Below are 72,089 nucleotides of genomic sequence, written 5' to 3'. Positions count from 1 at the left end.
ATAGTTGTTATCACTCTTGTTCCAGAACAATCAGTCCATTGCAGGGAACGTTTATAATTTTATTTAAAAATCCCCTTAGCCTGCACCGGGAGTGCAAAACCATTGCCTGTGTCTTATTTATACATTGTTACTGTTGTCGCGAAAAGCAAGAACGGGGCATGCAAACAGCGTAGAGTCGTAGAGCACTTCGTAATTCAAGACGCATATACTCATCACCCTCACCTTTTCTAGCCCCCTTTAAAAGCGCGATTTCCTGATCAGTGCGGCTTTCCTGGCGGAAGTGGTTAATTTTAAAAAATGCAACAGAGACTAGGAACCTGTGCAACACTATCTAGTTACACTTTTTATGAACTCGATCTCAAGATCGAAACACGGAGGAATTCAGTTAACTCTGGACTCGTTTTCTCCCGGAGCCCTCTCAAGAAATATGCGGGCTTTCGTTTCGCTAAGTTTATCTGGCAAGCATGCATGACGGGACGATTTAACGTCAGCTTCAGGATTTTTTTTTTTTTTTAGTTTTCAAACCAGCAGCGCCGTACTCCGGAATTTCGTTAATTTGTTGTTTTACAAGCATTAAGCATACTTCGCATGGCCAACCCATCGGCGTAGCCGGCTGGAATAAAAAAAAACATGAGTGCTTTTATTACAAGCACTGAAGCCAGTAATTCATGCCAGTCCTGTTTCGCTAAATAGGCGCCAATTAAAAAAAAAAATTCACCAATTTTATTACATCCCCCCCCCCCCCTTTTCTTTTTTGTCAAAAAATAAAAAGAAGAAAGCGTTTCAACAATACTTTCAGACCCGCACTTCGCACAGTCTTTAACGTGTACATTGAAAAATATCAATTGCTGCAATGCCGACAATGATTTTTGAAAGCTATGGGGCTGTTCCGACAGTTATGAGCAAAAAAAAAATGCAGACAGCCAACGCATATTTCAGCATCCTGCAGCCGCACTAGTTACTCCAAGGTTCGCTTGAGTACAGCTTCCAATACAATCGGCGCTTTGCTCAAGCCTTCTTCCCAATTACGGCGACGCGTGCTAAGAGTTCCACTGAGCCTTTTAGGTGTTTAGATTTATTTGCGGTTCATTTATAATTGAGGCTAATTTATTGTGAAGGATTTCTGCTTTCTCGTACACGTGCAACATGACATTGATTGCATGCGGGGCTGCGTGAAAAATCGAAATTTAATCTATCAATGCGAATGCTGTGTGATCCGTTTTGTACTGTCTTCGAATCTATTTCGACAACTTCAAACATTGTTGAGTATTTGAAGCTTGGGAATGCCAAATGACGTGTTTGAATGCATTAGATAGAAAAGGAAACTTATATTTTGGAAGGCTAAATGCAAACTTCATGGCCAGAACCGCCTGGCCCTCTGATGGAATGCTGGTGCGGAGGTCGTTTTTGTTGTGCAGTGTACATGCCTGGCGCCTTTCATGGCGGTGCCGGTAACACATACGCCATCAAGGAGCACTTCATTTCAATAATTCGCCTTCAGTAAATTTTATTGTTTTTTTTTATTCAATACCTTATCTCTGTGTACATAATTATTGAAAAAATATTCGACTTTGACACTAGGAAACAGTGTTCTACGTTATACTGTCCGACAAAATCTGTATCGAAACCCGGATATAGCCTTTCACTAGTTTATTTTTTTTTTTTTTGGGGGGGGGGGGGGGGGGGCGAGGCCCTGCAGCTTTCAAAAACGCAGTAGCTAACTCGACCGCTGGCGACGCATCAATTTCTTGATCTCCTCAGCATGAACTGTTTAGTGATTGAAATTCCTAATATTGTAGGGGTGTGTTTATTCAGTCAACCCAGGTGGATCCAGCTGCTCAGGACGGACTTGCAGCACAGCGTCAGGCGTAGCGAATCAAGAAGACAGCGACCAACTTCGTCCTCGGGTGCGCCAGCATGCGATGCATGCCAGTGGCTATAACGACGAAGATTAGCACACTACAATATGTCTATCAACACCTTCAATACCGAGTGTGGAGAGCAACGAAAAGGGATAACATGAACATTTTGTACGAAAACTGGATAGCACAAGGATCTCACGTCGTTCTCGGACGACATACGCTGGGCAGCTTGTATTTATTTATTTATTTATTTATTTATTTATTTATTTATTTATTTATTTATTTATTTATTTATTTATTTATTTATTTATTTATTTATTTATTTATTTATTTATTTATTTATTTATTTATTTATTTATTTATTTATTTATTTATTTATTTATTTATTTACTTATTTATTTACTTATTTATTTACTTATTTATTTATTTATTTATTTATTTATTTATTTATTTATTTATTTATTTATTTATTTATTTATTTATTTATTTATTTATTTATTTATTTATTTATTTATTTATTTATTTATTTATTTATTTATTTATTTATTTATTTATGTTAAATATACCTGCAACGCCAGTAGACATTATTGCAGGAGAGTGAAGGGAGAGTATACCGAATAAGGAAATCAATAGGCCAATAAAAATACGCGAAAACAATGCACACACGCACATGCACACCATATAAAAACTACAAATCTTGACAGGCGAGAACAGAATGAGAACCATTGCGCGCTTCTAAACATCTGATATCAGGGTGTAGAACATTGACTCGGTCCTGCACTGGACGATCTGTTGAGGTAGCCGATTCCAGTGTTGAATTGTTTGTAGAAAAAAAATGCGCTGTGATAAATGTTAGTTTTGCATTTAATTTATCCTATTCTTTGATCAGTGATCACGTTTACTTGACTGGAAATGTGGTTGTAGCAAATAAATGCATTTGTTTATCTTTACTTTTTAATATTAAGTTCTATATGGCATTTCTAATCGAACGTCTGCTCTTCGTGTAGATAAAACACCTAGCATTAGTTTTTTTGCGCATAACATTGCTGTTGTAGTCATAGTTCTGGGTGACTCTGTGCACGTTCCAGCATGTCAGTCAAATTTAAGGTTCGCGGATGCCAAACAACGCTGGCATACTTCAATACTGGCCGAACATAAGTGCAATATAGAAGTCCTTTAACATTTAAAGATGCCCTTTTTAAAATTTCGTCTTAAACAAATTGAGCATTCTACAAGCTACACAAGCAACGCGCCCGACGTGTTTGGTCCATGTAAGATTGGAAGAAAATTATTTATAATCACATACTCTGGATCTAATTCTTAAATTCAATTTATATTCAGCCTAGAAAGGACGATGCCTGCGTGTAAAGAAAATGAACTGATACTTCATTGGGTTTAATGACATCATCCATTCCAAACACCATTGTTGTATGAGGTGCAAGTTACTCTGCAAATGACATGAGTCTGAATAATTGTTCACATGGTGGTAGATGACACAATGGTCTCTATATAGATGTATTTTACATGTTATATCATTCACAATATCATTAATGCACAATAAAAACAGCAGAGGCCCTAAAACAGAACCCTTCGGAACCCACGAAGTTAGAGCAATATGATTAGACTGCGATCCATTAATCAGTACACGTTGTTTGTGTCCATGCAGATAACATTGAAGCCAGTTAAGGAGAGAAGTAGAAACGTTAAACAAATACAATTTATACAGCAGCAAAACATGAGGAACCATATCAAATGCCTTTCTGAAGTATAAAAACAAAAATGCAATCTGTTTGCACACCAAGGTCATATGACAACAAAATATCATGACTAAATTCTAGAATTTGCGTAATACACGATTAGCCTAATCAAACCGTACTGGGCTTCTGTGAAGAACTGATTACGTTCCCCATGTTTCATCATTGCGCTATAGGTTATCTCAAGAGTTTTGAACTGGTACCTGTAAGTGAAATCGGCCTGTAATTAGCAACTGTGTTTTATGAACCACTGCTATGAATGGGTGCTATATTAGCATTTTTCTATTACTGGGGCATTATCTATTGATTTAAAGTAGAGAAAAACCTAGTAATAACAATCATTTCAGCACAGACTTTCAACACACCACAAGGAACGACGTCGAGCCCGTTGGCCGAACAGACCTTTATGTTACTGAACACACCGTTGTATGTAATATTTCGCTCTAGAATCAATTCTTGTACAAGAGCTCCTATGTAGGGGAGTTCATGACGCACATTCGCCGCAAAAACTGAATCACTGATTGAAATAACAATAACCATGTGAAAACAAAGGATACTTTCATCGGTAAGTTCGGCGCTGCTTGTCCCATATAGAATCACTTCACATTTTGCCACCGGGTCATTCCAGTTGTTCTTCAATTACTGCACACATCTGCAGAAAGTTCTACCACATGTCATGCGAATAGATAGGTTAGGTTAATATTTCATCGCTTTTAAACTTTTCTCCGCGACGGTAAGCTGGTATTTCAGATTTTAGGCGACCATCAGCAACCACGGTTATGCCGATAACTAAACTCCGTGGTTTCACGTTCGATGACCCTCCTGACAACTTTTGGCCTCACCCGAAGCTCCTTGTACTCGAGAAAAAAAAAAAAAACGAAAAACGACGCACTAAAATATATGTACTGCGCCATATTGCGCAAAATATGCCCTTCAAGCAGTATTCCTCTCTTCAGCTTAACGGCCGCAGCTTCTGACAGGCGCAACGGCCGCTGCCAAGTGACCTTAATTGCTAATATATACATGTATATACTGGGCGTGCTGCTGACCCCAGAAGTCGATTGTATAGTGGCGGAATTGTGGCATTGCCTTGCAGCAGCTGTCTGAAACATTTGGTCTCTCGGTGATCTAGCTTCAGCTTGCAAGATGCAAGGGTCTAAACATACAGCATAAAATGGAGCTAAGAGACGGTCGAGAAGCAAGCGCTGCAGGGCCAAAAACCAAAACGGCACTGTTTTCAAAACAAAGATGAAATACCAGCACGCGTCGTCACGCTAGTGATGACCATCTTAAAACTTGTGAAATGCGTTCGTGTTTAAAATACTACTCAACTGTCATTAATCACACAAAAATAATAGTTAATGTCACAGATACTCGTACAAAGCGAGAGCAAGGTTAACGTTGGCTCGAAATGAGCAGACAGGTCGCCGTTTCGACACCGCTTCTGCGCGTGTGGCCTAGCACTCATGAGCAGTAGCCGATGACGTAAATTTTCGCTGTCACGTTGTTGGCGTCATAGCAGGGTCAAGAGAACAATTTAGAGAGTGCGCTTTTGTACAGAGGATTTCACTCAGTGATTATCGCCTTTTTTACCCTTCCGCTCGTTTTTCTACCGAGTAAAACCTCAATTTGTGCTTTGTACTCAAAGAAACAAACCCCGCTATCGTTTGAGGCTTTAAAAGTGCCGCTTTGAAGTTTGCCATTTATGCGACTCCTTCTTACTACAGCATCGTCTCTTTTTCTCTCTTCTACTCTGGCCGCTTTCATTTCGGGAAAGCGAGCCTATACAGTGTGGTATGACAAAGGAATTCAAGCCGAGCTCATATGAAGGGGAGGACTAGGACGAGGGAGTTCATATAGCGCTCCGTCGGCGCATTCATAAGGTATGGGGAAAGGAAGGGAGCTGCCTAGAGTCGGACAGGGTCATTCATGCCCCGTTTTATTAACTGCGTATACCGCGGCTGTAATCCTTTCATTCCATTGCGTCCTGTCTATAGCTTGGTTCATATTATTTTTCTCCTCATTTACGCTGGCTGCCTAGAGCTCTATCCCCGCGGAGAGTACAGGAGGAAAACGGGCATGAGGGTTGGAAGGCTGGATGGGGTCAGACGGTGATCAAGCTCGAACAAAGGGCGCAGCCTCCAACGCCACCGCTGGCCGCCTTGAGCCCTCCCATTGGAACGAAGAAGCTTCCGGAGCCCCGCCCCTGATCCTCGTTCATTGGCGTCTCACGTGTCTTACCCATCCAAAAAGCCTCTGCACACCCCATCACTAATCGCGGTTCCCCTAGAGCCCCTAAGCTATAGACGGCGACTTCTGCCAACTTACTACGACTGTGCACAACCCCACCGAGCCCTCGTTCTTGCGTTCTGACCAGTGGTCCTGGCTGCTCCGCTGAGATAGGCACTGCATGAGTTAGCTTCGTTCAGCGAAAGAGGCGGAAGCACCTGCATTTTTGGAAGACAGGAGTGAGACAAGTGGCAAGCGGAACTTCGTCGTTCACGGTACGCTTATTTCATTGCAGTATTTTTCTTACTATATTTATTTTTTTTAACACGGCTCTAAGCTATTGCTTTCACGTTCGATCCTGTCGGTCTTCTTTGTTTCCGCTCGTGGCCTTTCCAACAGTATATACTTAATCTCATGCTAATTTATGTCGATGTTTAAATTGTATCCTTCAAAAACTCACACAAAAGGCGATTCCTATTCATCCAGGAAAGCAAAAGAAAACGTTTTGGCGCATAACCCAAAGATCTATTTGAGCTGTCAGACGTAAGAATTTCATGGCCTGAATATAAACAATGCTCGCTCCAGGATCGTAATCCATACTGTATGTGGTATCCTAACTGTCTTGGCATGCGGAAAAAATAGCGAGAGTTTAAAGGCTTGTTTAAGAGCGTGGAATATCCTTCAAACGTGACAGAATAGCTAGCACGTATAAAAGTTGCTTGCGACAGACGTTGTTTTGTACATTTTCAAAGACCTTCGGGGTAGTTAATTACCTTGACATCCCAACTTTCCACAGCTCAAACGAGACACGGGAACTTGTCAGAAGCAATATTTATTAGGAGGGCGGTGCTTCGTTTTCAAGACTTTTCTGCGCTACGATATACACAGATGCACAAGAAAGCAGGAACCACGTACACAGGACAAGCGCGCACTGACAACTGAGGCTAATTGATAACAGGGTTACATTTAAAACAGTCCACACGCACTCTCTGATGCAAGAAATCTCGCAAACTCACTGAACAGGCAGTGTCACATTCCTACGCTCCTTTATTATCTTTATCTCATGATTAGTTAGCATGACTGATGGCGTGCTTACGCACTTGTCTTCTCCATCTTCCCATATCTGAAACGCTTCTTTTATTTCTTTCTTTTCTGTCTTTTGAACGGCCTAAGATTGTGGTTCCTTCAAATTCTGGCTTGCATTTGTGCTTTGCGCAATGGGGTGCGATGTTTCCAGGGTTATTGATTTTACCTATATCATTACAGTGTTCCTTTAACCTCGTGTTCAAACACCTGCCTGTCTAGCCTATGTATCTCATTCCTATGTATAGGCCTATGTATAGTATTCCGGTCGCGGCAGCCTTAACTGCCGTGGAAGAATGTACTGATCACTTTGGTGCCGTTAAGTTCCAGATTGAGTCCTGTATTAGCGTCTCTGGCTTTCTAAAATTGCTGAAAAATACCTCAGTTCATTAGTTGTAAAGTTTGGTTTAAAATGGTACATACAAAACAGTGGTATTAGCATAGGTTCTTGCATTGCGCCGGTCATTTCTGATATTTACATGGCAAAAGGTAATCGGACTTTAAAATCAAGTTCGGCACAATTTGATTCACTGCGGGCATTTAGATTTGTAGATGATTTTTTTCTCTGCTTCCCTGCTGTGAAAGCAAATTGCCTAACCGTGGATCATGTTTTAGACGCCTTTCGTGGTGTTTTCGCCGGGCTGGATTTCACTTTTGAGCTTCCACGGGATTCGGTGATTAGATTCTTAGACATAGAGATTAAGGAAACTGAGAAGCACACGTGTCGGACGTACCTGACGAAATCGGAGGAAAAGCTTTTTAAGCTATCATTCCGTGCATTTCAAAATAGTGAAAAGAAGTTTAGCACTCAATAGTTTTTCGCAATGCATTAAGAAAACATGGCTTCATCCCCCCCCCCCCAAATAGAGCGTAGCCTCACTAGACAAGTTGATAGGCTACGGACGAGTGGATACCCTGACGCACTTTTAACATCTGTTGCAGAAAAGCACCTACAAATTTTGGGTGACAGCAAAAGGATGCGGGAAAATAATTTAGGGCGAGCTAGTAATGTGGGTCGCCATTTCGTACGTACATAATGTATCCCATGCTTTAAAGAAAGTAGCTAGTAGGTATCATGTCCACCTCGTGTTCACCGCTCCGAAAAAGTTAATAAGCTTGAGCTATAAAATGACTAAAGATCAGAAAGACAGAGTCAACACCTGCAAAATTGCGCACAAAGAAAGATTTGTTGAGTGTGATACTGGTATTGTGTATAACATTCCCTTATTGTGTGGAATGAGATACACAGGCCAGACAGGCAGGTGTTTGAACACGATGTTAAAGGAACACTGTAATGATATAGGTAAAATCAATAACCCTGGAAACCTCGCACCCCATTGCGCAAAACACAAATGCAAGCCAGACTTTGAAGGAACCGCAATCTTAGGCCGTTCAAAAGAAAGCAAAGAAAGAGAAATAACAGAAGCGTTTCAGATATGGGAAGCTGGAGAAGACAAGTGCGTAAGCACGCCATCAGTCATGCTAACTAATCATGAGATAAAGATAATAAAGGAGCGTAGGGATGTGACACTGCCTGTTCAGTGAGTTTGCGAAATTTCTTGCATCAGAGAGTGCGTGTGGACTGTTTTAAATGTAACCCTGTTATCAATAAACCTTAGTTGTCAGTGAGCGCTTGTGCTGTGTACGTGGTTCCTGCTTTCTTGTGTATCTGTGTATATCGTAGCGCGAAAAGTCTTGAAATGGTGGCTGCTTTGCGGTGCTTCATTCTTCCTGCGGCGGCTACGTGAAGCCCATTTTAACGCGATAGCGTTAAAAGGCATGCTACGCAGGAAATCCGGTGGCGTCGTCATCGTTGTGAGTGAAAAATCACGGGCATGGCACTGGCAGGTGGCAGCTAACATGGCAAAGCACTGATTCTTCGATGGCTTGTGAAACTTACCACGTGATATCAGAAAGTTGCGAGGAGCTGCCAACTATGATCAGCTCATTTGAGGTGGGAAGTCGGAATAAGAATAAACTTTGTAGTGCTCTTGGATGCTGAGTCAGACACGCTACGCCTAGGCCACGTGGGCACGTTCATACGGCTGGGTTAAAGCGGATCTTCACATGTCATGTGGACTGGTAGCCTACCCTATCGTGTAGTAACCTTAAAGCCGGAGCTTAAGAGTACCCCATACTTCTTTTGTATTCCAATTAACCAACATGTTCTGGCTTTTAATACCTATTTTTTATGTGTATGTCATCATCTAGCGGGCAGTTGTTACCAAAGCCAAAGTTGATCTTTTTTTTTTTTTTTTGCGTATTTGTCAAGTTGTGGCAGAAGGCTAGAAGACATAAACAAGACACTACCGGCTGAGCATCACTAAATTACCTGTGCTGTTCGAGCCACAAAAGGCGCTTCTGCTGAGCCTCGTGCAGCACATGTCTATGGGTATCTCCTTCTGACAGCGTAATCACGAAATCATGCTCCGATTGCGGCAGCAGCATTTCAATGCTGGCGAATGAAAAAAAAAAAAAAAAAAAATGAGATCCGTGGGTTGATGTTTCGGAGCGTACTAATTAATAATGGGTGTGAAGTTAAACCGGTTTCTTCTGCGTAAATAAAGTCTGCCTAATCGTTCATACGCACCTCTGTCACGCAAAAGAAAAAAAAAATGCCGACGATTACGTTACTTCCTAATGCGAAATATGAGCGAAGCTCATCAGCTGTTTCAGCTTTTTTAATATATTGAGGCGAAGAATTCGAGCAAGACATGTATGTACAATTACAGATAACTTTTAGGCAGGCGGTTCGCAGTGGCGAACGGTGGCGGCTATGAGTTTTGGCTCGGGCGGTCCACACATCGAGATCCTGACGCCGCTAGCGAGTCAAGTCAACGTGGCTCTGCGTTTCGGCTTGGGATGCACACACCGTGATCAGCTAATGCAGAGCCGGCACTTCGGCAACCGGAGAACTTCATGAAAATTTTTGAAAAGTGAAGCCTACAAACGGGGACATTGTGCTGCACGACCCCTTGTTTGCTAACTAAAGCTTCTGATATCGACAACAGACGAAGCGAAGTTGCACAATATATATGCCATGGGCATGTCTAAAAACAAATCCGAAGTACAGATTCAGTTCGTTTGAAACTGCTTAGCCGTCAGGCGCTAGGATACGTTTGGCCATAAATGACTATTCAGTGTCGACATTAGAAACCTTCTGAAAACATTCTTCTGGGGAGGTAGTTACTAAATGTGACAATAAAACGCCATGCTATCTATCTTTGCCGAGTGCTACTTGTTTATTGATCTCAAGAGACATAGCGGAATTTTTCTGCTCAAAGCACGCAGAACCATCGACTTTTTTTTTCTTAACCAGCTTAGTTTTCATTAAGCTGCAACATGCCGACTTTTGGAGGACTTACCAAAGTTTTCATCTTAACAGTTAAAGGTATAAAATGACCATTACATTCATTCTCAAGATTCCTAAATCAGTCCCAAATAGTATGCACGTAAGTGGTACTGTTGTTAAAGCTGCAAAGAAATAATGAAGATTACCAGCAACCGTCTTCGTCAAAGAACTCAAAAATGATAGATGTCAATATATTGTTACGCGGAAGATTCCGACGCTGACACAGTTCACATGCGGCAATGTACTGCTGAGCGGGAGCGGTAGAGCACCGGCCAGGGAGCAGGCTGTCGTATGTGCGAGAGAGACCCAGGTGGCCAGCCGTGGGAGCATCATGGAACTGTTCAAGGATAGTGGAACGCAGGTGTTGGGGAACGACAAGCAAAAGGTCTCTGCTATCTGGTCGCATATTACGTCGGTATAGGGTGTTCCCTTGGAGCACAAATAATGCGAGAGATGGATCAGGGCGGTCGGAGGTAAAACGGAGGATAAGGGAATGTAGCGAAGGATCTAAGTGCTGTTCGTCGGCAATGTTAGAAAAGGCCGAGACAGACAAGACACATGCCAACTACGGCAGCAGGGCTACCATTTGTGACGTGATCTGTGGGCGAGACGGCTGGAGTAAGGACTTTCTTGAGGCCGACGGCGAAATGAGGAGCTGAGAACGGACAGTTGGGCGCCTGTATCAATGAGAGCAGAAACGGGAACTCCATCCACAAGGACGTCGATACTGTTATTTTGTAGGGCAGGGGTCAGCAGAGGTTTTTCGGTCCGGGTCATAAATGCAGCAGTATTATTGCTTAGAACAAAACTGCTCTGTGTAAGCGAAACTGTTCGACGATTACACATTACAGTGACTTTATCAGTTTTATCCTTAATTGTGACATTTCGTTCTTCGCTGTATACTTGTGAGCCCTTAAACAACTTGGAATAAGTAAAAAGCGAACGCCACGTCTGGCATTGATTCACCGGTCTAGTATCAGCAGAATTTTTTGACGACATCGTTATCGAGTCCGTATTAGGCAAATCGTAACCACCGAAGATCATCAGATCTTCAGGCTTTGGCACGTGCTCAAGGGGGCGTTTTCATTACTAAAAAAACTATATATGATAGAGCCTGGCGTCTGTGCAACACATACAAAATACACCTTATATTTCCCAAGTATATTTTTCACACAGCACTTATTAAAGTAGGCATCGCATTCAAGCTTTACATTATAATTGTTGGTTATTCGCGTAGTGAGCAGCCATCTGCCTATACTACACAAGTATTTGCAAGTGACACTGTATTCGAGCGGCAGAAATTCGCCGATACAGACATTTTCACTAAATGATGTCTGCATTAGAAAGGTCCGACTAGTTATTAACAGCCCGTGACTGGCTGGTTTCTTAACTATACCGGGTAATGTTTTCCCTACCATTCAAAGTTTGCATTTTATAAACTATTAGAGATGACTCCGCGCTGTGAATGCTCGCTGGTTGTACGATAAGGCGGACCAACATTGAGTAAATAAGTTTTTTGTTTGCGACTTTAGGGGGCATTATTATACCGCAAAATTGATGACCGTGTCATCAAAGGTGAGTTTCCTTTTTAAACCTTCTTAATCGTCAAAATGGCTCGGCACATAAAACGTAAAAAATACGCAACTGAAACCTCATTGATATGGCTTTCACTCATTGCATGTTTATAAAATGGTGTCTTTTGCATTTTTTACGCACAAACTACGGACGATGTTTGTGTATTTGATACAGAAGAAGGTAACATCATTTTGCGTTTTGGCGGCAATAACACGTGCGGCGACGCCATTTCATAAATTAGACAGTGCCTAAACGCCAGCTGAACGAGGTTAAGAATGCGCATTTTTGACGTTCGATATTTCGAGCCGCATTGGCGATTTGAAAAAAAGAAATTAAAAAGGGAACTGACCTTCGATGCCAACGACCTTCAGTCTCGCATTGTCCCCTAGAATAAAAAATGCAAAGGTTATTAGATGATTTTAGCTTATTGTCTAATCCTTAGGTCTATAACACACAACAGATTGCCTTGCTGTACAACACCAGCACCGACCACACCCACGTATCTCTCATAGTCTTTAAAACATTCTGTTAGCAGTAAATATATATATATATATATATATATATATATATATATATATAGCAGATGAATGAAGGGGAAATGAGGGTACTCGTTATAATACATGAAGGAAAGAAGCCGACAGTCGGCGAGGCCAAGGAAAGCGTTGGGGATTGTACTTTGTCTTTTTTTAAATTTTTACTTCATAACCACGTAAATTAGTAATGTAATGTGTTTAGGGGAAAGATAAATAAACACAAAGTAGAAAGAAAAACAACGTGCCGATGGTGGGAACCGAACCCACGACCTCCGAATAACGCGTCCGGTGCTCTTCCAACTGAGCTACATCGGCCGCTGTCCCCCCTGCTACTTTCTTGGGTATTAATGTTGTCTGTATACGAACCTTGAGAGTGTTCACCAGCGCCACCCTCAACTATAGCGGTGGACGTGGAACGTCCTGTGTTACCGCAAGCGTCACGTAGAACGTGATCACGAGTGAGGGCGAAAGCTGTGCTAGAACCCTCTTACGCTACCTATGGCTTCAAGACTGCCAGAACCGAGACCCCCGTAAGCTACAAGCAGATGAATGAAGGGGAAATGAGGGTAAGCCGACAGTCGGCGAGGCCAAGGAAAGCGTTGGGGATTGTACTTTGTCTTTTTTTTAATTTTTACTTCATAATCACGTAAATTAGTAATGCAATGTGTTTAGGGGAAAGATAAATAAACACAAAGTAGAAAGAAAAACAGGACGTTCCACGTCCACCGCTATAGTTGAGGGTGGCGCTGGTGAATACTCTCAAGGTTCGTATACAGACAACATTAATACCCAAGAAAGTAGCAGGGGGGACAGCGGCCGATGTAGCTCAGTTGGAAGAGCACCGGACGCGTTATTCGGAGGTCGTGGGTTCGGTTCCCACCATCGGCACGTTGTTTTTCTTTCTACTTTGTGTTTATCTTTCCCCTAAACACATTACATTACTAATTTACGTGATTATGAAGTAAAAATTTAAAAAAAGACAAAGTACAATCCCCAACGCTTTCCTTGGCCTCGCCGACTGTCGACTTCTTTCCTTCATGTATTATAACGAGTACCCTCATTTCCCCTTCATTCATCTGCTTGTAGCTTACGGGGGTCTCGGTTCTGGCAGTCTTGAAGCCATAGGTAGCGTAAGAGGGTTTTAGCACAGCTTTCGCCCTCACTCGTGATCACGTTCTACGTGACGCTGGCGGTAACACAGGACGTTCCACGTCCACCGCTATGGTTGAGGGTGGCGCTGGTGAACACTCTCAAGGTTCGTATACAGACAACATTAATACCCAAGAAAGTAGCAGGGGGGACAGCGGCCGATGTAGCTCAGTTGGAAGAGCACCGGACGCGTTATTCGGAGGTCGTGGGTTCGGTTCCCACCATCGGCACGTTGTTTTTCTTTCTACTTTGTTTATTTATCTTTCCCCTAAACACATTACATTACTAATTTACGTGATTATGACGTAAAAATTTAAAAAAAGACAAAGTACAATCCCCAACGCTTTCCTTGGCCTCGCCGACTGTCGGCTTCTTTCCTTCATATCTTCATATATATATATATATATATATATATATATATATATATATGTGTGTGTACCCAGAATATTTTAGCAGTTAATGTTCAGCAAAAAGCGACCTTTGCCTGCTGTTTCATATTGCCTTTTTTTAATTATGAATCTGCGTACCAGTCAGTTATGACAGAGTGTACGTTCCGCTTGTAATAGACGGATTCTTAGCTGCTTTTTCTGTCTCGTCTCCATGCATTTCCATAAGTGTTTCCATTGCTTGCAAACTTCTTCCGAAAGCTCTTCCAGTCCTGACAGCGAAATGACTTTGAGCTCGTCACAAACCTTTCAAATAGTTTTTTTTCCCTCTCTCTCTTTCTTCTCGGTAGTCAAGTAATGCCGTAGCAGTCACAGGGCGTGGTGCGAGTACGTTTTCTGGCCTAGCCCGAGAACGTGTTCAATCCTGCCCACATTTATACCATTCGTTGTTATAGCACTTCGTATTTCACTTTCCTTTCTGGCCCCTTCCGCGTCCGTTTTATGGATGCGTCTATACCGGCGATGATTAATTTGTCCCGGTGGTTTTATTTTCCGGTTCATCAAGTTCACGTTCGAGAGCTGAACGAAAAGTAAAGCCCCTTCTTTTCCTTTTCTTTTTTCCTCGAATACTGTTCGTTCCAAATAGGTTCGTTCGGTCAACTCGGGCGAAACGCCTTCGCTCGCACCAGCTTGAAAACAACGGAAGAGTTTGCCAAATTTTTCTAGACTTTACTTCCCTGTCTTCCTTACACTCCTGACTTGGCGTGTTGTCCAGATTTGAGAACGATGCTGGTGTCATTGGCGCCATGAGGACAATGCTCCATCGAGAGGAAAAAAAAAAAAAGACTTGAGAGACACACTTTCGACTCAAAAGTATTATGAATGGACGTTAAAGAATCCCTATAGCATCTTGGAGGTCCTCTGCCGCATCTTTTTACAGACACGGACACGCCCACTGCCTCAACATACTGTGTTAACCCCGTCGAACGAACGTCGAACGCGTGACTGAAGGGTTAGAGGTTCGATTCCACCACTTGAAAACCCACATTTCTTTGAAGCGACGTACGTGTTACGTGACGACATGGCTCCTCGTGACCAGTAAGAATTTTGCAGGCACGTCGATGCCGCTTTTTCCGCCAAACAGGACCTTCAACACTATAGCGATCAGTATAGCGTGGCTCAAAAGCGTTACAAGCTAGCGGGTGCAGAGAAGGCGCGTATAACCTTTCTCTTCGGTGGCACAAAGCAATTCAGTTTTTTTTTTCCGCAACACACCGAAAAAATTTTGGTCTGGCGGATACATGCGAGCAGAATATATGCAATTTTATAAATTAAGAAATGTTCGAGAAAAGTTTACAGGAATTAGTTTTTGTGCACCCTTAGTATTCTGAACATAGTTCACCGGTGAACACCAGCACGTATGTTTTTATTGTTTTGTTTTTAAGAAGCCTCAACAGTATATTCTTTCAACCGTTTTTCATTCTTTTTTTCATATTTGTGTTGATCAAGAGTGGGCAAAAGCTGTATGGAGGTCGTAGCTTGAGTAGTCCTAGAGAGTTTTGTTTTTTTTAACGATCAGCACTGGAGCCCGCACGAACCATCTCTGTCGCACCCCCGAGAAGTGTAGGTCCTTGGCGCTTTCTTTTTTTCCTTGTGCGCCGTTACCCGTGGGGTATAGATATGTAAATTTTTCACAGTTTCGTGATTTTCGACTAACTGTGGCGAAGCACCTGAAATACACGCCGTTTATGACCCCAACTAAAATAAAGCACACGACCATATGTCATCGTTTCTGCCTGATGGCTGCTCTCTGAAACCCTTCCTGCGGCAGAACAATTATGAACGCATGGTTTATGGCGAGTTTGTTAATGGCGTGAGATGATGGGGTGTCGCTCTCACAGTATTATACCTTTTTTTTCTTATTTTTAACATTCTTGCAGGACAGGGAAATGGTAATGGTTCTTCCATTTCTCTTTTTTTTTTCTTACTGAAGGAGAAAGGAAGCGATTTAAGGCGGATTTGGGGGACGAAAGCTGACTCGACCACTCCCTCCTTCCTTCTTAAATGTGCGTTTGAGCGTTGTATTTGTAATATCGAAGCCACTCAGGAACGTAATTTCTCTGCCAGCTTTAAAAAATTCAACAAAATCTTGGAAGTTAATTGCGGTTACCCGTAACCTAATCGCCATTAGTGATAGCTAACTTTTAGAGTCTTTTTAGCCCTTCGTATGCAGCAGCGTTAGGACAGACGTCAGAAGTTAGAACCACCTACTTCTGACGATCGGTTTTCCTCTCGCTTAACCTGTCGCTCTATTTTGTCATTTTGCATGATTGCAGAGTGCACACCATATAAGACTACTTGTATTCCGCAGGCAGTGCTTGCGGCTGACCGCAGCAAAAATGGCATCCCTGGGACCAAGGCGGACAGCCACGCGGTCTCCGCTGCTCTGCTCGCTCTCGTGGCTGGTGCTCACGTGCGCGGCAGCTGAAGCGGCGCGCTACTTCGAACTAATGCTGGATCCGGAGGCCCGATTCCGCCTGTTCTGGACGGTCGACTACGAGGCCGAGTCCCTGACGGCCGAGCTCAAACTGGAACTGCCTCCTGACGACTGGTTCGCACTCGGCTTCTCGGATCGCGGCGACGTGGCGCTCGCCGACGTTTGCGTTCTGTGGGCCGATGCGCACGGGAAGCCGCACTTGGACGTAAGTGCGTCATAGCCGCCGAACGCGTCTTACAAAACAAGCCGTTCTCTCTCCCTACAGAGGCGAAAGCCTTATCAAAATTGAGAATTTCATGACGGTTTCCGGAGCTTACCCACTTTTTTCTTTCTTTGTCGGTGCGTGTGAGAGCATTATGAGTTCAACGAGAAATCAATAATAACCAATTCGCTCGTTAATTTCTTTAATTTTATTTTTTTTTTTATTTTTTTGCTTTCCGATTTATTTCCCCCTAGCATTGCTTGGTGGATTGACAGTAGCATGGAAATGACCACGTAGAATAAAATAGGTTCTATGTCTACATGCTTATTGTTTTTTTTTTCTCGCTTTTGATCATTTCCTTAAATTTTAGTAATTTCTTTAGTTTTACTTTGCGCGCACACATGCACACATAACAAGATCATTTTATTTTTTTTTTTATTTCTTATGTTTCAGCCCCTGTACCTAACGGATCGCTTGCACAACAGCTGCGAAGCGCAGAGTAATAATGCTTACAGGCGCATGGACGGTCTCTAGACGCAGGTCATGGCTGTAACGAGTGTATCGAAAGTGCACAGGAAATGTTCGCATTTGTTGAAGGGAAACGCTGTCTTCAAAAGGGGAACACGAAGGCACGCCCGCATGGCCAGTCTGACTCCGCATTCAGGTCGATTATACCCGTTGCAATTACCAGAGAGATAAAAATGCCTGCTATTTATAGTACCTCTGATTGCACAAGTCGTGCGCGCAATTAGTTGACTGGGTGCAGCACCAAATGTTTTTACGTTTGCTACCAGATACCAGCAAGTGGGTGGTGTCCACGTGGCTTAGCAACGGCTTGATAACCTTTCGAGGCAATGTCTTTTTGTTTTTGAAAGCAAATATTTTACGTGGTGCAACGCGCATTCGCAACGGGGCCATAGCAGATGCTGGCGAATTCGAGGTCTTCCGGCACGCCACCTGTTGCCATGCATTGACTTCCCACCTCGACGCCAGTAAAAACCGACACATTCCTTGTTTAGTACTTAAAGGGCCACTGTCCAGGGAAGGACCTTTTAAGCGAAGGAGCCCAGCTAGTGTTTCGATCGTGTACCGGAGATAGTCTGAGTAAAATGCTACAATGACACGCGTGCCGCAAAGCAACGAAAATACAAACCAAAGCTCTCTCATGCTCTCCTTCGGGAAGCCAGCTTTCCCGTTCCCTGCGCTGGCCCGTCGAGTCGCAGCTATGACGTATTTGTCGAAAACGACGCCCATTTGTCCGTCTCGCTGTCTGAGGGTGAAGGATGGGTGTCAACCGCTCGCTGCGCGCTTTTCCCTCGCCACGGCTGGGCTAAATCCAGCGGCGCGCGCTCCCTCGCTCGTGTTTTGTTTTTGTTTTTTCGCGCACGCGGAGTGCCACGCCCCACCTCCCGCCAAACGCGGAGGAGGAAGGGGAATTTGTCTTGCGGAGGCTAGACGACCTCGGGCAGGAGAGTAAAAAACCTTTGCGAGGGAACGGAAGGAGAGAAACACGACAGAATCGGGTGATTGGGGTGGCTGGCTGTAACTGCGTTATTAGCTGCTCTTTTCAAAAACATTTTTGCGGCCTTGCGTTCTGGGGGCGAAGTCTCACAGTCGCCGGGGAAGAAAATATTTTCCACCGGAGGGTGGACAGTGGGCCTTTAAGCAGGGCCACCAATGTATTAAACGACTCTCAGTTTCAGTGCGAATGTGCGTATGCATCTGTAAAACGTGGGAGAAACATATATGGTACAGTATAGCCGCATCAATGCGTAGAGACTAACGACGGCACGGCTGTCTCATATCGTTAAACCATACTATCTATACATTTGCTAAACCCAAAGCGATTATAATAATCTAAGACTGGCCAGGATTTTCAAGCTTATTTTCACTGCGCAGGCTATTTAAACGGAAACGTATCCCCCCCCCCCCCCCCCCACCCACTCATACACACACATGGCAACGGGATCTAATCATTTTGTTAGCTTAATCACTGAGCACTGTTTCTTCTTTTTTGCCGCTGTCCGGGGCAGCACTTTTCACAGCGACCTTTTTTTTTCCACTTTTTGTTGAGTTCTGTGCGAAGTCCATTTGATGCGAATGACATTATAAAAATGGGACGCCTCACCCCCTACAACAAGAACATGAAACAGAAAATGAAACGGCAGGCTGGAGGCTGCAAAGACGTAGCATTCGCCTAGCATATGCTGTCGAGTCTGCCGTTTTTGTGCTGCTCTCCCAGTGCAAACGACCACTGCAGCTCGACCAACTTTCGGTGCTTCCACGAAATGTGCGCCTGTTGCAGGGAGACCACTGTTATTTCTTCCCTTTAACGCAGGTCGTCCTTTAAGGGAAAGTTTTTGCTAAAGTCTCCCACAGAGGTAAAAAAAAAATGTGTGTGCGCGAATGTGGATTCTGTTGAACTGGTAACGCATATCCTGCAGGTTGCGGCGCCGCGCAACCAGCGAAAGCATTGCTATGTCGCGAGGTGCGTACAAAAAGAAAAAAAAAGAAAAAGAAATCAGTCGTTTCACAATGCGCCAGCAGGAACGGTCCAGCACAAGAAAAAAAAAAGGTTAGTTTAATGCACGTGCGCTATAATCCTCCGCGCCGGCATCACGTACCGTCGTAAAAGCGCGGTGTTGAAATTCGGGCGAGGAAAGTATTTTTGAGGTGAACTATTCGCGTTGTCCTGAACTGATTAGCGATGTTCCGATAGTTAAATAAATCCCGCAATATAGAACGAGTTTTTTAACCTCTTTTCGACCTGTCTTTATGAAAACATACTGTGGGCCAAAGCAACGCGCCTCCAAGCGCAAATGGTTAGTGCGATTATAAAAGGGAAGACGTGCGGTTGTAATGCGGGACAGCTTTAAACGATATCTGAAGCGTATTCGTTTGTCTCCCTTTATGGCGCAAACAAGCTTCATTTTTAAGTGCGCGCGCGCACTGCGCGTATCCTTGTTAAACATTTTCTATCCTGTTGTTCAGCGCTCCTCTTGTTACTTATTCTGGCGAAAGAATCGCCTACGTTCGGTTTCGTGAATATTTACCTTTAGAGGCTGCAGCACCTGCTGGTGCGCTCACTCTCGTAGCCAACGGTATGGTTTTTGGTCATCGCATACAATCCGTTTGCTCGAATAGCAAAATGCGATGTTTCCTTTAGATTATGTAGTTTCCGATAGTTAGTGTAAAGCGAGAGCAGGTCGTTGGCACAATTCCGAACAACGAACGATTCAGATATACGCATCTTAAGTGGTGTCATTTGTTTTGTACGCACACGAGTAGGCAGTCATACAAATTCGAAATGCAACACTACATTTATGTAACCACTGAAACTGCTGCGCTCACTTCTCGTTTATGCATTCCTTTTTAGCGACGCGCAGGATTGTCATAACTGCAGCGCCAGACGTTGCATGCATATGTCGCCAAGTGTTGCATGTGCGAAATGTACAACGAAAAGCCCCACTAGGCGTGTCACTTATGTAAAGAAGCTGCAAACCTTGGGGGAGGCAAATGCGCAAAAAAAAAAATGTGCTATCATATGCTTTCTCCTGCTAATGGCACTTTACTGGGACATCCTTCGATTCCTGCGCTCATTTGAGGAAAACGACGTACAAATGGTGAGTTCGCGCGGGCGGGCTTCGTCGACACGCAAGTAATGACATAATAGGTGATGTGCACACAAATGTAGTTCTATTACAGAACGGCTGACAGCATGTTTACACGAGCGAACTGGTGCGAGACACTGATCTGGTATTGTCGCCGATGACACGTTTCCTGCCTAAGTAGTGAGGATTGAAGCCCACTGATGGATCAAGGGTTTGATCGCGATACAATTCGCTCGGCACTTGTAGACATATTCACCTTCCAAGGCTGATCCTATCTATTTGAGCAATGCACATAAATATATACCGTGTTATAAGCACGGCGGTGACATCAGAGCGCCGCTGCTAACAGCCCACAAGTCTGGCGCTCCACACTGTTCTATTTCTCGCATCTAGCAAGTTTTCAGTAACGTCGACTTCACAGACGCTGTTTTCATTTAACTAACCAAAGCTTTTGAGCGACCTACTCTGAAGTTTGTGATGCGCCGGTTTCACGCTACAGTTGCGAGCTGTCTCTTGCTAAAAATCGACTTGAATTACGTAGACACGCATGTTCAATTTTCTGGGACCTACTTTTATCATATGACATCTGCGGGGTATTGTAAGGTACTAATACGCACAGATTGGTCGGAATTGTTCAGCTTATCATGCGCGGCAACAATGTGTTGTAATAGTATTCTTTTCTGTGCTCGCAGCGAATAATTAAGACTGCCATAGAAAGCCAATGGGCTGTGTTTTTGCAAATGTGGAATAAATATTACAGGATGTGTGTATGTGTGTTTTTTTATGAGTATAGGCACTAATGCAAATAGTTTGAGCCTCCTATTTATAGCAAAGTTTTACCTCTGAAGGTTGTCTTGCGCACAAAACGGGTGTAATCAAGACTGCCGGCCGTAGAGAGCCAATGGGGTGCGCTTTTGAACATAAATTGCAATAAACTAGAAGCCTGCCTCGGCAGGAGCTGCGCATATATTTATTGTTTTCGTGAACTCACACAATATCTCAAAAAATTGCGTTCAAAATTTCCCCCTAAAAAGTAGCAAACTTTCTGGGTATGGACTATTCGTTCCGCCAAACAGAAACTTTATGGAGTATTCACGAAGCAGGCGGGCAGCGAGTGCGGCAAGGGAAAAGTTTAGCTGTCTAAATTTAGCGTGTGCGACCCTAATCTGTGCCAAGGCTGGCGTTGAGTGTCAAGGCTCCGAGGTCGATTCGATTCGACTACGACCCAGCTGGCATGGTGAGTGCCGTGGAATCGATTTGGCTCAAAGTAGACAAGGTCCACAACGCGAAATTCGTATAGCTTTCTGCCTCCCGCTGAGAATTCGTCTCACTGTTAAAGCTTGCGTTTTATTTTTATTTTATTTTTATTTATTGTATAGCAAAATGCCACCTTATGCAACCGTTGAAAGCAGCAGTAGCTCGTTAGCTTCTCTCATAGATTATATCAGGCTTGCTGTCGATAAAAGAAAGTTCTCGAGCGCAGTTTTCATTGATTTCAGCAAGGCATTTGATTCCATCGATCACTCCATCTTGTTTCAGAAACTTGAGTCGTACGGCATATCAGGACCTCCATTAGTGATTTTGCAGAGCTTTCGTCGTGACCGAGAGTACATAGTCTTTAGTAATAACCATGCATCTACTAAAGCTCTCACTAACATTGGGGTTCCACAGGGTTCTATTCTAGGCCCTTCAACTCTACATTAACGATTTACCATCCTGTTTAGGCATTGTAATAGTGTATTATACGCAGATGACTCTACTATAATAACATCGCACCATGACATTTTCCAGCTCATATCTAACCTTCAAAATGACATTAATTCTCTTGAGCATTGATGCCATATTAACCGCCTTACTGGGAATGTTACTAAGACTTGCTTTCATATTTTCCATCCCCCACAGAAGCCATTGCCCGTCTCACCTCTGCTATACTTCAATTCCACTGCCATCGCGTCGCAATGCCGAATTTCGTTTCTAGGTGTTGTTATTGACCCACCTAAAATTCCATTATGATATAGCGGAAACTTGCAAGAAAATTTCATTTGGATTACACGCACTAATCAAAGCCCGATCCTTTTTTCCAATCCACACGTTACTATCACTTCACTACGCTTTCGTCCACAGCCACTTAAACTACGGCATTTCATCCTGGGGTAACGCCCTTGTAACGCCTATCATGTTCATCTTTGGTCATTAATAAAACTGCAAAAGCAAGCCATACGCATCATAACCTCCTCCCCTCGAATGTCACCGTCGCACATTTTGTTCATGAGTTTAAATGTTCTACCCCTCTCGGCTCTTTATCTTTATAATATCGGTATTATATTTTTTTAAGATTCTTCACCATCAGCTCCCATTTAGCATTTTTCCTCCCGGCACGATCAAAGCAACAGCGTTACACGGTTCGCTCTACGTAAATAATTTTTTACTACCTAAGGTCAGTACTAACTACGGGAAAGAAGGCCTTCAATTTTCGTCCATATCATTTTGGAATTCTTTGAATTTCGACATTAAGCAAACTAATCAAGTTGAAATTAAAACATTTCCATCTGAATTTATGATTTCTTTATCTTTTGTGCCGCTGAATTCGTAAGTGTTTTTGTACTTTTTTCTGAATTCTATTTTTGTATCTAAATCTGTCGGCATTGCACTCTTTACTATGTATTTCGTTATTTATTTTCAGTGTTGCTTCATAAATTTTCTTACAATATTATTATTCTTTATATTGCCTATCGTAATCTATTACCATGGGCGGTCCCACCTGCGGTCTTGTACCATGGAACCTCTCGCTGTATATTCTTGTACGTTGTTTTTTTTTTATTTGAAAATAAACTTTCAACTTCAACTTCAACCAATGCGAAGCACGTAGTAAAATCTTCCATCACGCTTCTAAATTACCCGAGAGGACTACAAAGCTCATGTTAGCTCCAGCATACGCAAGCCCTCACAACGGAAAGGCAGCGTTACCCTTCCGATTTGAATATCCACCTAGTAGCAGGGAGGGCTGGTTTGGTTTGATCTACAGCGACCGCAAGTTGCACAGCTGTTTTTCATTGGGTGCTTGGCATTCTGCGGAGTGAAAGGTTTAGGAAAAGAGCATCTCATCGACCTGTTGCTTCGACAGCACGGTGATTCGTGCCACTGTCAAAAATTTAAATGCGCCTGGTGCGCTACAGCCCCTTTGTATTCCTTTTCAGCATTGCTTAACCGTAGCGAAGTGTTCCGAATTCTCTGTGGGCCGCCCTATTTTCCCTCCCGGTGACACTTGTTCGATGTGTCTGGGAGGCGCGATAGACATGAAAGCGATGAGAGACAGGAAGAAAAGGACGCGTGCAGTCGTAGGGTAAATTATCTCCTCCGTCGAATGATGAATCCGCAGTCACCGGCGAATAGAAGCCTGGCTGTACATTCCTCTACAGCTAACACTGCGTTTTTCTTCTTTTACCTTCGTTCAGCCTCCGTGCTTACTCATCACATCTTCGCTGGGCATGGAGCGTTTCGTGAAAGAACGCGTCTTTTGGCGGCATTTCTACTTCCTTGGAAAGCTGGGCCCCTTATACGGCTCAACCCTAGATATTTTGATCATGACGAGCAAATAGAGTAAAAAAAATAGCAGCAGAAATGAAGAGGAACGATGCCTCATACAACGGAGAATGGCCCAAGACATTTCCGTAGTATGGCTTCGAGGGAGACCGTAAATTATGCACGGACATAACGGGAACTTATGAAACAAAGAAACCTGACCGAAGGCGGTGGGGAGCCGTACGTTCACTGTGGTAGCCACTGCCGGAAATTTTTGCCACCGAGAGAGAATTTAATCATCGCGTACCCGAGAACAAAGGACCCGAGACCATCTTCTTATTCCTTTTTTGTCCTTTCCGTGTCTTTGGTGAGCCATCCTCCGACCGCCCCGCGGTCTTTCTTTGCACTTCGAACTATATTATATATGCTGTAATGGGCGCGAGTCATCCTATGCATGGAAGCCGAAAAGTCGCTAACAAGTTCGTTCTCCTTTTTTTTTTTCTTTTTTTTTTTTCCTCACAGCTCGGGTCTGCGACAGAGATGATGCCACCGTCTTTATTAAAAAGTAATTTGAAGGAGCAAAATTTGGGCATAAAATTGATTACTTGAACTTTTTTCGTTATTTTCTAATAAGGGCTTAGTGAAAACCATTACGCACGGGCAAGGATGGCATTGTGAAGTTATTTTCGGTGTTTTGACGAATTATCTAAGCAGAACCGCCCACGTTCTCTTTTAGTAGATCGTCGTCCTGTATTAAAAGCAGATTTTCAAAAATATGCTTTGACAACGACAACTAAACAGTCTGGATAATGAAGGATGCTGAACATGGCCAACATTGGCCACTGACGCACGACCTAAAGTGGGAATTTTTTTTTCGTGTTCTTTTCTTATGACTTCTTGCCACGCGCAATTTCTTTACTGGCACATTTACCGAAGTACTTCATTCCTGCACGTGGCAATGTTTGTGCCTTTTGTTGCGCGAAGTTGGCCATGCATCGTGAAGGGCACGGGTAAATTATCCAAAATGCGGCAATTTTACCGATCGTCGGCCATATCTCGAACCTTCCTCCCACCTCTTTGCGAAAATTGATATCTAGGATAAACTCCGATGCCTTACGCGTCACATGTTGAGCCGCTTTTTGCGTGGTTCCCCCTAGTAGCAGTAGTGGTAGCAATGGTGGCTTATTAAAATACCAAAAAGGGGAAGAAAGAGATGCGTGCACTATTTGCAATACACGAGCCGTGAAAGCTTTTTGCGCTGCCCGCGCATGTGGTCAGGCGCAATACGGAATGTGCTGCGCGCGAACGACTACTGATTATATTTAAAATACATCAAGCACTGTATATATAAAACCGCACGCGCTCTGCCGCGCAACCGGAGGGGCACCGTGATTTTGTACGAAATGATTCCCAGGGGGTCGTATAGGCCGCCCGAATCTAGCGAGGTTACTGGACGAGAGTGCCTCAACTGTGCCGCAAAAACTGCACGCATCCGACCTGCAGCTAGCAACAACCGCAACCTCAACCCCAAGGTCTGTGGCGCACCCGTCTTTCCACCGGGCCACGCGCAACCGGCGCACGAACGCACCAACATCGAGCTCTAAAGGGCTGTTAGCGCGCGCCGACGACGAAGAGGCGCTCTTCTTGCGCGGATTCGGGTGTTGTTGAAGAAGGTGATCGTCGGTAACCGCACGCACGTCTTCCAGGACGAGCGGAACGTTGCCGGAAAAAGATAATGCGCGGAGGTGGTGAGGTCGTCGGTCGGTACGTTGCTCCGATGACGCAGTGGCCGGCAACCCTGTATGCTAGAAAGCTGCACCGAGGCTGTGCGAGAATCTCAACTCGCTCGCGTAACGGGAACAACGACGGGATGCTTCGTTCGGGTGTTTTCAGGAGGTTGACGGCAGCCCGAGGGTCACACACCAGAGCGCACCTGGGCAGCTTCACAACGCTCAACAACTCCACAGATTTACAGAAGGCGCTCTACACACAGCCGCTGGTCAGGGCTTACGAAGGATCTTGGAAGGTTCTAGAGGCGCTGAAGCGATACGAGCCTGCCACAGCCCATTTAGCAAATCGCACTGCAGCGCGACATAGGCCGAGGTGGGCTCGCGGTCATGCAGCTAAAAGCCACGCACCATGCGTTGCACCACAACAATGGCCTCCTGCGCGCTCCGCTGTGTCACCTTTCTCTGTTTGCAGTCTCTGTTTGCTGTTTCAGATTCGGACTGCTGCATAAAAATTGTAAAGCATGGCGTCCGCGACAAGAAAAAAAAATAAGATACCATAACATGCAGTGTAAACCTCCTTGACCTCAAAATGGTGATGGTCGTGGCGGAGGTGATGGAAACAGTACATATTTCTTATTCCTAGCATCCCTGAAGCATCAGTCCACTTCTGTGAGGAATTCTTCGACTTTCTTTAAAATGCACAAGAAAACTACGTGCATATAGCCCAAAATGAGACAGTAACAACTCATTTTCTCTGCCTCCATCAGACCGCTATTTCAATGCTTATGTTTACGGCGGAAAACACTATTATGATACACTGGTCGTACCTGGATGATGAAAAAACAACGAAGTGTGTTCATAAAAACTGATCTAAACGTACGTGCGAGCACACCCGGGCTTGCATCTCGAATTTCAGCCATTTCGCAGATGTTCCCTTTCCATGGCCCGATTTTCCGAAACGCCGGAATCGAATGCGGCCACTCTCCGCTTCCAGCGTTTTGATCAACAAGGTGTCGCCGAAAGGAACGTCTTCGAAAAGGATGTGAGCTAGAACACGGACCTTGCATGAGTACGCGGATCGGACGTGATATCCACGTCCAATCCACGTACGCATGCAGGGATTGGACGTGGTGAAATCTCCCAGGAGGCGGTATGCCGCCTCCTGGGCGATTTCAGATAAATCATGCAAGGGGTTGCTGGTCAGCCTCTCGGACTTACCAGATAATTGTGTATATAACTACCAGATCACCGGTGAAAAGGGATCCGGAATTATTTTAGAGTGTTCTCGCTTAGCTCGGTCGTTGGTTTCGCGCCATCGGCGTTCCCGGCGCACAAGCATCGGTTTGCTCAGGTTTGCAGGTGAAAAAAGCAGGGAGACACGGAAACCTACTCCAACAGCTTTTAGTGGAGAGAGAAGAGGGGTATGGCAGCGGGTGGACTAGGGCATCGCGCTACCGGTCACGTGGTGACTCGCGCCATCGGAGGCAGCGGGAGTCGCGGCATAGCCTTCATGCACGTGGGTGGTCCCAGGTGTTTCTGCTGAAGATTATTTTTTTTTTTTTGCAACCGATCCCAGTTTGTGTACCTCCTCAACATTATGGGAATTCCGAACGACGTAGCAATATTCTATAAAATGACGGATAAAGGCTTTTGTGAAGTAGCTTGATAACTAATGGAGAAACATGTAAAGTGTGGGGAAAGTTTCCGAGTCCTTGGAGAGCTTTGTTAGGAATCAGGTTGATATGTTTAGACGATGACACACCCTGCTTGAACGTCAGGTCAAGATATCTCCATTATAGAACTCTCCAATTGCAGTTGTCTTTGAATAAATATGAGGACAAGTAATTAGATGTGCGCCGGAGAAGTGATATGAAAAGTTTTGCAATTACGACGGCTTTTCATGGTTTTTTTTTTTAAAGGTCGACGACCAATATTGTCTTGTTCTAGATAGTAAGGTAGAATAGTTCAGTCTATTCAAGGCTTTCGAAAAACTGGCTAAAATTCCGAGAACGTTTTCCCACGATTCCGACAAGCTGTCCGTGGTTATATCATTTCGCAAAACAACGCATTGGTTCTGGATCTGTCCCGGTGAAATCGGTACTGGGAGTTTGAAATGATTAAAAAAAATCGGTATTGTGAGTTTTAAATGATGAAGAAAGTCGGCAGGGGGTTATCTTTGTTAAACAGATTGCAGTGCGAAAGCACGGGAAGCTGTAATTTAAGCTGTCCATGTGGCGTCATTTGGGAGCCGGCATCTCAAACGGCGGAGGTTGTTACGTTTGGCCACCGACAAGTGTGTCAGCTGACGTGGCCACCGCATAGCAACAGGCAGAACAGCGAGCGGATCGGCCATTTCGGCGCCGTCCATCGGCCGCCCAACGCTTCCTCCCGCGGGCAAGTCTCGAAGTGATCTTGCCACGCGCCAAATGTGTGTGCGTGCGTGTGTGTGCAAACGCTGGCCAAGCCCGGAGCTCGAGGGAAAGTGCGTTGCCCTCGCCCGTCTGCAGGAGGTGGAGGAGATGCGGTCGGGCCACCTGCGATTGAGTCATCCCGTCTTGCCCAAACTTGTTGGACTCTCCATTTCCCTGTGAGGGCTCTCCCTTTCCCTGTGAACTGGCATGCCTATATAAAGCAGCGGCAGACTCCGCTGCGATAGAGACTACTTTGACGCGCCGTGGAGACGACGCTAGACACTAGCTGTGTGAACGTGTCTGTAATCTCTCCGGGTCAGCTTCTCTGCCCGTTTCTTCATGATGCTGTAGTAAAGGTTGTTTCGTTAGGAGACGCCTCGTCTTTGCCGGGACCGTTGATTCCGTCCGCCGAGCCACGGAACCACCAGGCCAACGCTACCGAGGGGCGCGCAAGCCCGAACCTAATAAGGTTCAACCGTGGCCTCCATGATCAACTGCAGCTCAACGGCGCACTTGATCTCGGAGGCTGCGAGTTTTACCCTACTTGTGACACCGTCTGGGAGCCGCCTCGTCAAATGGTAGATACTTAAACCTGGTTATAACGAGCAAGACCACCGGCCGCAGTGACTCAGCGCTTAAGACGCTCGGCTGTCGAACCCGAGTAACCGGGTTCGGGCCCAAGCGGTTCTGATCCACAGCATTTTTTTTCTTCTAGTGTGAAAACGCCACAAGTGGTCATGGTCAGTCATTCCCTTTGTTGGCTGGCGAATTTGGAAGACCCGTCGGGGAGACTTGCGCGTTGGACCAGACTGTGTTTGAATTACCACACGAGGCCACGTGGTTATGACCTCACGAAACAGTTTGTCAATCAGAGTGAGGACACAAACAAAATTCGACCAGCCCCTAATTTATTGGTAATGGTGAGCGATTGAGTGCATTAAAAGGTTTCAGCGCTACACTGAGAGCCTCATGCTTGCCTAGCGTTTAAAACAATACGTTCTACCTCATTCTGCGCATCATAGAGCAATGAATCCGACTTCACGGTTCAGCACAGATATTCGGAAGCTTACCATTTCTTACGCGGCCGAAATGCGTTTTCGCTTTCGGTAACGAAGACTAGTTTACTGTAAGCATGGCCGTTTGTGGCCACGATGGTCGCTCATTTCAATCTCCTGTTCTGTCCCAGGACGGCTGGACAGATGACGCCGGCTACGTCGCTGTGGACGAGCAAAACGACTGCGTGCTGGGTAGCCTCAAGCGCAAGGGCTCCACTCTGCGGTTCCTTTTCACTCGCAAGTTCGACACCTGCGACAGCCACGACTACGTAATCGAGGTACGACAAAGGCCGCGCAGCGCCAGTCAGTGGCACTGCGTTCGGTATTCAGTGTGCTCTCAGCCACCTCGTAAGCACATGTGCGGTGCAAGGAGGGCTGAAATAAAGTAAACGTTTGCGCATGCGCGTTCCTTAAGAGTACTACGAAGTCAGGAATGGCACAACAGACGTCCCACAAAGGAGGCTTTCGAACCAATGACACCTGCCTATCGTCGTGGCTTCGCGGTCGGTCACTTTGCATCTGGTAGCCCCCTGCTACGATAAGCAGCTAGCAATATCTTCTGGCTGGCCGCGACGTCATGGCAATAGGTAGACGCCCGCTTTGGGAAAACCTTATTCTAAGGGCATTTGTCCCTGTGTTTTAAGCTGTACACAACGATAGTTGTCACTGCATTTCATGTACAGTACACTATCGGGCTCTGTGGCCACCTTTGAAACCAGTAACAAAAAAAGTTATCTTTAAAGAAACGAAATTGCCCAAGTAAAAAGCTTGTTTGTTTATATGTCTAGTCGAGCCTCGCATGATAACCACAGCGTCCCCCGCCGCATAGCGCTACGAATTGGCAACGGCTAAAACCTATCTTTCAGAATAATTCAACTTCCACCCCCTTTTCCTTCCCTCCTTCATCTGTGATGATGAAGACTATAGCACTCGGAAACACGGACAACACGATGGAGACACCACATGAGCCCCCACACACACTCCCATCTGACATCGGCCGTCCGTACCATGATGGTTTCAGCTTCCTCCGAAGAAAATAGGCGTATACCGCGTTGAACAAGGACAAGAAAGGCATGCCTCCTGAGAGTTGCGTGTGTATCTCCCTCAGGACGGCACGGTGCATCTGGTGTACGCGACTGGCAAGGGACCCCTGCGGCGCCTCGAGGGCCTGCGGCTCACGCGGGCCCAGCACGGCTTCCAGCGGGCACAGCTGCTCAAGGTCATGGAAGAGCCGCCGCCTTTTCCGTCCGACACCAAGTTTGCAGACTTTCTCAACGACAAGGTTACGACAGTTCATTTTAGCGTTCTGTCTGTCATTCATTATACACACGTGACACATATCTAGGGTTTAGCCATTTGCAGCCACTGGTGGGCCGAAAGCAAGCGAGCCGAAACGTGAATTAAAACGCTTACTGACACAACCCAAATTTATCATGTGTTTTCGGGCACGTAGTATTCGCTTAAGAATGGTATAGCTATCTATTTACCGGGGAAACAACTTTTAGATACCGTGTGTAGCTTTGAGAAAAACATTGTGACTAGCGCCAAAAGCTGAGGCCTAATAGCTGGGTTTTGTTGAATTTGGGTCATTATGACTGCACTCTCAGTATATAATGCATCTGACCCTTTAAAACGAGTTGCCAATAAGGCCTTTAGACATCTTCCGTTCACAATACGCGGCAGAAAAACAAATATATTACGCATGCACTTCCCATCCTCTAAGCCCTAGGAAAGCATTCGTGCCTGTGGCTGTGCCGCGTGCGTTTGTTACGCTGACCATGACAGCTTACAAGACTACTTCGTCGGTCGTAGGTGAAAGTGCCCAGCGAAGAGACAACCTACTGGTGTCGACGGCTGAAGCTTCCAAACGACTTCGACTACAAGAAACACATCGTTCGGGTAAAGCGCACGTTTTTATTGCCAAACATTGAACTTTTATCTCCGCATACATTCGCTCCAACTACAGTGATTTCTAGTATACCGTCCAGTTTCCAGTTGCCTTGGCGGACTATATGCTGTGCGAGCCACTCCATATAGTCCGCCAAAGCATGCAGGGTGGGAATACGCACATAAAATTTTATGTTCACACCTCTGTTAATATGATCGGAGCTGTCTAAACAAAGATATTGTGTAGTTTTTTACATTAATGGGGAACTTATAACTGTGTTCTGACTAATGTGTCTTCGCTGTTACTGTCGTCACAGAGCGCAGCTTTCCGCAAGACGGCTTTAGCGAAGCCATTAATACCTTGATAAGGGATCGCTTGTCCCCATATCGAACAACATAATTTCACTCTTTAGCGTACGAAATAGCGATGGAACTAGTAACATACAGCAAGTATCATCACGAATCTTGGTAATAGAATCGTGCTGTACACTTCCACATTGCACGATACTGAAAAACGAAATAGCGTAAAGCCAGTACCTATAGCCTATCAAGAGCCAAATTTCAGCTTGAAACGTTTGTGACCGGCGTACTGTATGCCAATAACTGCGATATGCGGAACGAAACTGTTCGCTCTTTTTTGCTTACACTTCACTCAAATCTTAAGCCCAGATATTCGTACAACAGTTTCCTGTGGATTACCCGCGCGCATGTCATTTCAGCTTCTGATTCCGCGTTGTTACCCACCCGTTACCAAAATCGATGCAATGTTATGGGGAATAAAACATTTAGAGCGGCTGCACCCTTGCTATACTGCACATGACCAGCGCCAGCTGTTCTGTATTGTGCATTCGCAATCCTTGCGCTCGCTTTAAACATCGTGGCCACGCATAAGTGAGCGATAGCCGCCTCTCTGCAAAGAACACCTTATTGTGCGAGAAATGTGTTGGCACCACGGACCTAATTGAGCCAGCGTGTCCCATGAGCGAGCGTCTCCTATTCCACCTGCAGCACATATATGATCCTGGCCTACTGCATACGTCCAGCGGTCAGAGCCCAACGCTCCGCATCTGCTTCATCCATGTCGCTCTCGCAAGGTGACATGGAGTGCCACCGTTTTGCCGCTGGCGGCTTCATCGCTGCTGTGGCGGCTGCCCCTGCGCAGTATGCCGCGCTAGGCAGTCATTACAGAATTATTTCGTGAGGGTCGTCTCAAGGCGTTTAGCGTTTTCAGCCACACTTGTTTTAGCCAAGGCAGTTTTAGCCACACCAGATGACGACGAAGTTGGCGTGAGGCCATGTGCAAAGGTCAGTCGCATGATTGCAAACGATCTCGTGGAGGCAGTTTGCTTCAACAGCTAGCGCTGTGAAACGTTATGTTTGCTTCAAACAGCATAACTGTTAATTCCTACTGTCAGGGCAAGCTGAAATATGCGAGCAAAGAAAATTTAACTGTATATTACAATCGGTTTTAACTGCCCTGATTATCGGCGTGAGTGCAGACCACCTATGCTCTTTTCCTTCGTTTAGGGCTCTCATTGTCTGGATGCGAAGCCTAATTCCATCCTTCAAATAACCAAATGATTCAAATTAAAAGAATTACTCCGTTTCCTGGTGAAAACAGACCCGGCACAATGGCTTGTCGCTGTGGAGCTCTGTTATTGAGCCCAAAGTCGCGAGTTCATTATCGTTTGTGGTGGCCGCGTTCTATGAAAGCGAAATGCGAAAACGCGCGTCATACTAAGAATTCCGGAGAAAACCTTCATACGCCCGTCCCTGCATGTACCCGCGGCGAGTTAACTGTACTGTTTCCGATTCGGAAACAGTACAGTTTTGATATTTCAGTCTGCAATCCTTCTTGAATGCCAAATAGTGCTAATTTTCCGCATTAGATGTTGCGTAATTGCCATAAAATAGTGCCCCTTTCCCCCTCCTTTTTTTCTTTCTCACTCAACACAACACTGGGTTCGACCTGAGCGCCACTTTTTCTTCATTTATATCACACTTGTCGCAGTACGAAGCTAACATCCAGAAAGGAAGCGAGGCCCTGGTTCACCACATCGAGCTCTTCCACTGCGAGGCGCCGGTCGACGAGGTACTACCGCCTTGGAATGGACCATGCAACAGTCCCGACCGGCCCCAGCCGCTGGACCGCTGCAAGAGGGTCATCGCCGCCTGGGCCATGGGCGCGCCGGTATAATAGGGCCCTTTCTTTAGCGCGCCATCCCCGCGACCGTGGACTACAGATCTCAGTAAATATACCATAACAAGCAAAGCGGGGCGATCTTCCGGCTGTTCATCCTAAAGCGGCGCACTGTCGAAGCGGTTTCAGTTACAGAGCTTTTACTAACAATGTGTGGTGGCTGCGCACCGCTAGCACATGTCCACAAGCTTGATTGCAGGAACACGTTCAGCAATGACATAAAAGCAGTAACTGTATCCCTGCGGCAGTCTTCAAGTGATGATTTTACGGTGATAGTAGCAATAGGCCCATTTCGTAAAATCGCGGCGTCGGTGAGTGAGAAAATTCCACCCGGCCACACTTTTCAGGCACCGGCTACCTCCATCCTTCATGCTGACGTAACAATGAGCGGCGTTCACGTTATGCTAACATGCTTACAAGAATGAAAAACTTATTCGTGGAGATCACCGAAGTCTTAATTTGCTGTTACTAAGATACAAGGTTCAGAGCTAAAGCTTCTCAGTGTTTTAACACGGTAGCACTAAATGTCCCATTCATCAGAAAATCCGCCGTTCTCAGCGCTGTGAGCGAAAAATCACGGGTATGGTTCTGCCAGATGGTGGCTGGCATGGCCGGGCACTGACTGGTCGTCGGCTAGCGTGACGTCATGAGACCAAGTGACCAGGCCGAACTGGCTGACGTACCTTACTAACTCGGGGTTCCTATTTGAGAAAGGGAGAGTGATGATGTGAATCCAGCTCTCCTGGTCCCTTGGATCACGATACGCTGCGCCTAGGCCACGCAGGCATGTTCGTATGGCGTGGTTAAAGAGGGAATTTATATCTATGTCAGATGGCCTTTTTAAATAACGTGGTATCCCACAACTGTATGCGACTGAATAAGCCTGGAGTAATAAAGGCACAGATTGAAAAATTACTGAACAAGCGAGTAACGAAATGCATGTACAGGCTGTTTCACACTTAGAGGGAAGCTGGGAGCGCGTAACAATTCCGCTATGAGAACTCTGCAGCCGTTATCCAGTGAGAATGGGCTGTACCAGGCGCATGTGCGGAAAAGCATCCGGCCGTATTTATTCCGCATGCGCATTTGCCGCCGATTACCACCGACTGTCAGCGGCAGCGCTTCGCAAGGCGCGGTGGCCACGCGCTCCCAGTTTCCCTCTAATGAGCATGAAACAGCCTGTACGTGCTTGAACGAGAATCCGCAAAGAAGAACCGGCAAATGGAAGCCATTAACATTGTCGCGTCATACGTACCCTTAAAAGCTGAGCGTAAGTGTACCCCACTTTGTGGTTATGATAATATATATATATATATATATATATATATATATATATATATATATATATATATATATTATGAAGAGGAAGTAGTGCGCGAGAAACATTCCAGGCAGTGGCATCGTTATCGCTGCGCGTGCTGCACCTGGCTGTGTTCGCTGTCGTTGTGTTCGCCGCTGACCTGCCCAGTCCTGCTGATCTTCTCAATAAACCCCCATCTTACATTTGGTGGAGCTGCCGGTTAAGATCTATCCTCTCGCCCTGCCACTCCGCAGCCGCACATTACCACCTCCTGCGATGCCTGAGGACGTTAACCACCAAGCCGTACAAGTTGGCTCGGCCATCATCTGTTCCGGCTCCCTCCGCCAGCGAGACCCCGCCATCTTCAGCAGCACTGACAGGACTGGCTCACATCCTATGAAAGAGTGAGCACTTACAACAAATGGGACGCGGAAACGAAATTAAGCAACGTGATTTTCTATCTCACCGGCGTAGCCAATCTATGGTTTCGGAACCATGAAGCGGACATTCCATCATGGTCCGTGTTCAAAGCCAGCTTGTCTGAAGTTTTCGGCCGTCCGGCTGTGAGGAAGCTCTGCGCTGAACAGCGCTTACTTGCGCGGTCTAAGCAGGTTGGCGAGAATTTTACGAGTTATATCGAGGACGTCGTCGACTTGTGCAAGCGCGTGAACGCTGAGATGTCAGAGGCCGACAATATCAAGCACATTCTGCAAGGCATAGATGATGACGCCTTTCAGATGCTGACTGCGCGAGATATCCGCACCGTTGCTGAAGTGGTCACACTGTGTCAAAGTTATGATGAACTGCGCGAACAAAGGGTTATAACTCGCGTGAACACCATGCACTCTGAGTCGCTTGTTGGCCTGACAGATGCAGCTGAATATTCTGCGCTCCTGCCACAAGTCAAGAGCTTCATTCGGGAAGAAGTTGCTCGACAGCTCTCCCTCACGTCCTGTCATGAAGGGCCTTCCGCACACCTCGCTTCCAGTTTGCGCCAGATCATTCAAGAACAGGTAGCTGAATCCCTTCCTCCACCCCCATAATCCGTGCCTGTCGCAGCCCCGTTGACATATGCGGCTGTTGCTTCCCGACCACCACCTACGTATGCTCCGCCGCAACCTGCCTACGTTCAGCCGCCTCCTACTCCTGCTCGAGAACCTGCACAGTTTTCCCGACCGGCTCCAAGACCACGCAATCCCTGGCGCACGACAGATAACCGGCCAATTTGTTACGCTTGTGGGCTGGCTGGACATATTTCTCGTTATTGCCGAAACCGTCTCTCAGTGTCGGCACCACCTACTCATGGCCCTGGGTACTGGTCTTCGACGCCTCAGTATTGCGCGCCTACTGATCGAGCCTCCAGCCAGCCGTCATTTCTCCCCAGACCGTTCAGCCATGTCCGACCGCCGTTCACAGTCGCCGCGACGCCGGTCTATCTCTCCGATGCGACGTCGACAGAACGCTTCACTTGAGGAAAACTAGAGGCCGCAGTTCCTGAGGCGAGAACTGCGACCCCCTCGAACTTCCCAAGTCCTCATCTGTCGCCGGCAAACCTTATTGAAGTTTTCATCGAGGGTGTTGCTGTCATGGCTCTAATTGACACTGGTGCTGCGATTTCGGTTATGGACGCAAAACTATGTAGCTCTTTAAAGAAAGTGAAGACGCCTATTGCGGGACTTTCGTTGCGACAGCGCTCAGCATATCAAGCCTTTAGCAGCGTGCATTGCTCGAATAGTTATCCAGAATTGCCTTTATACGATTGAGTTCGTCGTGCTGCCAAGTTGCTCACACGCTGTAATTTTAGGCTGGGATTTCCTATTGTGTCACGCTGCTATTATCGATTGTGCTCGAGCTGAAGTGGGGTTCTCGACTTTGCCCGATGCCTTACCAGACGCTGATTCACCAAATTCCTGTGCTAAAGCCCTCGTCGCCGAAGATAACGTCCTTCCTCCCTGCTCTTCTGTGCTTGTTCGCGTCGCTTGTGCCTCTGTTAGCGATGACCGTTCTCTTCACACCAGCCCATACTTTCCTGCGCCGCAAGTGCCTTCCATTGCCCTACGCTGTGCTCGCTATTTCCGCTGGCCTTTCCGTGTTATGGGTCTCTAACCCATTTACTCCCCTACTGCATTGCGCCATGGTGAATGCATCGGCAGTATCCAGCCAATCGCATCTCTTCTGATCTCTGAGGAACCTGACGATGCGCCGCACTCTGCCATGACTGCGCTCAGCCCCCCTTCACCTGCACCCGCTTCCCCCTCTACAGACTTGTTCCTCCGTTCCATCGACGCCGATCTTCCTCCAGCGCAGCGCACTCAGCTTTTGAACCTACTACATCACTTTCGCTCCTCCTTCGACTCTCATCAAAGTTGTTTGGGTCAAACTTCTACAGTCACTCATCGCATCGACACCGGCACCCACGAACCTCTGCAACAGCGCCCCTATCGTGTGTCTGCAACCGAACGCCAAGCAATTGAAGAGCAAGTCGACCTAATGATTAAGAATGGCGTGATTCAGCCCTCAAACAGCCTTTGGGCGTCACCTGTTGTCCTCGTAAAAAAGAAAGATGCTTCTATCCGCTTCTGTGTCGATTATCGCCGCCTTAATAAGATTACGCGAAATGACGTCTACCCTCTCCCACGCATCGACGATGCTCTCGATTGTTTGCAAGGCGCCGAGCTCTTTTCTTCCCTAGACTTACATTCCGGGTACTGGCAAGTTGCCCTGGAAGCGGCTGATCGCCCCAAAACTGCCTTTGTAACTCCCGACGGCTTGTACGAATTTACAGTTATGCCGTTTGGCCTTTGTAATGCTCCGGCAACATTTGAGCGGATGATGGACACCATTTTGCGTGGCCTAAAGTGGAAGACGTGCCTCTGCTACCTCGACGACATTATCGTCTTTTTTCCTGACTTTGACACACATCTCTACCGTCTGAAGCACGTTTTGACCTGCCTATCTGATGCCGGACTGCAGCTGAATTTAAAAAATGTCGTTTTGCCGCCAGCCAGCTCACCATTCTCGGCCTCGTTGTCGCCAAAGAAGGTGTATCTCCAGATCCTGCCAAACTTCGTGCCGTAGCAGCCTTTCCCAAACCGACTTCCATCAAAGATCAACGTAGCTTCCTCGGGCTGTGCTCTTACTTTCGCAGCTTTATTAGAAATTTTGCTTCAATTGCTGCTCCCTTGACAGACCGTCTGTCCGGCAATTCCAACCTTTCGTCGTGGTCGCCAACGTGCGACGATGCCTTCAATACTTTACGCCGCATCCTCACGGTACCGCCTGTCCTACGTCACTTCGACCCCACAGCGCCTACTGAAGTCCACACGGACGCCAGTGGTATTGGTCTCGGCGCTGTGCTCGCTCAGCGCAAATCAGGTTGTACTGAATACGTGGTCGCCTATGCTAGCCGTACACCCACGAAGGCTCAATCCAATTACTCTGTCACTGAAAAAGATTGCTAAGCGATTATTTGGGCTCTTACTAAATTCCGCCCAAACCTCTATGGCCGCCCTTTTGACGTAGTGACGGACCACCATGCGCTTTGCTGGCTTTCCTCACTGAAAGACCCGTCCGGCAGACTAGCAAGATGGGCTCTTCGCCTTCAGGAATATGTTGTCCGCGTTGTTTACCGCTCCGGCCGCAAGCATCACGACGCCGACGCACTTTCTCGCTGCCCCCTTACAATTGAGGTCGCGAGCCTTTCCTCTTCCGACGATTCCCCGCCATCGCTTCGCATCAATGACATGCCGTCAGCGCAACGTCAAGATCCTTGGATAAATTCTCTCCTCAATTTTATCTCCAATCCTACAGCTGCTTCTCCATCACGCACTCTCCGCCGCCATGCTTCCCACTTTGCAATTCGTGATAACCTCCTCTACCGCCGCAACTACTGCGCAGATGGCCGCAAGTGGTTGCTAGTTATTCCCCGGCAGCTACGTTCGCAAATCTGTGACTATTTCCACGCTGACCCACAATCCGGTCACGCGGGCGTCTTCAAGACATACACTCATCTCCGGCTGCGTTACTATTGGCGGGGCATGTACACCTTCGTACTCAAGTACGTTCGTTCATGCCTCACCTGTCAACGTCGCAAGCCATCTCCTCAACGTTCCGCTGGAGAGTTGATGGCGTTACCCAACCCACAACGCCCTTTCGACCGCGTCGGCATTGATTTGTACGGGCCGCTTCCCTACACTGCAGCCGGCAACCGCTGGGCTATCGTAGCCGTTGATCATCTGACGAGGTATGCAGAAACCGCCGCACTTCCATCTGCCACAGCGTCAGAAGTAGCTTTCTTCATTTTGCAGCGATTTGTTCTTCGCCACGGCGCACCTCGAAAGCTGCTCAGCGACAGAGGACGCGCTTTCTTGAGTGATGTTATGAAAGCCTTGCTCACCAAGTGCGACATTATTCATAGAACCACCTCCGCCTATCATCCCCAGACTAATGGCCTCACTGAGCGTTTCAATCGTACCCTTGGCGACGTGCTCTCTATGTACGTCTCCTCCAACCACTCAAATTGGGACCTCGTCCTTCCGTATGTCACTTACGCTTACAATACCGCAACGCAGTCTACTACTGGCTTCTCTCCTTTTTTTCTCCTCTACGGCCGTCACCCCTCTGCTACAATCGACACCATACTCCCGTATCAGCCAGACATATCAGAGTATACTCCTGCGTCTCAAGCAGCCCAGCATGCGTAAGACTGTCGACAAATTGCCCGCGCATTCACGGCTAACACCCAGTACCGCCATAAATCCAACCATGACAACCAACACTCGACACCGGACTTCTAGTCTGGCGCACTTGTGTGGCTGTGGATACCCTCAAATGCTCCTGGACTGTCTTCAAAATTTCTTGCTAAATACCATGGCCCAACCGAGTTCTGGAGCGCACCTCTCCGGTTAATTATGTGGTGGAACCTCTTACGCCGTCTCATGATCTACGCCGGCGCGGACGAGAGATTGTTCACGTCCAGCGCCTCAAACCCTGTTATGACCCTGCCGTCTTGCTCACGCCATAAGTCGCCAGGATGTCTCCCCTTCGTCCCAGGGGTAATTGTGAAGAGGAAGTAGTGCACGAGAAACATTCCAGGCAGTGGCATCGTGATCGCTGCGCGTGTTGCACCTGACTGTGTCCGCTGCCGCTGTGTTCGCCGCTGACCTGCGCAGTCCTGCTGACCGAGTCCTGCTGATCTGCTCAATAAACCCCCATCTTACAATATATATAAGCCGAGAGTCTAAGGTTCACCAGCTTCCGTTTCTTCCTTTTCCTCCACCTCCTTTTCGTCCTCTTCGCTTCCGATCCTTAGCACGTGACACTTCCGCCCTCACAGACGAAGCCTCCAAGGCGAGTTAACTAGGCTGTCCGGGATGAAACGTTTTGAGCCGAGCCACATGGACCATTTGAGTATTCCATGAGCATCAGCCGCTTTGAGCAAAGCGTGTTATGACTTAGTTCAAATCACTCAGACGCTCCAAGATAACAAAAAGGCCAATATAGTGGCCCAGGAGCTTCTGGGATAACCCACGCTTGGGCAGCGGCGTCCACAGCCACACTGAATCGCCAGGTGCGTAGCACACATGCGGGCGTTGGTTGTCGTAACACTCGTTGGATCCAGCCTGTGCGTCAATGACGCGGAGACGAGCAAGGCGGCGAGCTCCTTCAACATGTGAAACTCAGGAGGGTACAGCTGCCGGGAACAAGAGCGTAGAGGAGGCAGAACGTACTGTAGCCAGTAGTTTCACGTTGATAAAAGGCAGGATGTCCCCCCCGGTTCTTATGGTGGGAATCGACGTACTACATTGCCAGCATAGTGGCGAGAGTGCAGTTGGTGCGTTCAACGCGGTCGTTCGTTTGGGGATGGTACGGCGTTAAATGACGGAAATCACATGCACAGAGGCGAAGAAGTGTTTCAATAACATCAGCAATAAACTGCCGTCCACGGCCACCGTGGACCGTGTCAAAGAGCAAGAATCCGCAGAAATTTGGACACCTCGAAAGCAGTGGCTAATGGTAGTGGAGCTGTCTCAGATTATCGAGTTAGGTGGTCGACACACACAACATCTATCTGTTACCGTTGGAAGACCATGGAAAAGGGCCCAATAGGCTGATGCCCACTTGCTCGAAAGGTGCGGTCGGAGGTGCAGCAGGCTGCAGCGGTGATGTAGGGAACTTTAACGCTGGAATTACAGGCTACATTGAGTTGAATGGCTTGACTCATGGCAGTAAAATCTTTCCTGCGTGCGGTGAAGGGTCCGGGCAAAACCCAAGAGTCTAGAAGTGGCGTCGTCTTGCATCGTTTCAAGAACAGGAATTCGGAGATTTTCGGGAACGACGAGAAGAAAATGCGCACCTCCGCGAACTCAAAAACGGACATCTGGTGAATTACGAGCAGCTTCGAAGATCGTTCCTAAAGTCATGTCATTGCGCTGTTCATTCCGGAAGTGGTGAAGCTCAGGAAACGATGGTGATATAGCCGTGGGGTAGTCATCAAAGCTGTCGCCATCGCAACCAGTGGTAGGGAGCGGGAAGCGCGAGAGGCTGCCATCGTCGGCGTGTCATCGCCGGCTGTCCGGAGACCAGAGTAGATGCAGACCACATTCTACACTAATGTAACGCTGCCATTATCTCACCTTATTTCACTTGCCCTCCACCTTTTTCGAGGAGCGCTTGATTCAGTCAGGGCCGGTAGATGAACAATGGTCCTTTGCGGATCAGCCGCTATTTTGCCGTTATAGAGTACCGATCTCAAATAAACTTCCTCCTCCTATGTTAGAGGAAAATCTGCTTTTCGGTTCTGGCTTTAGCTTGCGCCCAGCCACAGAATGACTCGTCATTAGGCATATTGCGGTTCGCTCGCAGTATTTCGCAGAAACGAGCCTCTTTTCACTCGCTTTTCACAGCCTGACCCGCCCTCGCTTTTCATCTGCAAAGCTGACGCATGCCGAAATAATCTCCAATTACGCATTAACCACGAAAGAGCATACATGATGGGACTTTTTGGCTGAAGAACAGCAGTCAGTAGGCAGAAAAGCAACCGGCTCTGAGCCGAGCATCACGTCCCAGATATTATGACGTTCTTATTTCGTCGCTTAACGCACACATCTCTTAAGAGGATGACGTTGTTGCCGCATGACACGTGGCGCAATTCGAGACTAAATGTATTCAAAAATTGAAGCACCAACGCTGCCTTTCCTGACCGGACTGCCCGAAATTTTTTATTTTTGGTTTAGTCTGTGTCACCCGTTATTAATCAGGGGGTATTATTAACGATGCGCCGTTAATGGTGCGCACACTCCCAGACGCCCTAAAGTGAGGGGGGGGGGGGGGGGGTAGCTGTTCCGGTCGCGAAGGAGATGCCCTCGACCTGCGTGGCAAGCTTAGCCGGAATTCAACTACCTTGTAGTGACAGAAGGGGGTGGCCGTTTGGTGCCCAGCGGTCGCCGGTTCAAGCCAAGGTAAGGTGCGGAGTCAGAAGTAACAAACAAAACGCAGTTTATGCACAGCAAGAGACGATACAGAGGAATACACAAAAACACTTGAAATGCACAGACGAAAGGTTCACAGAATACAAACGCTAAGCAGGACCCTCGCAGGTCCGTGGGCTTGGCAGCAGCAGGTGATCCCCGGGAGTCCAGTCGAAGCACTGGCGAACACGCCGCAATAATCCGTTCCGCAATCGGACAATATGTCCATTATGTGACCCTTTTTCCAAGCATTTCACCCCAGAAGAGCCGAGCACCAGGCCGGAGGAAAGCTTGTACCCATTGAAAAACCGGTGGGTAACCGGCGGCACCAGGGATCGAACCCGGTACCTCCCGAATGCGAGGCGGATGAGATTTGGGCCGTGACCCCTTTTCCCAAGCATTTCACCCGAGAAGAGCCGAGCACCAGGCCGGGGGAAAGCTTGTACCCATTTAAAAACCGGTGGGTACCCGGCGGCACCAGGGATCGAACCCGGTACCTCCCGAATGCGAGGCGGATGTAAAAAAAGGGCCACATAATGGGCTGTTGCCGCGCAAGGCGGACTTATTGTTGTCCGATGGCGGAACGAATCACTGCCACATCGGCGCAACTATTTGGGCCGTGACCCCTTTTCCCAAGCATTTCACCCCAGAAGAGCCGAGCATCAGGCCGGGGGAAAGCTTGTACCCATTTAAAAACCCGCAAGGATGACCAGAAGCGCGTTCCTGGCCCACTTCAAGCTATGCCACTGTCGCTGGATGACATTCGAGCCAGCCTGGATAACATCGTGCAGCAGCACTGCCTGGCGCAGTCACCTCACATGAGGGCCTCCTTCTCTGGGGATACGTTGCGGCGACTGGACGATGCTGGCAAAGCCGTGGTTGCCTCGCATGCGCTGGCAGCATACCTCTCCACACTGGAGGGCGCGGCGCTACGCAAGGTGACGGCACGCATCGTCTCCGACACTGGCCTCTGGGTATCCCGCCTCTTTAGGTTCTCTGTGTTAGCACGCGCCAAAGCTAGCGCGCACATACACTTAGCTTCGCTGGTTAGAGCGCTCTCTCTTCCTCCCGTCGAGCCGCGCGACCGACCGACCGACCGACCGACCGACCGACCGACTGACTGACTGACTGACTACACACGCGGCGCGGTCTCTTTAAATAGGGCGCGCCGCGTCTGTGTTAGCACGCGCCAAAGCTAGCGCGCACATTCACTTAGCTTCGCTGGTTAGAGCGCTCTCTCTTCCTCCCGTCGAGCCGCGCGTCGTCATTGGCTAGGTCCCGTAGAATGTTCCAGAGACGTCTGGCGTTTTCCAAACTGGTGAGTCACCTTCATCGCCGGGTGGTGAAAAAGAGGGCGACTGCGACGCGTAAAAATCCACGCGCTCTCTCGCGCAGGGAAGGAGGTTTTTCTCGAATCTTGTGGAAGGTACCATACGGCGGCGACGCCGGCTTAGTAAAAATTTGCGCCGATTTCGTGAGTCTGAAATTTGGAAAAGTTTTATCAGCGAGTGTTTTTCGATTTTTTGTTTTTTTTTTCACAAACGTATAGCTCTAGGTTTAAAAATAAAAGCATTGGGAAGGTAGCTGCGCAAAAAAATGACAGACATTAAGTAAAAAATTTCGCGCAAAAATAGAACACAAAGGACAAAGAAGAACACATAAAACGTTTGAAAAGCGCTAACTACCGACTCTTTATTCAAGCCGAAGTACACAGCTCATATATGAAAAAATCGAGCATGCGCAGAAGGGGGCAGATAAAACAGACAAACAGTAGTAGTCAATGCAAAAACATGTCTAGAAAGGTACATTCCGCCGAGTACATATGTACAAATGTATCGCTAAGACAACGATCGGATAGCTTATCTATATGATATGCCTCTAATAGAACTCTTGCCTTATAATTCCCACTTGCTCAATTTTTTCATATATAAGCTGTGTACTTCGGCTTGAATAAAGAGTTGGTAGTTAGCGCTTGTCAAACGTCTTATATGTTCTTCTTTGTCATTTCTGTTCTATTTTCGTGCTAAATTTTTCACTTAATAGATCACCAACTAGCCCGGCAACATGCTCTCCTCAAAATGACAGTCCCTTGACAAATATCAGTTAGGCACTCTTTCTGGAGAATTCAAATGTGTTTTCCCGTCAACGCACTGCCGTCCATTTCGCCCAGCGTAAAGGCCGTTTCACATGATGCGATTCTCGCCGCAGCAGTGTGCGATTTCAGCCGCACACCGACAGAAGGGCCCGCCGCTTCCGTCGCAGAGCGGCTCCGACAGACTTCCAACATGTTGGTCGCACGCCGCTCCCGCCGCAGCGATCGTTGCGAACGTGACGGAGACAGTCAGGTACGAGACGGCCGCCAGCCTATGGAATTTAGCCTGATGTGACTGTTCTACGTAGTTGCGTACAAAACGAAAAAGTTAAAGATGTCTATTTTGCATAAAGTGTTTTATATTTTGATAACAAACATAAGTTAAATACTACATTTAACCTTACGCGTGTCCTACCTTTATTGTTGGTAAAATATGATGGTGCCGCCGCTCGTGCCGCACCGCCAGAAATCGCTGGTGCCGCAAGCATGTGAAAGGGCTGTTACGATTTGCGCCGCAACGACACTGCGACTAGACCGAAATTTTTCGTGCGCGTCGCATCATTTGAAACATCCTTAATACGTACGGCGCCGAGTGCAGCAGGCGGCGTATTTAGGTTGCTCTTGCTGCCCTGTCTACACGTGCCGCTCCCTGCTATTCCTTTAATGACACCGAAGGCCAGTATGTTTTGTTTTCTTTTTGTTTAATACTTCCAACAACGCATGGTGTCATGGCGCGCAGTCTAGAGTAGAGAGGTGCGTCGCTGCGGTCGCACGCGAGAGAGTTCATAACATGTCGCGCAGAAAAGCATCCGTGCGCAAGCGCCGATTCAATTCCTGCATTGACATAACACCGATTCCTGCAGTGCGAGGCGTTTTGACACCTACCACTTGCGCAGCCGCTGGCGTATCCGGAGGAAGCGGGCCTGTCGGCTGGTGGCGCCGACTACTCGCCCTATGTAATGCTCGAGGTGCATTACAACAACCCGTCGCTGCGATCTGACTGTGTGGACAGCTCCGGCATCACCATTTATTACACGGAAGAGCTTCGCCCTTACGACGTGGGCATCCTCGAGATCGGCCTCGAGTACACCGACAAGATGGCCATCCCTCCTCGGCAGCCCGGATTCCACCTGACTGGATATTGCATCTCCGAGTGTACGCGAGTGGTACGCACGATGCCGTCTGCTCAGATTTTATATTCGGATTTTATCTAACAGTAGCTGCTAGCAGCCCGAAAATTTATTTTATTTGACTCAGAGCTCCACGTCTTCTCGGCAGTGGGATGTTTGAGCTTCTTGCGGGCGCAGTGAGACTGATACTACCGTCCGTATATACCGCTTCGAATATTCAACATCAGTAAAGAGTTCTGACGACGGCAGGTGCGGGGGATGAGCGTGGAGAGTGGAATTAGGTTTAGCCAGTTTACGCTGCCTCAAGTTCCGCACAGTTCGTGCCTGGTGCACTTGATAGATAAGGACTATGAGTAAGCCAGCCTATAAATGAATGACAATAAGGAAATTGGATGGCTGACAATTTGTCGAGAGTAAACGTCGCCAGCCAAGTAAAAGGTCGGGGATGCTCTCAGTGCGTATTTTAGAAATGACACACGCTTTCTGATTTCGCGCGGAGGTGCGAAGCTGGCCCAACCTAGCGTAAATGGTTTCATGCTTCTGCCCCCGCCATATATCACTTGATATTTGGGAGACCGGCGATACTTCCAGCGCATCTGCCTGGAGACAAAGGAGCGTACAAACGTACTGCCATGGTCGGATCACCAATCTGTGTCTTAATTCCGAACTTTAACTGTGCGCAGAACTTTAATTCATTTTATTTTTAATTTCAGGTAGTTTTAATTAAATTTTGAAATTTTAATTAAATTTAATTTAATTCCACTACGCTGGAGCAATTACCAGCAAATTCCGCAAGGCGAATCCCGTCAGTAGCTTGCAACAACTTCAATCTCACTCGTGGGAAATTACAACTGAGCGCTAATTTGACAGTGAATCTGCGAACGAGCACCGACTACATCCGAGCGATGTATTTTATGATCCAGTGACTTCATGGGAAAACGAAGAGGCGTTCTCATAGAGAATATTGATTTTCAGCGAACGTGTTAGTGAGTGGACGCATATTTTGCCACATGCTTTCTACGCTTAAGCTCGAAGAAATGTTTTAAAAGAACCCCCCCCCCCCCCCCCCCCCAAAAAAAAAAAATGCTCACAGCAATGAGTTACGCATGAACCAGCTGCCAGTATTTGACCGATCCTTGCTTTGGTGGTTCCCGAGTCAGTGAAATGTCGTCGGCATTTAACTTAGTGTTTCTGTCGTGGGAATTACGAGGCTTTCGCATTCGCTTGGAAAACATTGCCTGCGACATAAAATCTGAAAGCTGGGCTGCAGCTTACTCTATGTGCGCTTTTGCGAAAGGAAACAAACGAGAGAAACAAGTGAGGTGAAATGAAGGCCTGCAGAGCAGCCATGGACAGTGTAAATTGAAATGTCCGAGCGACGTCCAGAAACTTCCAGTGGTGCGTGTTGACACGAGAGGTAAACCAATTACGAAGTAAGCATCAGCACGAGAATGCAAGCAAGCGCACTTGGATCGGCTTACACTGGGTATTGGGCGAGAGTAGAGGCTTGTCACTGTTGCGCCTTGTGTCATTCTCACGATCCCTCCCATCGCGCATTCTACCATCGGATGCCTTTTTTTTTTTATTGAATCTTAGTTTTATCGCACAATTCAGCAAATTCCCGCCAGCCTTATCACGATAGGATTGAGGTTAGATAGTCCATGACAGTCCGCGTATCCCCGTATACGTGAAGAGTATTCCGCTATCACCACTGCTTTTTATGTAGTAGTCTCGTTTCACCGCTTCATAAAATGCAAGAGGAAATAGTTGAGAGCAGCTAAATACTGGGTCTCTTGAATGGCTCTCTCAAACTGTCGCTTGATGAATTGAGATGTGTGCCAAAACCAAAAGAAAAAAAAAAAATAAATATAACCAGCATCTTGTTTCGAATACATTTTATTTGGGCAATGCTGGTTGTCATGTGTGCTACTTATATAACCATTTGAATATCGACAGGCAGATCCATGCCGCTGTGACTCCTGAGCAGCGGTGTTGCCGTTTCATCTTTTCTTCTTCGTCTTTTTCTCGTCCTTCTTGTTCGTCTTTTCCTCTCCATATGCGTCTGGTATGGTTGCAGCATGAGAGAAAGCTGAATGTGAAGGGGGACAGTGTACCAGTATTTCCGACCGGAAGTGTTCCGAACCCCGGACGACACCCTTTGTTAACACCCTTTCATAGTATTTGCATTGTGGACGGCTGCCCAATAACCGGCCGAAAGGTGGACAGTGCGCCTGAGTGCAAAAAGTCCGCCGTCGGTTTCGTCTGCGCATGATGGCCGTGCGGGTTCGCAGGCACTCCCCAAGTCGGGCATCACCCTGGTAGCGGCGCAACTGCACACCCACCTGACCGGTGAAAGGGTCTGGGTGCGCCACGTGAGAGGAGGTGCCGAGCTGCCCGAAATGGCTCGTGACAACCACTTCAGCACACACTTCCAGGAGATACGGATGCTCAAGCGGAGGCTGCAGCTCATGCCCGTACGTGCACCTGCGTGAACGCCTGGCTACTGTTGTAACGCTGCTGACGCACAATGACCCAAACTCGCGTGATATTTCCGTGATTCGAAATGGCCGCGTAACACTGTTTACGTTACAACACAACACGAACAGGTATTTTGCAACCCGAGGGGAGCGCTGCAATAAGGAAAAGTGTGTGCTCTTGTTCTTATATCGTTCGCGTTTATGTATACGCCTCTGCACAAGCTTTCGGCAAGCGCGCAAAAGATATACATGGCTTCATGTAAACCCGGCAGCCCGGACTGAAATAAACATCCGCATAGTTGCTCTGACGCACGCTGAACTTGCATGTTTTTGTTTGACTGTGCAACTGGTTATTCCAGCTCAAGTTTTTACCGTGTATAGGAAAATAAGATTCATGGTTACATGTATTACGGGCATGCCAACAGTGAATGTTAACAGTTTGTCGGAGAGGCAAAAAAGGGCGGCTGTTCAGTGTCATCTGTTAAATCTTTCCTTGTTGTATGATCGCTTCAAGAAATTCAATTGTTTCCCGCGAACAAAAAGCCGTAGGTCAGGAAATGAAACCGGGGTAACAATGAATACAATGCAGAAATTCGAAGAAAGTCGCTCTAGTTCGGATTCTTCTTAGCAGTACAGAGACTGGAGAGCCCAACAACGCCCAGAAGACAATTGCATTTGTAAATTCTGTTTTGTGTGTAGTTTGGATTGCTCATCATATGGCATATGCCTCTGCTGCTCAGTAAAAGCTCGCATGACAGTCGAGGGTTACGCATTTGGAAAAAAGACGATTCGAATGGAGCCCAAGATATTCCGTCGAGTAATTTACAGAGAATTATGTTGAACTAGGGGAGCTTTTCTAACACTAAAGCGAGATTGTATACAAAGCTGCAAAAGTGTTTGGGCTCGTAATTTTCATGAATGAAGTGTTATAGTTACTACTATTGCCAGCAATGTTCTACTGGCTTTCCAGAGAGCGAGCGAACGAGAAAGGGAATGGTTTTGTGAGGTTAAGTTGCACATAGGCAGCAGAATATTGGCCAGGATTACGGCCAGCCGAATTGTGCCGGACCTGTACTGTACTGAAGTCTTCATTACTCGCTGCACAGGGGGATGCCTTGGTGATAACATGCCGATACAACACCTTCGACCGACCAAACATCACACTGGTAAGTCTTCTGCTTCCGTGACCAGCCAGCGCTATGGTGAGGTGCTGTTTTTACCAAAGCAAACTTTCCGGTGCAGTAGTGAGCATGTGTACGTAGCGCAGAAACGTTGCCAAACCATATTGAGTTGCACACTGTCCTGCATTCTTTTTTTTTTTCTTTTTTTACCAATCGACAAGACTATTGAAATCACGCAGGTAGAACGCAAAGGTCAGTCCTTACTGCGTATTAAATGAAAACCAGTTAAGGTGACTCAATGGCGTTGGCGCTCGGCTTCTGAACCAAAGTCACGTCCGCAGCGGTCATATTTCGACAGAAGCGAAATCTAAAAACAATCCCATGTGCCGTCCGTGTCAGCGCACGTTAAAGAATCCCGCATAGCGTGAACGTTTCCGATACCCTGCTCTACATCGTCCTTGATAGCCAATGTGTCCATTCAGGATGTTAGACCTCACAATTTGTAATATTCTCTTGAAATAAAACCTACCCTATTTCGTAAACATTTACTTCTTTTAAACGGGATTTATGTCACGCACGAGTAAAACGACATTCACGCCGAGCTTATTTTTTAAAATATTGGAAGCGTGCCCTGCGGCGGTTTCAAGAAGTGAATACATCTTTTTTGTGAGTGACTTGATGTTTCTAGTGCGTCAGTCCCAAGCACAGTGATTGCATACCCCAGTGTCTTTCGGTCAGTGATCCCGCGATTCAATAGTGGTACGGGAGAGACCGTCCTCTTTGACCTCAATCTTTTCTCCGCCTCCGTCCATACAAAATTGGCAGCAAAACAATGTGTAGATCACAGCCGGAATCTGACCCGAGTACAGTTCCACGGGAGAAGTGAGAAGGTATTGCGATGATAGGAAATCTGTTCGCGCCTTCCATGTATGTTCGTTGAGGAAAGGCGGTTGTGCGAAAAAAGTGCTGCCTGTCTCGTTCGTCTACAGAAACTCTTGCAAGCATGATATGGTAGCTAATCTGCCGACACGTTTTTTTTTTCTTTTTTTTTTGGTAACGTATACTCCGGAATTGCAGGGTTAATTGGAGACAAGAGAGAGGTATTTGTCCCGCAGTTGGTAATATACCAACTGCGGGACAAATACCTCTCTCTTGTCTCCAATAGTTCGATTGATGACTCCGAAATTCGGAACACAGTACATTCTTCAGTTTTGGATACCTGCGAGGTCCCTGACACATAGCGATCTTCGCGCTCGCATGCTTGCGGTCTAGATTTATCGGTATTTGTACTCCAATAAATTAGACTTCTTGCACAAGCTTTTACTACGTGCTATAGTACGCGTACCTTTATTGAAATGATCTGAGCTCTTCGCCAAAGAAATTTCATGGGGAGAGTCTCAACTAAAACGAACTAAGATTTTAAATTTACCCAGCGCGCCTGTTCGAGTGAAATCGAGTTGGAGGTCACGTGGCTTAGTGGGTAATACGATCTAGCTCGTTCGGTGCTTCTTATGGCGTATATAACCCACAAATATCAGTAGTTCATCTTTTGAGGTGTTGCTTCCCATGGAAAGTCTTGGTTTTTGGTTATTACAGGATTCAACGTCCCAAAACGACATTGACTGTGAGGGGTTCAGAGCTGCGGACAATTTCGAACCCATGTGGTTATTTAGAACCACAGCACACGGGCACCGTACGTTTCGTCTCCATAGAAACGCGGTCGGCACAGCCGGAATTGAACCCGTGCCCCTCGGCAGAGTAGTCGAGCGCCCTAATCATTGCGCCACCACCGCGGCGCTAGCGGGAAGTTTCAGATAGAAACTAAGTAGATCAGAGCAGCCCGGAGCAGCCTGAGTTTCGGTAACAGGGGCTATTCAACAATGTGAGCTCGTTGCTCACTGCTGCTCGCGCTGGGGCGGCATTCTATACTCGGCGACGCAGGAGCTTTGAGCATACATAAAGAGGTTTCAGAGCTCCGGTCCCAAAAACCAGAACCCCGCACTGTGCACCCCTAAATCACCGGTGCAGTGCCTGCTCCGCATCGGCTCGTGCGTCCCCTTCATAGTACGAAGCAGTAAGGAGAAAGACGAGGAGACATTTTTGTTTTGCTTTTCGGAGGAAACAATAGCTCTGATAATAAAATTCCATGAAGATATTCTATCGATGCGTGCTATTCAATTCATTATATCTCGTAAAGTTACTGTGGTCACTTTGGCTTATTAGCCACGCCTTAATTCGTGAAACAAAGCGAAGTTCATCGACACAAGTGCTCAAATAACACTTCTCATCACCAGAGTGCGTGAGCACCATGGGTAGGACAATGTGTCTTATACTGTGTGTGTGTGTGGGGGGGGGGGGGGGGGGGGGCAAAACGCGTCAGCTGCGGTGTTCAGGTGGGAGAAAACAACCGAAGGCAAAGTGGAATGATGGGAAGTAGAAACGCTGCCGCCAGCTACCCACTGAAAAGGGAGGTAATAATGCCTGCACGATCGAGTGCATGATGGACTGAGATATTTATTAACGCCGCCGTAAGCACAAACCACCCAGAGAGAAATCCCTGAGTGAGATGCCGATAATATTCGCTATCAGATTTGCAATGTTTTCTACATTTACTTGAAACGCCTCAGTATTAAATTTACAGTCGAATACGCGACACACTAAGTGTATACTATCTGACCAACTAATGTTTTCCTTGAAACGTCGTACGCTTTTTAATCGCAACAATTTTGACTAATAATGTCCCAGAAAGCCTGGGAAAGGTTTTCTGGTGGCCAGGAAGGAAGCTTAAGTTTTCTACGAAAATCGCAAGAAAGCCGAATTTTTCACTAAATATTTGATTCAAATATACAAAACACATCACTGCACTTTTTTATTTTTATTTTTGCTGCCTTTTAGTAAAGAGCGTTTACAAATTACTCACAAAAATATCAAGCTTTAAATAAAGACATTTTGTGTAAAATTTTCAAACATCGTTTTGTGCTCGCCCATAAAACTCAAAGGGTAGACAAATGTCCATAAATTTTTCCTAAGCCAATTCTAGGAAATTACACTTGACAGAAAAATAAAGAGCCACAAATTTTCTTGAAGAAATCGAGGAACATTCGAGCGAAAAATTTGATGCGTTTGAGACCAAAAGAGCTAGAATGGAAACTTCAATGCTAACTGTCAGCGCAATCAACACAGACGCTTTTTTTAGTCTGTTTATTGTTGCCGTTGTTTTTGTTGAAGTGATCTGTGTACAGCTGACTGTCTCTTGTGTCGCATTTCGCAGGGTGGTTTCGGCATACGCGAAGAGATGTGCGTCTCATACATCCATTACTTTCCAAAGACAGACTTGGAAGTCTGCAAGAGCTCCATAGACAGCGGCTTTCTGCAGGCTTTCTTCAAGTACATGAACCTGTGCGTATATTCATATGTCGGCATTCATTTATCTTCCCACGCCCCCGAAGCGAGCGCTACTTTTTCATTCATACAAGGTTCCTGTTTAACAAAAAAAAAATGCCAATTTTTTCCCCTAGGTTTGACTTGTGTGCGTGGTACAAATTTATTTTAGTTTGTATTTTTTTTACTTCGGGATAGAGATGAGCACAGGTTTGGAGGATGAGGAAATTGATTGATTGATTGATTGATTGATTGATTGATTGATTGATTGATTGATTGATTGATTGATTGATTGATTGATTGATTGATTGATTGATTGATTGATTGATTGATTGATTGATTGCATCAATAATTATCAGGAGAATAAGAACTGAATGGCGTGTATTTTGCAAACATTCTCGCGTTCAATAACAGTTTACTGATACCCTTTAAACAAAGTAATACCAAAGCTCACCAGCGATGCATAAACTTGTGCGCTAACGAGAATGCTGAAAATGAACTCGAGAAGAGGACAACAAGGTCTGGAACGAAACATGACGGGAGTAAAAAGTTCAGAGACGAAAGAGACAAAAGAGACAAGTTCAGATAAAAGAAAATGTACCTGATTACATATTAGCCTAATCCTAGCAGAAGTGATCAAGACATGCAGTACGGAGGGCAGCTTCCTCGAGATAATTTGGAGTGGATACCATGGGAAAGAAAAACTCAACCGCGGTGGGTCCGCTGAGGAGACTTGGTTTCAAAATTTTAAAAACTTGTATGAATGTTATTTGTGGTAGTCCTCAATCCTCTCAATAAATAAACAGCCTAAAGATAATAGCCAAAAATTTATATTTAACGCGTCTTAGCTGCATTCAGATGCACACCACTGCTAGCAACACTTTCCCGAAAGAAGCAGCTTCCTAACTCAAAAACCGTATTTTTTAAAACATTGCGGGAGGACTTTGGTGAAGCATCCTGTATTTCACTGTCTCCTGTGAGCACGTTATCCAAGATCTTCCTCGCCTTTTCGCCCTTGTCGAAAGAACTTTGTAGACGCTATGGCCGAGTTTTATTTGTCTTCCAACCCAAGCTACGGCCCACTGTCACATCAGCTAAGGCGACAAAATTAACGACGCCACCGAGGTCGTGCCTCATTATCCACAGCCGCGAATAGACAGCGTTCCGACTGAAGAGAAATACAAAGCCTTTCCTACACTGATATTTTGCTACATGTCCGAGAATCCCTCTAAGCTACCACCTGGAAAGCTACCCTACTGCTAGCCGCAAATCCTGACTGCAGCCTTAATGCGTAAAAATCATGTTGTTTTTCTGAACACTACCTTACCAGAGGAGAGAGGTGCCAATTTCACTGCCCGTTCCTTGCAGCTACCATGATGCCCCCACGAGCGACCAAAAGGGCATCAGCGACAATTACAAGTCGATCCCATGGACGCGACATAACGTGCACCTGCTCGACCGCGTCTACCGACAGATGCCGCTGTCGATGCAATGCAATCAATCGTCGGGAGCCAGGTTTCCAGTAAGCCTACCGGTTTTCACTTCGTGGATTCCGTGAGCGGAATGTTTCAGGACGTAGTGCAGGTGTAACTGAACAGAAAGAAAGAAAAACTAACGTATTCATGCTCGGATTACGGTTCCGTCGTCGTTCGAGCCATGCATGTGAACTCGATATATTTTCCTTCCTAGCGCCTTTAAGACGTTTTTAACGAACTGTTCACGAGTCATGCATGCGCTCCACGCGTTCACTTTAGTCTTCTATGCTGAGCCCTTATTAACAGAAATGCTCATTACAGCCTGCACGATGTCAAAGAAATGCACTCCAAGAAAAAACGCTCCTGTTCCCAAGGCTGCCTAAGCTGCATGTCCAGCAGATATGTTCAGAGAATAATATTAAAAAAATGACGGAGTGTAGGACAGCGAGAGCGCCCTAATGGCCCGCCCGTATGAAGCTTATTTAAGTCCCCCACAACATGCATACATTTTCTTGTTTATTTTTATGAGCCGGTTTACGGAATAAAGTTTGTGGAGGAATAAAAGAATAATTACTGAGAATAACTTTTGACTTGATATACTGAAAACGTTACGGCAGCATGATGAGACTAAATTTAAATTCGCTTGAGAAGGCGTCCTGAAGTAAGCATGTTTCATTTGTTGCGTGTCAGTTTTCATGAGTGAGGAGGAAAGGTAAAAGTTGATACCATCAGATGCAACAGTAGTAATCCGGCGTCGCTGACAGCACGCGACGTTAAATATATGGTTTTGCCTCAAAATATAGTAGCTGCCACGAAGCGTGAATGAAAGAATGGTTTGCTGCCATTCGCTGCGCCTGTGGTCTCTCTGTAGTGTGCGCTTTCAGTGTTGTGATGCGTCCAAACTAAAAACAATGCTTGCGTCAAACGCTTCCGCAGGGCAGCTGGGAAGGCATGCCGGTTACCGAGATCATTTACCCGCTTTCGCCTCCGCCAAGGAACTGTCCAAACGGCGAAGGCCTGCCGCAGCCCGACTCGGAGGAGTAAGGCTGGCGCCTCGTGAAAGTTAACCATGCACCGACAAGAGGCAACAAGGTCGCTCGCTCTTCGAGCTGCCACAAGCTGAACTGTCGCTTCCCTTGCGGCGGCCCTCATCCTGCAACAAGTGCCTTCGCTGACGGCCCGGAGCGGAGATGAAGCCGCGATGCCAGAGAGGCTATGGCGAAGAGCACAGTTGCGCTGGCAACTATGACACGGCTGCAGTCGTGCGCACTCGCTCTTGCACCGCCCGAGTCGAGGGTGCTCCTCGAATGTGCGTCAGTGTTCTCTCCGGAAATTCCCATAAACACATTAGACAACGTCTTCTCCCGATTTTCTTCCTGGCCTTCGATTCAGTACACGAAGACAGAATCAAGCTCTCTATAGAACCCGCCGATGTGGCTCAGTGGCTTTGGTCTTTAGCTGCTGCGCCCAAGGTCGTGAGATCGAATCCCGAAGCCGCGGCAGTCGCAGTTCGATAGAGGTGCGATGTAGGAACGGCCGCATGCTTGCTGCAATATGCCAGCGCCTATCCTCCTATATCAACGCGCGCCAAAGAACTAGGTGGTCAAAATTAATCCGCAGCCCCCCAGGTGCCTCTCATAATTCCCCCGGTGACGCTTCCGATATTCAGCGCTTCAACAGCTGATAGAAATATTCAGTTCTCTTCTTATGCTACACTGAAAATACATGTGAGAATGCTGAAAGTTTAAGCAAGCTTCACGGTGTAACACCTTGCCGAATTTCTCCCTACTGAGATAAGTGCTCGTCCGTGCTTAGCGATGTTGGCAGTAGGTGAAATAGATGGTGCAGCAAGCAGGTTCTAGTAAGATGTCGTGCGAACATGCTGCTTATGCTTTCCGTTGTTTGTTTGTTTTAATATATAATCATAAATTCATGAAGGTAAAGTCACGGTCCGCACAAATTATGCACACAGTACACAAAGACTGCCAAGTCAAATTTCATATTATATTGAGGCACTTTTTCTCAGGCCTATTGCAATGGAAACTCATAGGTATGGCCCTCTGCCTGTCCTCCGTTAGTTTTCTTGTTATCCAAATAAGCATTATTAGAAAGTACATATTAATTACACCTATTTGCCAATTAAATTTGAACAATTACTTACTGACACATTCTCGCCGTACATTAAATTCACAGCTGCAGGGCGAACCATTAGGGTACTGTAAAATGCCGTCCTTTTCTTCACTTTGATTTCCTACAGGGTCCTCCCCTCTTCCCCTCCCCCCTTCGTTTACGCTCAAGGTACACAAGTTTTCCACTTCTTTTTGTTCGAATCTAGGGGGACGCAGTTGAGGTAAGTGCTTCATGTTCACATCATACATTGTCCCTTCTTAAACTTCACAGTGCTGGGAAGGTGATCGCACGTGATGCGCGCCCAATTCTAGATTTAGTTTCTCTTTTACCCACCCCCGTAACGGTCGCGCAATGTCTTTGCTCTTATTCAAAGGCCCAGCAAAAGTGTTCGATCAGAATAAATAAAATAATAATAAGAGAGACGATCAGAAGTCGTTTGTTCTGGCATTTAACGTCGTTATCACGCGTAGGCATCTTCCTATCACATCGAATGAAGCATTTATTGTTGGCCCACGCAGACATTCTTGCGTGTGTGCACCGCGTCTCGCACATCCAGAGTTGAGCAGTCGCCGAATCAGTCGGCGACTGCTCGGCGTGGACTGCTGCAGCTGAGGCTCTAAGGGAGCACTTCAGGTGAGGCTCAAAGGAAGTACCTTTGCAAGACAAACTGAACCACCTTTGCAGGCTGCGAGGTTCGAAACTAGGTTTGGGCCCACTGCGGAGGAGGGGCGCGCAGCGGGGTTTACGGAGCTTCTCCCAAACGCACACCCCTAGAAAAGCCGAGCGCCAGGCCGGGGGACGCTTGTACCCATTTTTATCGGTGGGTGTCCGGCGGTGGGTTTCGAACTAACCACCTCCCGCAGCCGAGACGGGCGCTCTAACCACTAGGCCACGGCTGCGGTTAGAGCGGAAGTGGCGGCGATCGTGCTGGCCATTACGTACGGAGACGCGACCAATCGAGAGCTTCACGAATCACCGACTCACAAGCGGCGTGTCGGCTCCTTCTTGCAGGCAGAATACCTACAAAATTAGCTCGCTTCACAACTAACCCATTGGCTACAAACTCATTGCTCAAACATAAGATCACTTGGGTTCCGGGGCACTCTGGATTGGAAGGTAATGAGGTCGCGGATAGGCTAGCTCGAGGTCACACAAACCGAGCGGCTACCAATCCCGATCTCACAACCAGCATTCCTGTCCCAGCGACTTACGGCGCGCGACTTAAGTACCTACGAGAACAACGTAGGACTTATCCCCCTCCACACAAGGGACTAAATGCACAAGAAACGCGGGAATGGAGACAGCTCCAAACCAACACTTATCCCAACCTACATCAATACAACATAATGTTCCCAGAACACTACACAGACATATGCCATTGGTGCAACGACCAGCCCACCACCTACCACGTCACATGGGGGTGCACAGGCCCCAAACCTCCACACATAAACATGCACCATTCGGAGGCGCAGTGGGAGGCCACTCTGCAATACTCTGATCTAGAGACCCAGCGTAGGCTGGTAACTCAGGCAAGAGCGGCAGCCCAGGCCACTGGGGTCTTGAAATGAAGACTCCACTCACTGCCCCCCCCCCCTTTTTTTTTTCTTTTTCTTTTCATTTTCTTTTTGAAATAAAGTTTTCTCTCTCTCTCTCGCCGAATCAGCTGCGATCATGACCCGGTTTCCCCAGGAAATAAAGCTGGAAGCGGGAGCGTAATAAAAAAAAAAAAAAAAACAAAAAAAAACAAATGGTCGGCACGATTTAAGCTCGTGCTTTCAAAAAATAAGGGATGAGGGGGTGTCTCCCCCTTAGGGGTTGGCGTGTAGGGAAATGACTGGCTGCAATGCTGTGGGCTACATGTGCGCGGTGCGACTTGTGCGTTTTTTGGCCCGCTGCGTTAGTCCGCGTTGTTTGCAAACAATGAAGCCGGCGCTCCGACCATGACACGTAATGTGCGTTGCTCCAACTCTACACGCGGACAGTGGTTAAAACAACAAGGGCAAACACGGTAAATTTGACTGCACACAAAACAGAAAAAAAAAGAACAAAAAAATGGTAACAATTACCTCACGGAAAAAAAAAAAAGAACTGCGTAATGTAGCAGTTACGCTCGGTGCCTGCGGTAAAAGAAGACAGTGACCCCGAAGCGCAAGGCTCGCTTGCTGATAGAACGCTTGGCCTGAACTGTCTAGGACGTTGCAGATAACGCAGTGCCGAAACAGTCGTATAACCCCTTCTTACAACTAAAACTTTTCCCTCTCCTCATTGTTTTTTTTTTCTCTCAAATAGAAATGCCGTGACAGTATAGATTAATAGGGTTTTGCTGATAACATTGTATACAAGGCCAGTTTCTATACGGGTATTGGGGAGAGTGAATAATAAGAGCGATGTTAATTATGGGCGAGATGTGTTGTTATATTCAGGGCGCTCAGAGATACCAAGCCGCTGAGAGGCTTCTTACAGCGTAGCTTCAGGCGTGTGAACAGCACCGACAGATCGAGCGGCCAACTTCGTGGCGCAGCGTAGCGCCGGCGCATGACGTTAGCGGAGCAGCTACGGTTAGTGCACTAGATTAATAATTGTACAGATCGCATATTACCTTAAAATAAGTTGGACCCATCAAGTAAGGAAGAAAGGCCCAAAAAAGTAATTATTCCGGGTACAGCAAAAGATGCCAGGTATTTCAGAGAGGGACGCCGCTAATTATTAAATACAGGCTTTCTGGTGTAATATAGATGATGGATATGAGAATGAAGCCCCCCCCCCCCCCTATTCATCTAAGGGGGACGCCTAGTTCGCCCCCATACCTTCACTCTGTCGTGCCTGTGCCGTTGTTTTTTAAAAGTGCAGGGTTATGGCCATGCTGAATTTTTTACTATATACTGGCGGCCGAGGACTCGTGATGTAGCGTTCAAAGCTACCTTTACCTCCGGAAAGCCGGGGACTTAAGGAACCGTTGTGAGAAGCGCTTTGTTATTTTCAATTCAGCATCCATGGCGAAGCTTGTTTTGTTTATGTATTAAGCGCAGAGTATTTTGTATGTATTGCTATTCCATCACGTCAAAATACGTTTTATAACCATTCCTCATCTTCGCGTTGTGTTTTGGCTGTAAGGGCTTTGAAAGGGGTGGAGGGGGGGCTGCTCCCCCTAACGCAGAACCCTGCGCACGCCTATGCATCCAAGGTTTTGTGTGGCCGGGACATTCGAGAGTTTCCCCTCCGCCCGGTGAAAACGCATTTGCAATGTTGTTTAGCACTTCCAGAATACTCTCGTAGTTTCCCGCTTTGCAGCTTCCCGCTTTGCGAAATCGTCTTACGCTGAAAATACTTTTTTCGAAAATTTTTGAGCAAGTTCTCTTGGCCCGTAATGATGGTGGCGGCCGGAACGCCTCGTATATCCATACTGCCAGTACGTGTTTCAGGGAAGCGCCATTAATTTTTAAAAATAGCTTTTTTGAATGATAAAGGTGGCTTCTACGATGTAATAAAATCCACGTTGACAGACATCAGAAAAAAAAAGGTGAATTATTCTAACCAGTAAAACTTTCTGGCAGTTAACTTTTAACTCGGGCACCTCGTTGCCACTATAATGAATGAGCCTTTAGTAACAGACATATATCAGTATTTTGAACTTCAACAACACGATTAGCCTCGGCGCTGTGACTCAACAAGTTTCGGCCATTTCGCGCCAAATGATGCGCGCTTTCGAACAGAGCGCTTCTTTGGCGACAACGCCCCAGCCCACGTTACTCCACGGCGCACGTATGTCACGTGCCCTACCCTCCCCTGTGCGGGCCGGAGCCTGTAGCTATATCTTCTAGAGCACTAAACCTGCAGCATCTTGAAGTGACGAGCATCGCAGAGCGGGGGATAGAAGGGGGGGACGAGCGGTACGCAGCACTTGTGTAGAGAGTACGCTGGGAAACGCTGTTTTTCTGTCCGATTGCAAGAGGTCGCCTAACCATAAAAAGTTAAATCAGTCACCCAGAACCTCGTTAACCATCTTACAACTTCACACGCTTCAACTTTTTCATGGTGACTGATATGCTGCAAAAGCATCTTGATTAACTGCCACGATGACTCAGTGGTTAAGACACTCTGCTACTGACTGGAATATCCGGGTTCGAACCTAATCTCGGCGACCGCGTTGCGATGGAGTCGAAACGCCAAATCCTACATGTGCTGTGCGATGTCAGAGCACGTTAAAAGATCCAAAGGTCACCGAAATTATTCCGCAGCCCTCCACTACAGCACCTCTTTCTTTCTCTTTTATTCTTCCTCCTTTCCCACACGTCGCCTTTCAGGTGTCAATCGAGAAGTGAGACATATCTATGCTTTTCCTTTCCTCAACAACCAAATTTCATTTTCATACCTTGAAGAACCTATACCACCTATACTAAAAAGTTAGTCGCGGTCTTTCCTGAAAAACCTGGTGCATTGCCCAGACAAGGCTAATAAACAAGCAGCCAGCCTGTTGCTGAGCGATTTCATTTGCACTCTATTAAACGAAAGTGGCACAGGCAGATGTTTTTCTGGTTCTTTTAAGCTTCGCTGTGCTTACTCACTTACTCTAGTACTAGGTTCGGGGCGTCGTTTTCTTTTTTTTTTTTTTATGCCTCATTATTTACTGCGCAATTGTTCGCGAGTTGGACAGAAACCCAGACATTATTTCCCACCATACGGAAATGTACGGCGTCCTCGCTGAGCGACAGCATCGGCCATCGAACGCGGCGGTGCCAGATGCTCTCGCATTGGCGGCTGGCATTCGGTCTGTTTTGAGATGACGCGTAATCGCCCCACCAACCACGTGCATGAAGCGCGTGCACTACGTTGTGTTATGCAATGGAACGGTACGTAACTATGAAGAATGCGAAACCCTGACATCACTTTTTACGAATTGGAATGCTCCAAACTGATGTCAAGGAGAGCTATATAGTTTATATTGTCACGGCTCAAGCCACAGGGAGCCGTGAAGGTAGACGGTACCGTGAAGGTAAGACCCGAGACTCAGGTTTGCTTCTAGCTCCGATGACAGTGTCCAGCACCAGCGCGCCTCTCGAGCCAACAACCGCTTCGTCGTTGACGACACCAAGCACGGCGGCCGCGCGGCGCTAGGCACGTGGCATTATTCCCCCCCGCGAAAGGGAAAGATCGTCCCGATGTCAAGGTGAGAAGAGAAAAAAAATTAGGGGTTAGGTGAACTGTACTGATTTGATCTTCTGGCAGTCCAAGGAACTCTTAAGAGTCTTCGCCAGCACCACAATTCAAACGCGTCAATTCTTCGGCGGTCAGCCTTTTTTTGGTATACGGGACCAAATTTTGGGAGTCAGCAATCCCGATTTAGAGATCCCCACTGAATTGGCCATACTCAAATTAGTTTATACATCAATTTTAGTCACATTCTGACGAGGTCAAATTTTGGGACTGAATTTGACCTCGTCAGAATGTGACTAAAATTGATGTATAAACTAATTTGAGTATGGCCAATTCAGTGGGGATCTCTAAATCGGGATTGCTGACTCCCAAAATTTGGTCCCGTATACCAGAAAAAGGCTGACCGCCGAAGAATTGACGCGTTTGAATTGTGGTGCTGGCGAAGACTCTTAAGAGTTCCTTGGACTGCCAGAAGATCAAATCAGTCGATATTGTTGACCATAAACCCTGACTGCTCATTGGAGGGTCAAATTCTAAAAGTTAAAGCTCAGCTACTTTGGTCATCTGATGAGACGAGAGGAGTCGCTGGAGAAAGATTTGATGTTGGGAAAGGTTGAGGGTCGCCGGAGAAGGGGTAGGCAGCGAACGCGATGGTTAGATGGCATTCTCGAGGCATTGCAGATGAAGCTATGTGATGTTAAGAAGATAGTGAGAGACCGGAAAGCGTGGCGTGACATGGTCCATAGGGTCACGAAGAGTCGGACACGACTGAACGCCTGAACTGAACTGAACAACTGTTTAAGCGGCGCAGGACTTTATAGGGTCCGAAATACCGGTGTAGCAGTTTTTCACACAAGCCTTTGTGGCGCACGGGGGTCCACACCCACACTTGGTCCCCTGGTTTGAAGTATACTTCCCTATGCCGAGGGTTATAGTGTCGAGCGTCGGTGGCATGCTGCTCATTGATGTGCAAGCGGGCTGGCGGGCTTGCTCAGCCTGTTCTGCGAAATGGGCAGCGTCGGGTTCGACCGCTTCATCCCCGCACCGAAGCATCGCGTCCAATATCGTGCGGACCTCCCTGCCATATACGAGAAGGAATGGTGTAAATTGGGTGGTTTCCTGCAGCGCCGTATTGTAGGCGAAGGTGACATACGGCAGGATCTTGTCCCACATTTTATGTTCAACGTCAACGTACATTGAAATAATGTCCGCCAACGTTTTGTTGAGTCCTTCCGTTAGGCCATTTGTTTGTGGGTGATAGGCTGTTGTCGTGCGATGATCGGTATGGCTGAGAGTTAAGGTGTCCCGCAGTAGCCGAGCTGTAAATGCGTTGCCTCGGTCAGCAATAATGGTCGACGGTAAACCGTGTCTAAGCACAATTTCATTCATAAAGATGTGAGCAACTTCCCCGGCAGTACTCGGGAAAGGGCCTTTGTTTCAGCGTAGCGTGTCAGGTAGTCTGTGGCGACTACGGTCCACTTATTTCCGTTCCAGGATAAAGGAAATGGGCGTAAAAGGTCCATGCCCACTTGATCGAATGGTATGAGGGGTGGTTCAATCGATTGCAACATTCCGGATGGCTTGAGCGCGGGTTTTTTTCGCTGCTGGCATTGCAGACAAGTCTGGACGTAACGTTTAACGCTCGGGGTAAGATGTGGCCAGTAATAGTTCTGCCGGACTCGGTTTAGGGTGCGTGTAAAGCCAAGGTGACCTGAAGTTGGTTCGTCGTGGCAGGCCAGGAGGATTTCGTGCCTTAGATCAGCCGGTATGACTAGCAAGTACGTTTTTGCACTCGATGTAGAATTCTTCTTATAAAGCACCCCGTTGCGGAGGCAGAACGATGACAGCTCCCGGGCAGGGTACCGGGGCATTGTAGGCTGCCCACCTTCGAGATGGTCGATAATCAGTCGCAGCTCGGCGTCGGCACGCTGTCTGGAAACGAGGTCGGACGTGCTGACTGCTCCGAGGAAGCTATCGTCGTCGGTTGCGTCTGACGGAGGAGGGTCGACGGGAGCGCGGGACAGGCTATCAGCATCGGTGTGCTTTCGGCCGGACTTATAAATAACGTCGAAATCGAACTCCTGCAAGCGCACTGCCCAACGTGCTAAACAGCCGCAAGAGTCCTTTAAGTTTTTCAGCCAACACAACGAGTGATGGTCAGTGATCACTCAAAACGGTCGGCCATACAGGTACCGGCGGAACTTAGCAGCGGCCCATACTACCGCCAAACATTCTTTTTCGGTGGTAGAATAGTTGGATTCAGCCCGTGAAAGTGCACGGCTGGCGTAGGCAACTACTTTATCGACCCCATCTTGGTGCTGAACTAGAACGGCACCAAGGCCGACGTTGCTCGCATCCATGTGTAGCTCCGTGTCGGCGTCGGCGTCGAAATGGGCCAGGATCGAGGGTGACTGGAGCCGGCGTCGTAACTCGTCGAAAGCCATCTGCTGATCGGTGCCCCAGCAAAACGATGCGTCATCTCGAGTCAGTAGTGTCGGAGGACTGGCCACCTGTGCAAAGTTTTTAATGAAGCGGCGATAATAAGAGCACAGCCCCCAAAACCGTCGGACTGCTCTTTGGTGGGTGAGGATGGGAAATGCAGCAACGGCAGCAACGGCAGCAAGTTTCTCGGGGTCAGCTCGGATGCCGTCAGCACTGACGATGTGCCCAGGGAACTTCAATTCGGTGAGCCCGAAGTGACACTTTTGAGGCTTGAGAGAAAGGTTCGCAGACCGAACAGCTTCGAGAACAGTTCTCAGGAGGCGTAGGTGTTCCGTGAACGACGGCGAGAAGATTATCACGTCGTCGAGATAAGCAAAGCATGTCTGCCACTTCAGACCTGTGAGCACAGTGTCCATCATCCGCTGGAAGGTGGCAGGAGTGCAGCAGAGCCCGAATGGGAGGACGCGGTATTCATAGAGCCCGTCTGGTGTCGCAGTTTTTTCACGGTCCCTCTCATCAACTTCGATTTGCCAATAACCCCACTCCTGAGGTCAATTGAGGAGAAATACTTGGCACGGCGAAGTCGGTCGACAGAGTCGTCGATCCGTGGCAGCGGATAGACATCCTTCTTTGTCATACCGTTAAGCTTCCGGTAGTCAACGCAGAAACGCAAAGTTCCGTCTTTCTTTTTGACGAGGACTACCGGGGATGATCATGGGCTGCTTGACGGTTGAATGACGCCATCGGCAAGCATCTCTTTGACTTGCTGTTGGATAGCTTCTCTTTCCTGAGGAGACACACGATAGGGCTGTTGATGGATAGGTCGAGTGCCTTCATGCGTGATAATCCGGTGCTTAATGACCGACGTTTGCTGCACTTTAGACGAAGACGTGAAGCACGCACGAAACTCCAGCAATAGATCCTGAAGTTGCCTCTTTTCAGCTGAGGAAAGGCTAGAATTGATGTCGACAGCGTGTACGGCATCATCCGGTTCGGTGCTAGGCGTAGCTTCCTCGGAAGCAAAACATTCGCCGGCTTCTTGCAGATGGTCAACGTAAGCGATCGCAGTGCCACGGAACTGATATCGCTGTTCATTGGAGAAATTGGTGACGAGCACCTCCGTCTCTCTGCCACGAAAGAAACAAAGGCCTCTTGCCACAGAAACTCCCAAGGCGAGTGAGAGGGACACATTAGGCTCAACAACCCGGAGGCTGTGATGAGACTCATCGCAGGCAACTCTGGCGAGAATGCTGGCGCGTGGTGGCACTGTGAGGCTATCATCGGCGACTCGCAGCGTGGAGTGGGACCCACGATACGCATGCTTTTTGGTGGCTAGTTTAGAGGAAAGCGTCACCAAGCGATTCGGGAGATCTATAGTGGCACCGTGCTCACGAAGGAAGTCGATGCCAAGAATAACATCACGAGAGCATTCGCGTAGAACAAAAAACGTTGCGACAAATGTGCAGCCTCGCACCGTAATCCGAGCCGTACACATACCCAGTAGTGCAACCACATGTCCGCCTGCCGTAAGCATGTCTGGTCCATTCCATAGCGTCATCACTTTTCTCTTCATCCTTGTAAGCCGCCCGCTAAGAATAGAATTATTGGCTCCCGTATCGACTAAAGAACTGACCTCCTTCGTGTCGACGATAACAGGGATGTCCAGGGAGACCCGGCCCCGACCAGGGCCTGTCGACGTCGGTTCGGAGTGAAGCGAGCGGTGCGGCGGCGGAAGCTGAGCGGCAGTTGGGTGGCCGGCGTCGGGGCGGTTCAATGTTGACGGCTGGTTGGAGTGAAGCGAGTGGTGCGACAGCGGAAGCTGGGCGGCAGTTGTGTGGTTTGCGTCGGGGCGATTCAGTCGACACGGCGGTGATAACTGGTCAGCGATGCGGACGACGTCGGGGCGATCTGGTCTGTGCGGCGAAAACTGGACGGGAATTCGGCGTTCGACGTCGGGGCGAGTCGAGCAGTGCGGCGGGGGAAGCTTTGCGGCGAATCGGTGTGCGGCGGCTTCGCCCCCAAAGGTCGCCGGAGCTAGTTTTCCCAACGAGGGCTCGAGGAACCACGGTGTGCAGCGGTATAACGTGGCCCAGAGGGCGAAGAGCGACGAGGCGAAGGCGAGCGCGACTCGTGACGAGGAGAATGTGGCGGACTACGCTGGCGGGTGACGTACTCGGCGATGTCCTGGGGCCGTTTACCAGGTCGTGGACGAGGGCTGTCGGGAGCAAATCCTCTCAGGCCTATCTGGTGATAAGGGCACTACCGGTAGAGGTGACCAGCCTCGCCATAATGGTAGCATAGAGGGCGGTTATCTGGAGCACGCCAGATATCAGCCTTTCGGGGCGCCTGGCGCCGATCTGCCCAGAGGGGCAGTGGTTCCGCATCGTGTACAGCGACCTCGGGTGGAATGTAAGGCGAAGGAGTAGGAAGCTGGGCTGGGCGGCGTGTGACATCAGCAAAAGTCATCGGCTGGGTGAGGCCCGGGTGCGGCGGTTGAACGACTGCACTTTTCGGTGTCGTAAGTGCGTTCTGGACCTCCTCACGGATGACGCTGGCCAGAGAAGCCGGACCTGGGGAAAACGTCCCGTGAAGTTGCTGCAGCTCCTCGCGAACTACGGTGCGAATTGGGTCGAGAAGGGAGCTTAGGTCTGCCCCAGGATTGTAGTCGGTGCAATCAGTCTGCGGTGGTGCGGAGAGGGAATTCAGTGGCCGAGCATACTGACTGCATCTTTGCTGTAGCAGTTTCTCCATGATCACAGCTTCAGCCAGAAACGTCGCGACGATGGTGGGCGGGTTCCGCACGAGGCCGGAAAAAAACTGATCTTTGACGCCGTGCATCACGTGCCGCACCTTCTCTTCACTAATGGACGGGTCGGCGCGATGGCAAAGTCGAGAGGTACGGGGATCGATACCCCGCACCTCCGCCAGTGTCACGACTGAAGCCACAGGGAGCCGTGAAGGTACGCGGTACCGTGAAGGTAAGACCCGAGACTCAGGTTTGCTTCTAGCTCCGATGACAGTGTTTCAATGGTCCTGGACCGAATATGGAGAGAACGTTTTAGCTGTGGGCGACCGAGCGTTGCATCGAGCACAACCAGCGTTCCGTTGAAAGCATCGAAGTTTAGCGGCGTTATGTGCAGAACCCGCTTTCATGGCCGGCGGATGCGATGCCAGCAGGCGCTTTTCCACTCCATGCACTCGGTCAGCACTGGCTCTCCGCGGCGGCACGCGCATGCTCTCTAGGGAAACTACCCTTCTCTCCGCGCGGGTGCACGCATCCACTGGGATGCCGCTACCCTCCTTCTCCTCTGTGCATGGCGTGTCACAGGGTGACTTGGAGCGACGGTCGGCGCTGCGGCGGAGGTGACTGCGTAGCGCACAGCAGTGGTGGCGGCGCGCCTCCCGTTAGGTTATTTCCATTTTGGAGAAGTACAGCTTCGCTCCTAACGTGTGACCACATGCCGGCCGCCACATGCCCCGCCTCAATCACTGCGTGCGCAGTGATTGAGACGCTCGAGTACTGAACCGAAGTACCCGGGTTCGAACCTGACCCCCGGCGGCTGTGTTTCGATGGAGGCGAAATAAAGCCGTCCGTGTGCTGCGCGATGTCAACCATTTGGTTGAATTCACTCTGCAGCCTTCTACTACGGCACCTCTTTCTGGTTTCACTTCCGCTTTCCTCCCCTCCCTTACGGCGCAGTCACGTGTCCACAGAGAAAGTGACAGAGCGCAAAGCTGAAGATCAAATGAGGCTTCCTCTAACGGAATGGTTTATAGGAAAGCAAAGCGCAGTATCTGTCACACTTTCTCCGTGGAGAGCTCAACCACGCTGTAGAGGTCATTTCCAAGCCTAATTTGGCCTTCAGCGCTGCATGCGAGAAGAGGAAAATGACCTCTGAGTGGTACGACCTCCTTCACTCTGGCATCACGGCGGTGCGGTAGCGCTGTCGTCGTCTAGAGAGTTTTTGCTTACCGTGATCCGCGATCCGCTACCGGGATCCGCCACTGCGCGTTCCACTACGCATGCCCAGATCCCTTGACGCCGATAGATGGCGCCACATACTGGATGTCGGCACATAGACCTGCCGCGTCGGGACCAATCAGCTTGTGCGCCCCGCCCACGCACGGTAGCGGGTCACGGTGGCGGATCGCGGATCACGGTAAGCTAAATCTCACTTTCGCGCGGTAGACAAAACATTTCAACCGCCTTTGCCAACCGTGACTGCAGGGTGGTTTGCTGCTGCTGGAAAAAAACAGCACCATGTCGACTAGTTGCGTCGCCGTGACATGTGCTGAAGGGCACAGAAAGGCAAGTTTAGTAAGCTTGCACAGGTTTCTTGCCAACAAAGGTCGCCGTAAACAGTGGGCCGCCGCGGAGAAATGCGAAATCTGGATACCGACGCCGGCTCATCGAATATGCGGTGAGCATTTTGTCACGGCTAAGCTGGTGCTTATTTACATTTACGCCAGGGCGGTATACCTGCTCAAAGGTCGCGAATAACTCTAGTTTGAACTTCTTTACGATGCGTAATAGGATCTTGGTACAGTTTTGGTGCGGGTGCGACTGCGCACGTAACATATATGTAGACGAGGCAGCCAGTATAATATTGGTGGCGCATACGTATAGACCAACACCGATCTGTGACGTAAGCACGATGCGGTGGCGCTTCTATCGCCAGCGTGGTCTGACTGGAAGTAAAAAATAGGCTTAGCTCCCATGGGAATACATGTAAGCGAAATATTCCAAAGCAGTTTTCTAATTTCACGGGTCATCTGTGATGTCGTTATTCGGTACAGAGCAACCATGAACGCCCTGGAATAGATCGTGGAAGTGTGAAATATTACCGAGGCGACGTATTTTTAAAACACCACGAAACGTATCGGGGTGCGAGTTGAGAGGGCGACCCATAGAAATACATGTAAACACAACTTACCGCAACATTTTGCTCGGTTCAGCAGCGTTGAACCCTTCTCATTTTTTTTGTGTGAACGTCTTGTACGACACCCCGACGTCATGTTGCATGACACACTACATTCCCTTGCAAGTAATGAAAGTCTGACGACTTGCGCGACCGCTCACAGCACGATAAACTGACCGCGCACAGTTGCAGACGACAGTACACCACCCGCTGTCGTTAGCAGACGCTCCGGAGCTGGAGGCGGCCGCGTTGGGTATCGCCAGCTACGCTGTCGTCTGCTGCAATGCGCGAATCCCGCTCGGTTCATATTGTCGTATGGCGTTTGACAACTGCTTTTTAAATGTAATTATGTCTAGCACGTATCACTGGAGTGACAGTATTATCAAGCTTATTTATCCTATGCGGCAGCATATCAGACTAAGCAAAACTGCGCGATTCGCTACACCCAGCTTGCCTTTTGGCGGTGTCTGGATTCATAGCGCAGGTTATTCGGGGAGTTTTAAAAGTAGACCGCCTCCGTAATGACGCACCATACTTTATCACACACTTCTTCAAAGCGCTGGTCAACGTTTACCGACCAGCCACCACTTCTGATGCCCTGCGAAATGAAAAAAATGTTCCGGTAAATTGTGTTTACATGCATTTCTACGGGTCGCCCTCCCAACTCGCACCCCAACATGTTTCGCAGTGTTTTAAAAATACTTCGCCTCGGTAATGAGATTTCATATTTTGACGATCTGTTCTAGGATGTTCATAGTTGCTTTGTACCGAATAACGACATCACAGGTGCCCCTTGAAATGAGAAAACTGCTTAGAAATATTTCGGTTCTATGTATTCCTATGGGCGCTAACCCTATTTTTCACCCCCAGTCGGCTGCGACGCCGCGAGCGCCCCCTTTGTTTGTAAACACGGTGTTGGTTTATAGATGTGTTTAGTTATGTAAACAATTCCATAAACACGTTTTTTTGTAAACAATTCCATAAACACGTTTTTTTTTTTTTTTTCGTTTCGGTAACTGTACGTGAGCATCTGCGTGAGCGATCTGTGTTTTAACTTCTCCGTGGTTATGCTGCATGGCGAACCTTCTATACTTTAATCCATTTCGTCATAAAGATTGCCACAGCACTTTGACAGCCACTGATTTGCTCGATTGGAGCTGCATTTTGTTTACACCGAGCGATTTCAGTTGTATTCAAAATTCATAACTGTGAATACGAGTTGTGGGGTTCAACATCGCCGAGCGACATGCACCTGATTCAGATCGACTCTTTGAGGCTGTTTACATCAACTATACGTACTGCGTGACACACCGCCGCATTCTGAGTTTATCCTATTGAAATGCGGCCTGGTGGCCGGGACTGAACTGGGTCGCCCTAACCATACGGAATCACCACCGCCGCTTGTAATTGTAATGCAAGCTAAAAGCGCGAATGCCCATGATGAAAGCAAACGTTAACGCCGACAACCGTCCATGAACAGAGCAGATACAATATGCGCGCAGCGTGTGATTTCAACGAATAACGCAAGCATAAGCAAATCCGTGCGGTGCCAATTAAGGCGCAATGTCCTTGCTACTGTTGTCATGCTTACCTAAAATCCTTTAACCATACAGCCGCTCGACGCTAGCGTGGGGCTTAGCGCTTACCAACAACGCTCATTTACGGCTCGGTGTGAAGAATCATCCCATCCGAGAGTGCAATGATGTTTTGAGCGGAATACTTCGTACGTCGTTTGCGCGCTCTGTTAACGAGCGATAAAAATCACCATCTACTTACTCGACTGAACGTTGTTGTAAGCATTCGAAGCTTTGTAATTCTCGACGCTTCCGCGTAATCTGCTGTGCGAAAACAGCAAACAGATAACGCTCATTATTTTCCATGGCGTGCGGGACCGGACGCTGCGCTATGTACAGCCTCATCCACTTCTAGCTATAACAAGGTCACAGCTTTCAAAGCGTCATTGTATACCACCTGGCAGCGCAATAAACCTAAGTGGCAGGCTATGTGAAGCAGCACGCCCGGCTCCCTCTGTGCTGGCATCGCTTTGTATCGATATGCGCCTGCGTCGGACGCAATGTTGATTTGAAAGCAGAGAAGTGGATGACCCTTTACATGGGAGTTTTGAAGCGAAAAGCTTCACTGCGGTAGTCAACACCGCGCTTTACGTGAGCCGGGGCATGTCGAGCACGAGTGACGTCACGCATAGCGCACAAGAAGGGAAAGGCGCAGTATCTGGACACCTGAACCGCGCCGTAGGGGAAGGGAGGAAGGTGGGAGTGAAAGTGGAAAGAGAGAGAGGAGCCGCAGTGGAGGGCTACGGAGTAATTTCAACCACTTCGGTGGTTCGGGCAAGGCCGAACCGGTTCGAACCGGAACGGATTGTGTCTCCAGAGCCGAAACAATACCCAAACCGAATGACACCCTGGTGAGCTTCGCTCCAAAATAAAAACCTTCAATTCATTGGGGGCGCACAATTATTTCATGAGCGGATTTGTTAGAGGCCTGTCAGCGATGCCGCCACAAGGCGGCAATTAAGGTACTTCTACTCGAAGAGGTGAGCTCAAAGAACTATTTCAGCACGTTTTCAGCGGGCATTACAGGATACCAACCACCGCAAGTTACATCAAGTTAAAAAACAACCAGGTTACCTCCAGTGGTGGCTGCGTTTCAACAACGCTGAAAGGTAGGCGTCCATATACCAAGACTACGGAGCACCTCAAACGAAATGTTTAACGACATGCCCATAGACCCTCCGTCGGCTGTATTGTGTACAAATTCATGTAGTATGAGGTCACGCTAAGCATCTTCGTTTGCATCTCCCCAGAAGTGAGACTCATTCCATCCGCCACTACTTTAGCAGCTGTGCATTAAAGGGAAGCTGCACCGGTTTTAGAATTTGATGCGCTTCAGAGGGTCGAATCTGCAGGGTTTGTATGTTAAGTATACGAAATATTTTGGCTTTAGCTTTTGAAATAGTGACGCAATCATCGATTAAAGTTGCTACCCCGTTCAGGCTTCTCCACAGTGCACAGCGCTGGAGGGGGGATGTCAGTAGCAGACGACAGGAGTACGACAGGCGGTAGTGACGTCAAGGACGGCGTCTACCTCTCTTCCGCTTCTATTGCCCGAGCAGGCCGTGCATCACCTGTCGCTTGCAGGCTACGCAGTGCAACCTTTTTCTTGTCTCGCGCTTGTTTTCTTCTTGCGAACGTTACCGCAAGCTTTTTCAGTGCATCTTGCACCGTTCTTCACGAAAAGAACGACCATGCCGTGGTTCTGCGCAGCCTATGGCTGCACGAACACTGGCGGCCGAGAGGATGTCGCGTTTCATAAAATCCCAAATGAGCGCAAGCTATCGGCGCTTTGGGTTGCCGCGGTCAAGGGGAAGGATTTCAAGCCTACAAAATCGTCGGTGATCTGCTCAGATCATTTTCGCGACAGTGGCTATCACCAAAGCTTGTCGTTGATGCGATCTTCCGGGATACCGATCAAATCTGCGCGATTGAAAACCGGTGCTGTGCCTTCTGTCTTCGCACACAAGAGCACCTCTCCGCCGCCAAGAGCTGCTTTCGCAAAAAGAGGAAAACTCGAGGTAAGAGGTCCAATACATCATATTGCTCTTCTGTTCTGTTTACGTTTTTGTTCTGTGGGGCAGATGAGTGGCCGGGCAGTTGAAGGCACAGGTGAAAGTAAAACTATTCAGCATTGGCGCCTGCTGACGCGGCTGGAAAACTGTCAGAGAGTAGGACTTTTTTTTTTTTTTTTTTTTTCATGATTAGACTATCGGTGCGATGCGGAAAGAGTCATCACACTGCTGAATCGACGAATGGAAAGGCAGCCCTTATTTGCTCATGAAAAGGTTTGTTCAGGAAAACGAGCAGTTTTGGACCTCTGTACGTTTTGCACTTGGCGATCCAATTCTGCTTGCACATGCCAAGCATGAACTTTTTTAAATGGAAGT

The 72,089-nt window shown here is 47.6% G+C and overlaps 1 protein-coding gene across 1 annotated transcript; it reads left to right on the top strand.

The window, feature by feature from the left end:
- Positions 1-16,322: 16,322 nt before the first annotated feature.
- LOC146203684 (dopamine beta-hydroxylase-like) lies at positions 16,323-54,834 on the top strand. The gene is made up of 11 exons (XM_084603196.1): positions 16,323-16,625; positions 29,083-29,229; positions 30,060-30,233; positions 30,764-30,850; positions 32,850-33,029; positions 44,796-45,065; positions 47,321-47,503; positions 48,613-48,672; positions 51,899-52,026; positions 53,377-53,530; positions 54,420-54,834. The coding sequence occupies exons 1-11, from the start codon at positions 16,323-16,325 to the stop codon at positions 54,525-54,527; spliced, it is 1,794 nt and encodes a 597-aa protein (XP_084459322.1). The 3' UTR covers positions 54,528-54,834.
- The last annotated feature ends 17,255 nt before the right edge of the window (positions 54,835-72,089 follow it).

This window comes from Amblyomma maculatum, chromosome 1, assembly GCF_055883805.1.
Source record: "Amblyomma maculatum isolate TAMU_Amacu chromosome 1, ASM5588380v1, whole genome shotgun sequence".
Taxonomy (NCBI): Eukaryota; Metazoa; Arthropoda; class Arachnida; order Ixodida; family Ixodidae; genus Amblyomma; species Amblyomma maculatum.
The sequence above is the reverse complement of the archived record's forward strand: the minus strand, read 5'-3'. Positions and strand labels throughout refer to the sequence as shown.

Excerpts from the sequence above, each read along its gene's own strand:
- LOC146203684 (XM_084603196.1), top strand. The coding sequence starts at position 16,323 with ATGGCATCCCTGGGACCAAGGCGGACAGCCACGCGGTCTCCGCTGCTC. Across the intron at positions 16,626-29,082 it reads ACGGGAAGCCGCACTTGGAC|GACGGCTGGACAGATGACGC; the intron begins GTAAGTGCGTCA and ends GTTCTGTCCCAG. Across the intron at positions 45,066-47,320 it reads TCTCCGAGTGTACGCGAGTG|GCACTCCCCAAGTCGGGCAT; the intron begins GTACGCACGATG and ends GCGGGTTCGCAG.